At 42.4% G+C, this 60948-nt stretch overlaps 4 protein-coding genes across 11 annotated transcripts in view; 3 read left to right on the top strand and 1 right to left on the bottom strand.

The window, feature by feature from the left end:
• Positions 1 to 13785: 13785 nt before the first annotated feature.
• Positions 13786 to 19296, bottom strand: LOC146568070 (uncharacterized). 2 transcript variants are annotated; one of them, XM_085283825.1, is made up of 8 exons: positions 19169 to 19296; positions 18019 to 18167; positions 17731 to 17940; positions 17433 to 17615; positions 14666 to 14797; positions 14417 to 14521; positions 14205 to 14334; positions 13786 to 14073 (listed from the first exon to the last, which is right to left on the bottom strand). In XM_085283825.1, the coding sequence occupies exons 2-8, from the start codon at positions 18164 to 18166 to the stop codon at positions 14013 to 14015; spliced, it is 969 nt and encodes a 322-aa protein (XP_085139951.1). In that variant the 5' UTR covers position 18167; positions 19169 to 19296; the 3' UTR covers positions 13786 to 14012. The 2 variants fall into 2 exon arrangements, with proteins under 2 accessions (XP_085139951.1, XP_085139952.1); XM_085283826.1 differs by lacking the exon at positions 19169 to 19296 and having other exon boundaries at positions 14185 to 14334; positions 18019 to 18327.
• Positions 18336 to 40958, top strand: tnrc6ba (trinucleotide repeat containing adaptor 6Ba). 3 transcript variants are annotated; one of them, XM_085283819.1, is made up of 22 exons: positions 18336 to 18617; positions 20237 to 20326; positions 20935 to 20956; positions 21293 to 21730; positions 22342 to 25260; positions 28516 to 28680; positions 28896 to 29092; positions 29565 to 29639; positions 29788 to 29994; positions 30196 to 30315; positions 30516 to 30641; positions 31726 to 31896; positions 32364 to 32486; positions 32623 to 32812; positions 33009 to 33176; positions 33284 to 33430; positions 35050 to 35193; positions 35869 to 35961; positions 36403 to 36606; positions 36902 to 36969; positions 37823 to 37962; positions 38520 to 40958. In XM_085283819.1, the coding sequence occupies exons 2-22, from the start codon at positions 20270 to 20272 to the stop codon at positions 39085 to 39087; spliced, it is 6342 nt and encodes a 2113-aa protein (XP_085139945.1). In that variant the 5' UTR covers positions 18336 to 18617; positions 20237 to 20269; the 3' UTR covers positions 39088 to 40958. The 3 variants fall into 3 exon arrangements, with proteins under 3 accessions (XP_085139945.1, XP_085139947.1, XP_085139946.1); XM_085283820.1 differs by lacking the exon at positions 18336 to 18617 and adding an exon at positions 18753 to 19226; XM_085283821.1 differs by lacking the exon at positions 30196 to 30315.
• Positions 40959 to 42823: 1865 nt separating this feature from the next.
• Positions 42824 to 50405, top strand: LOC146568068 (casein kinase I-like). Of its 3 annotated transcripts, none has more exons than XM_085283824.1 (11): positions 42824 to 43105; positions 44395 to 44492; positions 44585 to 44695; positions 45095 to 45243; positions 45500 to 45728; positions 45925 to 46095; positions 46209 to 46357; positions 46438 to 46636; positions 46726 to 46871; positions 47945 to 48010; positions 49099 to 50405. In XM_085283824.1, the coding sequence occupies exons 2-10, from the start codon at positions 44417 to 44419 to the stop codon at positions 47975 to 47977; spliced, it is 1263 nt and encodes a 420-aa protein (XP_085139950.1). In that variant the 5' UTR covers positions 42824 to 43105; positions 44395 to 44416; the 3' UTR covers positions 47978 to 48010; positions 49099 to 50405. The 3 variants fall into 3 exon arrangements, with proteins under 3 accessions (XP_085139950.1, XP_085139948.1, XP_085139949.1); XM_085283822.1 differs by having other exon boundaries at positions 49096 to 50405; XM_085283823.1 differs by lacking the exon at positions 42824 to 43105 and adding an exon at positions 43260 to 43349 and having other exon boundaries at positions 49096 to 50405.
• A 2775-nt stretch (positions 50406 to 53180) lies between these two features.
• tmem184ba (transmembrane protein 184ba) overlaps positions 53181 to 60948 on the top strand; it is an 11344-nt gene continuing 3576 nt past the window's right edge. For 2 of the 3 annotated variants that reach the window (XM_085283817.1, XM_085283815.1), the window contains exons 1-7: positions 53181 to 53573; positions 53664 to 53706; positions 55327 to 55560; positions 56762 to 56927; positions 59629 to 59719; positions 60305 to 60472; positions 60721 to 60890. In XM_085283817.1, the coding sequence (XP_085139943.1) occupies positions 55327 to 55560; positions 56762 to 56927; positions 59629 to 59719; positions 60305 to 60472; positions 60721 to 60890 (829 nt within the window). In that variant the 5' untranslated portion in view covers positions 53181 to 53573; positions 53664 to 53706. The remainder of the gene's footprint in view (positions 53574 to 53663; positions 53707 to 55326; positions 55561 to 56761; positions 56928 to 59628; positions 59720 to 60304; positions 60473 to 60720; positions 60891 to 60948) is intronic. The other variant, XM_085283816.1, reaches the window with a different exon arrangement.

Here is a 60948-nt window from a genome sequence, read left to right as displayed (position 1 = left end):
AAGATTGAACACTGCCTTTTGCAATGAATCTCTGTGTTTGTTGCAACATCTGATGGCAGTGTCAGAATTTGGCAAAAACAACATGACAGCATGGATCCATCATGCCGTATATCAACAGTTCAGGCTGGCAGTGATGTGATAATGTGGAGGATATTTTCCTGGCACACTTTAAATCTTTTCCACAAAGAGGCAGTTCTGAAGGCAAAAAGGATGCCCAACCCAGTACTATAAGATGAGTGAAGCTTTACAGCATTGTTGCATTAGTTAACCAACTCTATGATTCATGCAATTAAGTGCAATTCTTTCTCGCTTAATGCTAGCTCTGCTGTATTTATTGGAATCTCACATCATGGTATCCAGTGCTTTACATAATGTTGCACCGCATCTGCATAGAACTTGTAATGTGATATAATGTAACGATAGGAAACGAAAGCAAAAGAGATCTTGGCTGACCAGGGATTTTTTTTCTGGAGTCCAAAAAAAGAGTGGATATTATGGAAAATTAGGGGAAATTAAGGTTGAGTGTCATCTTCATCCTGAAAGCCTAAGCTGTCCATCTTGCTTGTCCACGAGTTCGCTTAGCAGTCAAAAGTGTAAACCCCCCAAACTACGCTTCCAGCTCATCAATACGTATTTAATGTTAGTCATGCATTTGAATTAACAGGTGTTAGGATGCTGACTTGTTGCTCTCAAAACCTTAGCCCCAGTCAGCTCGTGATGTACTGTTAGTTTGATTAGCAAGCTAACATGAACTGATAAACTCAGCTTAGTTGCTTCAAGCACACAGGTGTGAAATGACCTGTCAATCTTTTTCTTGGTCTATCCGAACTAAATATAGATTTCGGTGATAAATCTGCCATGATTGTAAAATGCATGTTTTGTACAAGAACTGCATCTAAGTGGAGTGGGGCTACGCAGACTGTAGATTCAAAACACCCTATGGCATAATGACATTTAAAAAGCATACAGTAAAGTAAGAAAAGGGCATCAATGTGTGGAAATGATGTCAAGTTGCAAAAAAAAAAAAAAAAGCATTCAGAAGAGGGAATACGGGGGGCTTAAGGAGGAAGATGTGAGTGGAGTGAATTGAAGCAGGATGAATAATTCACAGACTAAAAAGTTGGGAAGACTTTCCAGGAAGCAACTTTCACACAGTGCAAAAGCCTGCCAGAAACGCTGAAACCATTTCCAGCAGCAAAAGCCCAAGAAACCTGACCAATTTCCAAAGTCATTTTCAAGCCAGCCATGAACTGTAACATATTTGCATTTGAGACCAGAGACATTTTCAGGTAATGAACAACAGCCCTCTGAAATTATAAGTAATGGTTTGGAAAGTAAAAAAGGTCTCCCTCCCAAAATGTGCCGCAACATTACAGAAATATGTACTGCTTTTATTATGAGTGTGCTTACAGGAATGGCTTTGTTTTGGGTCATCTTATTACTTTGCCGCTGCTTGACCCATAAAGGTAGACCTCAAAAAAGCATCTGGACACTGCTAACGTAGAAGGAAAGTAAAGCTTAACCCTGATTTTTGAGTGGCCTGTTGCCAGAAGACACTGCTCGCTATGATTCGAACTCTCACTTTCAATCAAAGCCGAACTTAATTCGCTTTAAATTCTCAGTCTAAGCAATAACTCTTTTTATTGCACTGGTGCACTTTGCAGTCGGCATTGAGCACTAGTTAGTAAATCCTTTCTCTACTCCACAGCAGCCAGACTGGTTTAAATTAGGGCTCTCCAACTTTTAGCGTCCAGTCCGCTAATTTGACTCTTAGAATAACAGCAGCTACTGTGTTTTTCAGGAGTCTGGAACCAAACGTCTGTCTGGGGAGTCTGCAGTGGACACAGGTGCTCTCTCTCTCTCCCTTTCTCTCTTTCTCTCTCTCTCCATGACTCTGTCTGAATGATGTGTTCAGGGACCTTCTTGCTATTTTAGTGGAAACAATCCCAAATGTCTTGTTTTCATCAAGACTGTTTCCTGATTGGATCTCTATACTCGCTGGCGTGTCTGTGGATTTGGCAGCACGGGTGTGTTTTTCCCTGTGCGCTCATGTGGTTGTGAGTCTATGTTTTGTATACATGTGTGTGTGGGGCCAGTCTGGCACTTAACACCTTTTCAGATTATGCAAGAAAACATCAGCTCACAAAAGACTTATAAATACCTATCAGCTGTTATGCTTTTCTGTCCTATATGTGCTGTTACAATGGTTGATGCTCACAGTGTTTTATATAATGAGGTCAGGATGTTTAAAAGTAACCCTGTGAGCCGGGGGGCATTCAGACTGCTCTAAATGGCTTTTTTCAGACTGTGAGTGAACTGAGCTGCTGCCCTGTGGAACAGAATAAGATCAATAAAGTTCAGGTTAAAGTTACTATATTTGTACCCAGAGGTAGATTTGTTCTGCGCTAAGTGGGTCGTCCATCCTGACGCTCGCATTTTCTAAACAAACACAGACAACAGATAAACACAATGCATCATAATGAAGAGATAAATAACAATCGGACTCTTTTGACTAATGACTGCTGGAACAAAGCTATTTTTAAGCCTTGTTGTTGTGCACTTTGGGACTAGAACCGAGCTGTCAAGTAAAATCAAAGCAGCCAGCCAGTGTGACTGTCTGGCGTACAGGGATGATGGGTTCAGCTGTGGCTCAACAATCAGTCTATTAGACCATTTAACAAATAGACTGAGTTAGTGAGTATCTGTTCTTTACAGACACATATCCATGATAGACAGTTTGCTGCAAAGGTCAGATTTGAATCAATAAATGTTCCATATTTATAAGGCTGAATACCATCGACTGTCTGTCCCTTAATGGTCATGATCTACTCTGTCTGTGTAGATTTCATTTTCTGTGTTAAGAATTTTTAGTATTTTTTTAAGCCAAATACAGGACATCAGAACAGAAGACAGCTCCTTTCAACAGCCCAACAAGTCATCAGCAATCTTCCTTGGCAGCAGTCAGACAAGCTTCATCACTATTAATTTTTTTTAACTTAAATTAGAATTCAGCCAAAATAAAACAAAAGCAAATAGAAGAAATTACAGTATTATATACATATATCCTCATGTACATTATATACACATTAATGCATAGATACCCACAAATATACGAGCAGATGAGATCCAAGCTCCTGCTTTGAGTATTTACGGAAAATGTATTTTATTTTGTAGCATTACATCAAAACATTCTTCTGACAATAATAGAGAAAAAACTCCAACAATCAGATAAACCCTTATGAGCAAGCACTTGGCAAAAGTGGGAAGGAAAAACTCCCATTTAACAGGAAGAAACCTCCAGCGTGATCAGGCTCAGGGAGACGCAGCCGTGTGCCATATCTGGTTGGATTTGGACGGAAGACAGGGCGAAACTGTGAAAGAGAGCCTGAGTTTAATAATAAGTAATGACTAAATGCAGAGTGGTGCATAAACACAGAGTGAAAAGATGTGAATGACACCCAAACAGTGATTCAGGCCTAGACTGCTCCAGCCAAGCCCATTGCACTGTAACTAAGATTACCTGATCCAGCCCTAGCTTTATCAAAAATAGAGTTTTTAGACTAATCTTGAAAGTAGAGAGAGTCGGTCTCCTGAATCCAAACTGCTGGTTCTACAGAAGAGATCCTCCGATTCTACTTTTAAATATCCTAGGTACCACAATTAAGCCTCCAGTCTGAGAGTGAAGTGCCCTGTTGGTGTGATATGATATTATGAGGTCTAGATATTCTCCCCATTTTCTATACTTTATCTCTAACCTTATAATATGTCTCTCTAACCGTAGATATATACCATAGAAAGTTTCTTTAGCAATCCCACTATTTCTCGGCTAATGTCGTGTGAAAATCTTTTTCTTCTTTTGTCCTCATTTGAATACATTTTCTTGTAATCAGTGATTATATATTTTGCCTTGGTTGTGTTTAAATGAAGGTAAGACCGACCGCACCGTTTAACAAAATCAGCTACGGCTGACCTCACTATCCTGGAGCTGACTAACATTAACATCAGCATTCTTGTTTAATCTATACAACCACCTAAACACAGTGGCCAAGAAATAGTAAGGTACATTTAAATTTGTAATTTTAACACTGCGGCTTTTGTGTGTATGAAATCAGATATAAAATTTAAATTGCTGAGCATGAAGTGAGCTGGCAGGCCGATATGTTGAATGCAGCCAGAGCCAAGGTAGTTAAGCTAGCAGACTGTGAGCTTCTTATTTAAGCTATTCGCTTTTTATCAGAGTGGTATTATTATCATTTTACTTGCACTTTTTGGGAAACTCAGCCTCACAGATGAATCCTAGTCCCAGACTTCAAGGAAAAGACAGTGAAGATGACCAAAGAATTTACCCATAATCCATGACTGTGAAACTGAGCCGCAACATAATGATTTTCTCAGACGTCTAATAAAAAACTGACATTTACTTTTTGAAAAAGAGAGCAGTCATGTCTTCACAATGCACCCAAACCCCCAAAAATGTGCAAAGTCTACTTTCCCACCAAAGAAAACCAGCTCGCTCTAAGTGTAATCACACTGTTTGATATACTACAAACCATAGAGGCCTCTGTTGGAAATCCCCACAATTCCTGGTTTCGTTTTTCATACCCCAACTCTTCTTTCTCTACTCCACCCTCCACCCTTCACCACCTCCTGCTCCATTCCTCATCAGTCAACATTCACACGTATCCAAGCGCGCACATATGCACACTGTAAATGTGGCTCTCTTGCATTCGTCAAAGTGGGATGCGACGCTGGTTAGCTTCCTGGCAGGAACGCTACCACCCACCCCCTGAGTCGAGGACGGGTTCCTCCTGGAGGACCCTAGAGTGGGTGGAGATCTGTAGCCGCTGCTGTTTGTTTGCACTGTGTCCTTATTTCCGTGAATTCTGCGCTGACAGGAAGCGTGGAGGGGAGACGGGACAATGGGCTATTGTGAGACCACGCTTTATGTCAGTACAGTCTAAAACAGGAAACCACACTAAGACGTACGCATGCATACACAAACTCAAAGTTGCCCTCACAAAGACTGTCATGTTCCATGTCCAGTTTTTAAGCGGGGACAGAATATTTTCTGAAGATGTAACAATCTTTGAGTCTTTAAGTAATTTCAAATTTCACCTGCATTCTGAACCAAACTAAACCTCAACCAAACAGCTACCTCTTAAGAGATGACAGAAAATGTCTTTCTATTCAGGAATTTCAAGATAACAACGAATATGAACCATACATACTGGTATACTGCTCCTTTGATATGGGAGGGTCTCTTATATTCTTTTTAGACGTGGCTATGTAACTAAAAGCTATTTTTTATGTCTCTATGGTCAAGCCTAATCTTCATTCATAGCTTGGTTGCTGACCTTTGAACACTGCATGTTGGAGCGTCACATCTTTGTAGTAATTCTGTTTAGCCAGCTGGAGAAACAATTAACTGAACGGTGCCACGAAGGCAGGGTTCAAAATGTTATCTTCCTGTTTCTGAACCAGAAAAAACAGAAGTTACATCAATCTTTAAAAAAAAGAAGACAACCAAAAATACAAAATAACAACAGATAGAACCGTAACTTATTGTAGACTTTATTGTTGCGGAGCCTCAGCTCATTTACTGTTTGAAACAGGCTGATCTTTAAGGCCACCCTCCTCTTCTGGTTGGCTGTCTCATGCAAACAAAAGATTTGAACAGCAGGTGGGTGAGACTCCCGTGATCACAGAAAGAGTGTGTCTGACATGACTACATTATGGACGAAGGTCTAAACATGATGGACTCATACATTACTCCACATGAAAGAGGAGTCTTTACTGTTCATTTTCTTTTGGCCGATCCTTTTAGAGGTTGTCACCGTGGAGCCTATAGTGGATCATCTATCTCCAGCTCACCCTACATCCCCTCCTTCACTACATCCATGAATCTTCTCTGTGGTTTTCCACTTTTCCTCCTGCCTGGCTGCTCCTCTCCTTCACGCACATGTGTTCAATCTTGCTTTTGCTGAGTTTCATCCCTCTTCCCTCCACCATACCGCCAACCCTTCAGACTCTTCCACCTGCTCCTTACTCTCACTACTAATCACAATGTCATCTGAAAACATTATAGTCCTGACCTTGTCTGACAGCTTGTCCATCACCACTGTAAACAAGAAGTGACTCAGAGCCGATCCCTGATATAGTCCCACCCTCCATCTCTGCCTCCCTGTCCTCGTACGTGTCCTACACAACCCTCAAATACTTCTCTGCCAGCCTCCACAGTTCCTCTTTTGGCAACCTATTATCTGTTTTTTCTAGATCCACAAAGACAGTGAAACTTCTCCTTACATTTTCAATACTTCTCCATCAATACTCTCAATCTCACATCTGTCATGCCTTTTCTCAGCATGGAGCCACGCTGCTGCTCACTGATCATCATTTCTTAACCTACAACTTGTTCCAGTAATTGTATTGTTCTATGTTATGGCCAGTTAGCTTTACCATACCTCCACAGGTATATTAAGTTGACCAACAACCTTTCCACTCTTCATTCACTTCATAACTGCCCTCACTTCCTCCTCACTAGTCCTCTGCACTTCCTGGTTCACTAACTTTCCTCTACATGTCCTCTTCTTGCTTTCATTGTCTCCATTCATGAGCTACCCAGAGTACTCCTTCCACTTTTTCAACAGACTCCCTTTAGTTGTTACTATGTTTCCATCCTCCAACCTGCTGCACATCCTTCCCAGCTCATTCTTTGGGTCTAGGCAATGATTCAAGTCTTTATCCCCTTCTAATGTCCTCACAGAAAACTCACTACAAAACTTTTTCTTTGCCTTTGCCACCTCTGTGTTTACCATACACCGAGCCTCCCAGTACTCTTGTCTCCTCTTCAAACCAGGGAAATAGTGCTGATAATACATTGTTTTAAACTTTCCACACATCTTCCTTTATTCTGCTCAGTCACAGACATACACACAGATGGGTTTTTCCGACTGCCATGTCCAAATGTCAGGCTGTGACCACAGCAATGTCACCTTTCAGGTTATCGGGGAGAGCCGAGCCCTGAAGCTGGATGATGTGTGGCTTCACATAGACTCTCAAAAGAGTCAAAGGAAGGGGAAGATACAGGAGAAGGGCGGCTATTTACAGACCACAAATACGTGCCAGAGTAACGCAGTTTTCTGTGCATGTGTGCATGTGTGTGTGTGTACATGCAGTTGAGTGTGGATTCTTTTGTCAAAGCCTGTGAATCTAAAGGTGTGACAACACAGACGCTTATATAAACTGTACTAAATGTTTACTCAGTTAATCCACTGGTCAGTGATGTACAAGGCCCCGATAGGAGATCAGAACAAAGGCTCATATGTCTTTGTGCTGTGAGAAATGTCAGTGTGTGACCTCTGTGGTCTTTGCATATGGATGATTGACCTAGAAGACTGAACCTGTGTGCGCTGCCTTCACTCACACACAAACACATCAGGCGTGCCTCTGATCTAAAGCATGAACAAAATCCCAGTCATGCTAACCAAAAACATGCTCCAGGAGTGTTTGGACAGATTGCTAAGTGGTTATCTAAGCTGGACTGCACCGGGTGCCGGCGTCTGTCTGCAACTCACTGTAATTATTTCTCAGTATGTTTGCCCTGGTGGCATTTAAATGACAACGTGGAAATGCAAGTGGTCAGGTTGCAAGTGTGAAAATAGCTGTTGATTGAGGTTTCTATTTCAATGTGATGAGGAAGAAAGGGGTTTTACTGCTTTCATGTGAGTAAGAGCGAGAGCTGTATTTTGTCACATTGGGGGTGATGGTTATTGCTTGGATTTAAATGTGAAAAATAACAGTATGTGATGTTTTCAAGCTAACAAGTGGAAAAGCCTGTTGCTTCAAAATTAGTACAAATAGCTGCGTTGACATGATGATGACAGTTGTCGGTCTAATTTGATACCACAGCTGATTAGTGCTAAAGTCAGGAATTCTCCCAGAGACTGTTTTTAAAGGGTTTATGTAACCACCACAGCATGACCCATTGATTTATACGCTATCTTTCTGAAGTCTGCTGTTCTGGCATTTTGACTTGTTGTTTTTCTTTGGACAAGCAGGAAGCGTAGACCTCTAAGTTAACAGCTAATGCTAACTAGCCTGATTAGCAAGGTACATCCACAGACTGTAGACCTTATATGAAAAATATTTATATTTCACTTACTGCAAAAAATAAAATCTAGAGGGCCTAGAGACTGAACAGCGACCCAGTGGCACTAAGGGAAAATGTGCATTCTCGGACCATTTGCTGGAGGTTGACAGTAGCTGCAAGGTAAAACTGGTCAGCTGACCAATTAAGCTAGCAGCCCTTACTTGTTCCTTTCAACAACCTTAAATATTAGGAAGGAGACAGAAACAAGATCTCACAAGCAAAGCAGTTTTGGTTTAAGGCAGTAAACATGTATTTTTGTACTGTAGAGTCATCATGGGAGTGTGTGAGGATTCAGAGCCTGCTTCAAGTGGAACTGCCGATTTTCTCTTATGACTTCATTTTTAAGCTCTGGTGGCTGCCACTTGAATTCTTCACATATGCCTTTAAATGTAATTTGTTGCCACTAGGGATAATGCATGATGCTATAACACTGAGCACAGCAGCTGTTGCATTAAAAGGTCAAGCTAGTACTTGCAAGCATTGAGTAAAAGGGCATTTGTGAGCCAGGAGGACTTTCTGTAGGTGAAGGTGACTGTTACCAGTGTTGCACTGCTGTACTGAACAAATGGTAAATGGCCTGTATTTGTATAGCGCTTTACTAGTCCCCTAAGGACCCCAAAGCGCTTTACACATCCAGTCATCCACCCATTCACACACTGGTGATGGCAAGCTACATTGTAGCCACAGCCACCCTGGGGCGCACTGACAGAGACGAGGCTGCCGGACACTGGCGCCACCAGGCCCTCTGACCACCACCAGTAGGCAACGGGTCAAGTGTCTTGCCCAAGGACACAACGACCGAGACTGTCCAAGCCAGGGCTCAAACCGGCAACCTTCCGATTACAAGGCGAACTCCCAACTCTTGAGCCACGATCGCCCCAAGTTAAAAAGAGGTCTGTAAAGAGGTCAAAGAGCCGCTCTCCACCGTTTTAAAGCTGGAGCCAAGCGCAGTTGTGGGATGACTCTGTGAAGAATGGTAGACAGTTGCCGCTGATATTTTAGTTAGGACTACATTTCTTAATCAGCTCACAGAAACAACAGCGGATAAGAAGAAGTACGACTGTTACAGTGACTTTCAGTCTTTTCCCAGCTCAGCTCTGGTTTGGGGCCCTTTTCTTTTTCGCATCGTTTTCTTACCCTGCTTGTGTGATTGCCTGTCTCCTCATGGCCCACTGCCCAGCCACCACTGGGTAGCATTCCTCACCCTGAGCCAACTGGAAGAAAGGGGTCGAAGGGGGGGAGAGGAGAAGGACAAATCCAAGGAATGAGGGGAAGAACCACAGTAGGTCTTCTACTACGTTATATATCTGTGACCTCGCTGGAGAGGCGAGGAGCAATTTTTTCTGCTCTTTCCAGAGTTTTCACAGCGCCCACAGGTCATAAACCTTCCTCTTCAGCTCTTCTGTTTATAGTCACATCCACTCAGTCTCAGACAGCTGCTCACTCATTACAACACTCTCACTCATGCCACAAGAAACCCACACAGTTTGACCATGCAGGGATCTACTAAAATACACATAGCATGCAAGGACCCATAGGGTTACTTTCTTTTTTTTCACAGTAGGGAATGAAATGCCATATCTTGAAGGTAACTTATGATGCCTGTGCTGCTGCTGAGGTGCAAAAATAAAGGATTTGCTGAGAAAGCAGACTGGACTCCACCCTGCCCTTCAGCTCTTATTTCTTCTGTGTGTGTGTTTGTGTGAGTTCTAAAACTTGTAGGAACTTGTGTGCACGGCAGTACAGAGGATTTTGTGTGTGTGTGTAGTGTGTGTATGTGTGTGGCAAGTTCTTTGGGAACTACTGGCAGATGGAGTAAGACTGTGGGCATAGAGAGATGGATAGAGAGCTTGGCACAGCCTGCAACCCAAGCCACACTGCAACAGAAGAGCCACGCATACAGTCCTCTCGCTTTCATTTCTCTCTCCCAGTGTTTTCACTGTACTGGTATTCCTCAGCGTGGATCGCCTTCTGTCTCGGCACACTGCAGTCAATGCATTCCTTCCTGTGATCCCACTGAAACCCCTTTTTAAAGTAATAAAAATCACACACTGAAGAAAACACAAAACAATCCAAGCCCTTGCAGCTAAAGTGTGTGAAATAAAATACTGTGACTGCAATACTCAAAAGAATCTAATAGGACTTAATATCTCGATTCCTATGATAAGTCAGGACTCTTTGTTGTAGACAGTGAGAATAGAGTACCATCACCACAGAATCTGAAGTCTGGAGGTTTGTGGCGTCCCCAGACAGACCATAGACCCTGTGTCATTTGCATCCCATAGTTATTTTCTTTATTTTAAATCCAGATGCAATTGATGCTTTGATGCAGTTGCTCATGGAAAGTAGTACCTCTTTAAAGGAAGACATTGTGCCAGTTTGCTGGTCTGTAGGATTCAGATGTGTTTCTCTCTGAGACGAACATGGCAGCATAGCTTAGGTTTCCACAATGTTCTTTATATAGATGAGACCAAAATGGATATATTTGGCCTTAATGCATGAAAACTCAACACAGCTGCAACTGTCTACCATAAACACTTCATGCCAACTGTCAAGCACGGTGGTGAAGAGGTGATAATTTGGACTTTGCAGCTACAGGACCTGAGCACCTTGCATTCACTGAACCAACCATGATCTCCTCCTAGAGTCAAATGTGAAGGTAATGTCCCAAAGAGTCAAGTTGTTGCCATGGCCGAGTGAAAGCCCAGAGCATAACCTGACTGAAATGCTGTGGAGTTACCTTATGAGAGGTGTGTTTAACCGAATCTCCACCAAACACAATGAACTTCTCAAGAAGAACAGACTAAAATTCTTCCACAACAATGTGAAACTAATAAATGTGACACAGAAAACTATCACAAGCTTCAACTTTCAACTTATTGATGCTAAAGGTTGTTCTACTGCAAGCTATGAAATCAATGTGTAAATTGCATAGTACCTTGGTATATTATGTAATCATTATTATGACATTTGTCATATTCTTGAACCTTTTTAAATCAGTAGCATAAATTTTACTGGATTGGTTTTATGACATGAAAGTTGCCCCCAAACCCATGCACCTGGGCGAAAGGAGCTATCCACTGAGGGAGCTTGGTTTTACAGAGCATATCCAATGCCTGCTGGGTAAATTTAAGGAGAATAAAATAACGGAGCAAATGCAAAAAAGGCACAAGATTTCCATTTGTGGGTTAGCAGGTACAGAACAAAAATCAAAGAAAGGAAACCTTCCTCAGATTATCTGCAGGTATACGAACCTGAAGAAGTCTTTTTTTTTTTTAAATCCACCACAAAATATAACATAGAAAATTCATGCAAAGTATTCTGCGTACATGCTGCTGCTCCACTGATTTTCCCTCCGAGTCACTGATGTCTAACACAAAAACAATGTCTTCATTGTAACTGTTTGACACTTCTTTCCAACTTTACTTTGGCAAGCTGATGAAAACTTAGTCCAGGGAGAGCTCTTCAATTGGCTTTTCAGAAGCACTTACATATGATTTGGGAAAGATACTGAGAGAAACAAAAATATCTGGTAGTCTTTAAAAAGTTGTATAATTAGATCAGTGGCTTTAGGCTGCAGTGGAAAATATTTGCAGCACAGTGTAATGACAGACAAAGAGGAGAAGGAACGGCTGGACCAGCACTCATAAAACACAGGCGCACAGTAAGCCAGAACTGAACGCAACCACACAGCTTAAGATAATTAGATAATGGAAAGGCACTTAATGGTCCTATCAGTGTTTTCCTTCTCACACCTCCTCCATAAAATGATTAATTTAGAATTCAGGAATGTGTGTTCACTGTTTAGTCTTCAGCCTCTCCGGATTGTAACCCCTGACCCAACCAGATCACTAGAACGCCTCTGAAAACCATCAAGCATCTGCTTATCTAAACTATCCCTCGCCAAGGGACGCTCTCCTCATCATTCAATCTCCTTCCATCCTTAACCAGAACTCCACTAACAGGAGACTTCTTTTTCACCCGTGCAGACTCTAACAGGCCGGACAGGCATTTCCTCTGGGTGGGACCTGAGAGCAGAGACATTCTTGAGCCAGGCACCTCCACTTCCTGTCTCTGTTAACGCTGCTCTGAAAGACAAACTGTCTGGACCTGTGCTTATTTTACACTTTATTTGAGGCGGTTAAATAGAGCACAAAAGCAGATTGGCTTTAAATTGCAATATCACTGATGTTGAACGTAAACAAGAGTGAGACGTGCAAGCTCACAGTCGTAGAGAACGTGGAGAGAGCACAACATTGCTGTGAACACAACTAAATGATGCGAGACAGAAAACTGCAAACCATAAGATAACGATGCAATGCTGGAACATGAAAGCTAAATGAAGAATTTGAACCAATACATTTTTATGATTTCATTCATGAGGTTTAAAGTCAGCTATCACATTCCCCATCCTTCTCATTACTACTGTATCCCATTCCACTTTACCTCCCGCAGGCAAACTTCCATATCATATCTTTTATCTGAAATTCAAATTTCAGCTGTGGGAAAAAGTTAAGATAGACAATGAGACACTCAACTTCATGATCAAACTTGCATCTGGTATCGTTTGCACTATTTTAAGTGTAATGAGTCACAGCACAGCCATGGAGCCAAGAGATATCATTAGATCCTATCCCCCAGTCTGTTTACTCTCTCATGCTCCCCCCCACCCAGCTTAGATAGAAAGCTGTTGTACATTTCTAAGCCTTCACTGCTTGCAAATGTTTTCCTTTGCGTGTGTGTGTGTGCATGCACACCACAGGGTGTTAAATAGAGTAGGTGTGAAAAAATTAACTAATGACCTCCTATGGCTCAACAGCTGCTCCAGAGTGTTGCTATTTGAGAGCTGGAGGCATTCAGAGAAGGAAGACGGGGGTTCTTTGTGGTTGCGAGTGTGGTGTGTTTGTGACAGCTGTCAAGTAAATGTAATTATTTATCCCTTCTTTACAAATGGCGATGGAATATAATTTGTAATGTGATATGAGCAGTTTTTAAAACTCCAGTCATTGGCCCCATCTCAAAAATGGCCGATTGTCATGTGTTAGGGTCTGTAATAGTTGCATACAGAATTTGACTGGTAAATCTGGAGCAGGTCCCATTGATGAGGCACTGAGTTAAAGCAAACAGAATTGAACGTTGTAGGAAAATAAAACCGCTTTCTAATTTTGTCATGCAGGCCTGCATCTAAAAGAAAATTGAGTAATATATGACAGATTAAAAAGTATAGAACTTACAGCAATTTAGTCATAGTAACAAAATGTAATTAGTATTTAACAAAATTGTTGTTTGAAACTTCAGTGAGGTATACGTATCATTCTATCTGTATGCCTGTGTTTGTGTTGCCATTGGAAATATGTCATCCAAAAAGGTTTATTTACCTTTTGATCAATAATTTGTTTCCTCCGTTTAATTCAGTTTGTTTCACTTATCAGCAATTTTTTAAATTCTTTTTGCGTAAAGTTAAAAACAAACCTCTTGTGTACTATAAAAACAATATAAATGTGCAAACCATTTCCTCACACTTATTCTACCCGCACCCTTTGAAACCAAAGTCTCGTTAGGTTTGGGTTACATTTGTGTGTTTCTGCTGCCCCCTAAAGGCTCACTCGGAACAAGACTCCTCCCCACACCATATAAAAACTTCCAACATCACCTTTATTTAACTCGCATTCAAAGACGAAGTTTGTAATTTGGAGAAACTGTTCATGTGGTGAACGACTAATAATATGACCGTGTTTAGAGATAACACAACAGGTCACTCCTCCACTTTGGTACTAGACAAAAAAACAACTCTTCTCTTCACAGCTAACAGTGCGTTTGCAGAGTTCAGTTTATCAGTGCCGACTCATCAGTAGTGCTTTTCTCACTTTTTCTCACACAGGGAATGGAGAAGATCAATCTGCTCAGCGTATTCAAATCCAGGCCTGTGGGGAAGAACATAGCAGCCATGTTAAAGAGGAACCTGAAAAAAGGATGAGCAGCTCCTGTTTTGGAAATGAATAAAATACATTACCATATACAACAAACAAACCCACAGTTTCTACAACCATCTCACCGTCCGGGTGTCTCCAGGATCAGAGGGACGTTGTCCAGCCTGGGCTCATTGACAATTTCTTGAAATGCAGAGATTCCAATGTGACCTTTACCGATATCTTCATGCCGATCCAGGTTACAGCCAAGTTTACCTTCAGGTTACACAGAAAGAATAAGGAAAGACAACTAGAGACTTGCATGTGTGATTTTTCTGTCTCTATGCCCTGGCTATACCTTTGGAGTCATTAAGATGAATGGCCTTGAGGTAGTGGAGCCCCACTTCTTGGTCAAACTCATCCAGCATGGCCTTCACGCCTCCCTCTGCAGCAAGGTCGTATCCTCCCAAGACGAGACATAAAACAACAATTGAGCACAGAAAGAAACTCTCAGGTCTTATGCCAGGTTGAATATTTTAAGGTATCACAGCCCTGTTGGACAGAAAACAAATTTGAGGTTAACAGGCTGCTATCAGGTTTCACTCACCTGCTGCAAATGCATGGCAGGTATCCAGACATACTCCTACTCTGGTCTGGTCTCGCACTCTGTCTATGATGCTCTTTAGCTCACAAAACTTGCCGCCCACCGTACTGCCTTGGCCACTCATGTTCTCTAACACTGACCACACAGAAAGCCCGGAGAGCGAGAGACAAAGAAAGAATAAAAAAGGTTTTTAATATGACACACTCATACATTTGTAATATTTCTCTGTCGTTATCTCTTCAAACAGAGTCTGAACGCAGCTTTTGCTGTTGTATTCTGCTGTACGGTTTACCCCAGGTGTCAACAAGTAAAAGGCCCAGGTACACTCTTGGTTGCGTCCATCACGCCACACAATGTGCTACCTATGCTCACATCTAAACCTATCAAACGCAGAACAGCTAACATGACATCATACCTTTGTACTGTGGGAGAAAGTTGGAGAGCGAGAGCACCCAGTCAATCAGCAGGGTCGAACCCCAGACTTTCTTGATGGGAGGTGACAGCTCCAACCACTGAAAGTTGCACTGGCATTTATGTCAAACTTTCGTTAACATTAAAATGTCAAGCAAAGTTCAAATGGCTTTGTATTTAACAGACGTGCCATGCAAACATCATTCCTGTTGATAGGCATCAAAATCCAGTCATCAGGCACTTCATTAGATATGCATCTAATTAGTCACATGGCAGCAACTCAATGCAGGGAGAATTAAAACAATTTAAGTGACCTGGAATGTCGCATGGTTGGGCTGGTCTAAATATTATAGAAACTGATGATTTTCTAGGATTTTCCCACTTCTATCGTTTACAGAGAACCATCCAAAAAAGAAAAAATATCAATTGGGTGTCAATTCCTTGTTGATGCCAGAAGTCAGAGGAAAATGGTAAGACTGCTCTGAGATGATAGACATGCAAAGGTAATTTAAATAACCACTTGTTACAACCATGATATGCAGAAGAGCACAAACACAAAACACATCAAATCTTGAAGTAGATGGGCTACAACAGCAGAAGACCAGAATGGGTCCCACTCCTCTGAGCTAAGAGTAGAAAACTGAGGATACGGTTAAAATCAGCTCACCAAAACTACACAACAGGAGAGTGGAGAAACATTACTTGGTCTGATGAGTTTGGATGGTAGGGTCTGAATTTTCTTTATTGTTGGTACTGTACTCAAATGGTATTAAGGCAGTTCTAAAGGCAAAAGTGGGTCCAGCCCCACAGTAGCATGGATTATCTAATAAAGGTTTTACTGAGTGTATAGAATAACTATATATAAAGAGACTTAGTCCACTAACAGAAAGCTTAACAACATGAAGTTATATTTTGTGTAGGGATTCTTTGGATTCTTGTGTTAGAAAAACTCCGACCTGACTCTACTACCTCTATGCTACAAGCGCCGCCACAAACAGTCCTCTGGGTGATCACGTTTTTGTAGGCTTTGCTGGTGTGGAATGTGCTGCCTCCACTCTAAAGGTTTGCAGATTCAGTAGATTCCTTTTAAAAAGTCTGCAAAAGGCATATCTGTTTAGTCAAGCCTTTCGGTAATATGTATTCACCAGAGACCAGATGTATAACTGGAGTGTACACAAAAACATACATACACCTTTCCCTGCCCACCCACACAGGCTTGATGGAGCACTTTTGTGTATTAAGGCATAAATCACTGAGTTTTTGACAACTGGTTCTTTGCTACATTGTTTATCTCCCTTTTGTACTTTGGCTTAAAAACTCATCTTTTAGAAACGGGGAGGATAGGACATTTAGTAAGATTGACATGCACTGCTAATTGGTTTACAGTATGCCAGAGCAGCTACTGACCTTTACGGCAATGATTTATAGTCCTCTGCTGGACAGCACAGGATTTAGAACCAAATACAATAAAGAAGTGCTTTATGACATATGGTTTATAAAAGATGGATACAATCACTATGGCGTCATTAATTAGTAAAGTCTTGTTATGAAACCTCTGGCTGAGCTTTGTTGCTATGCTATTGGGTTCTTTCTGTTTTGAAAACCAGGTGAGCAAGTTCATACGGTAGTTACTTGCCACAGGCCCACACTAAGGTCGACCCAATTTTGTGCTCCTTCATATGCATTTTCTATAATATGAACTTCATGCTGTATTTAAATAAGACTTCAAACCAGCTATAAACCCACTGGTATAGTGCCTGCTGAGGTCAGAGATCAGAGTCAGAGAGTCATACCCGCGTACTCGGATATCAGATCTCTGGAGTGCCGCCGTTCTAGAAAAAGCTGGGAAAAACAGGATTTGTTTTGGTTCTTTGTCAGGTGGAGCCAGTCAGGTTTCACTGACAATAATGGCTAATACTTTTCTTTAGCCTGATCAGTGCTCTGTACAGTGGCAGTACAGATTAAACGTTTATAGTTTTATTGCTTTTTATGTTCAGTGCCGCCATCTTGGATTGCTAACTCAGGGCATGTTGGTCTGCTTCAATTTTCCAAGTGGGAAATCAGAGCTGAAGGGGCGTTCCACAAAAAAGTTTCGACTGGGAACTTGGAATTTTCAGTTGTCTTATTCGTGAAACCACAATTTCTGCAACCAGAGTTGCTGCCCCCTGTTGGTTATTAGAAAGAATGCACTGGCTTCACTTTTCAGACTGGGAACCTATGTCCATCTTTTAGATGGAGTCTATGAGTTTTATTATTACCTCTGGCAGTGTCTCTGCATATGGGTTTCATCAAAAAGGCAATGACTACAAGGTAGATACACACTGCTGGTTGTTTCAGGTGCTCTGGCGGCCCTCTGTACCTGTAACCACTGATGGTGTTTGCTGGTGAGCATAATTGATGGCGCTCGCAATCTTGTCCACACACTGCTCAGTGGTGATGGTACCCAGGGAGGAGCCGGGGTGGAAGTTATAGAGGCTGAGACCCAGGAGGTTGCAGCGGCTGAGCTCGTCCACCAGCATGGCCTGGCTCTTTTCAAACACATCTAGTTGAAAACATGGCATGCAGGTTAGACCAAAACGGAGAATAATTCTGCAAAGTATAATAAGAGATAACTAGGCATGAAAGGAATGGTAGACAATAATCAGTGTCTGACGGACCCTCTTTAGGAGATCCACAGTTCATCAGGTAGGAACCATGAGGCAAGATATGAGCTGGGTCAAACCCCTGTTGGGAACACAGCTCCTGAAACTTTGCTGCAGCTGTATGGTCCAATGCAGGCCTCTTCCACGATCGCTGGGAGCCCAGGAACAGGGCGAAACTGCTGCCACCCATCTCTGTACAGGACTCCACGGCTTTCCATATCCCACCTGTGGACGTGACGTCACACAAGTGTAAGTAAGTGTGTTTATCTTAAAGGGTTCCAAGAAGACGACATTAGGCCCTACCTTGAATGCCAACATGAGCTCCAATGTACTTCTTAGTTGCGCGGATGTTCTTCCTGTGTCCTCTCTCCTCGGTGTCCTCGCCCTCCTTTACTCCTGCAGAGGCATCCTCGTTTTTCCTTTTCCTCGTTCCCCTTTTTCTCTGACTCATGCTATGAAGAGAAAGTTGTAAGCAGCCCTTACGAAATAAGCAATAAGTTGACTGTCAGAAGTTTATGGAGGTCAAATAGCCTGTTTTATGCATCCCTCCAGGCAGAAGCCAGCCAGTCAGAGGGCTTCCACGCAGCTGCTACAGGCTGGTCATTGGAGACGCTTCATGCTGAGCAGCAAAATGGCCGCCCGTCACCCGACTGACTCCACAGCGCTTTGAATTTAAATTCTTCTGCACATTAGGGTTTACACTATTATAACGGTAGTGCTCACGAACCAGTACGTTATTACGCGTGTATTTTCATTTTCTGACACTTTACTTGATTCTCCGCTCAGGCGTCGCTGTTCTTGTAGCCTCGACGAATGCCTCAAAAAGCTAGAAAAAAATCGCACTGAAGCACTTTAGCTAAGCTAGCTAGCACGCTAGCGTATCTTCATATGTGATTCCCGAGGTAAGTGGGTGAATTTTTTACATTTCTCGGCGTTGCACTGGGACGTTGTTTGAATGCATGCGAGTGGGCTGCATCTTAATGGAATGCCATGCCACGGCGCTTGCAAACCAAGCTAGCGCCATTAACCTGGCTACTTGTAATTGCTGCTGTCACTGGATAATGCTACCTTAGCTTATCTGGCTAATGTTCGGTAGCATTAGCGCCGTTTTAGCTGTATTTTTGGCACTGCGTTAGCTGAGCTGGGTATTTGGCCCTCTTATGTGTTTGCTGTTCAAGAACGTTGTGTACACTTAATAGAGCAGTTACTGAACTTGCGTTGGTTTGAACTCGTTAATGTCTGCTGTGCACCGTGTCCACGTATTTTAGTCTGAACCCCTCCTTAACGTTAGCCTCGACGAAATATTTTATTAGCAGCAGCTGCTGAACTTGCCGCTTGTGTAAACCTGAAGGGGCGAGGATGAATGTGTCTGACTATTTCAGCTAAAGCGGATTTATTCACCCGTGTCTTCGGTTTTTGAATATGCCTTTCCATTTAAGCTCAAAACTCAAACCTTTTTGTGCTGTGGGGCTAGCTGCCGAATGCTGGTGAGCTTGGAATAACGTTGACAGGTATGTCACGCATAAGCTGCTGGATAAGGTTTACTATACTGCAGATCTGACAGATTGAAATAACATCGTGATGATATCTGGCTTTCTGATACTTCTGGCCTGAGATCATAAATGCTTCAAGGACGATGACAAGTCGCTGTCCCCAAATGTAGGAATCCTGCTTTATGGAAGTGTTAACGACACGAAGCAAAAACGAAACCAACATAAGACCGAGGCAGCCGGAGCATACCAGATTGCTTGGGTTTTTCTTTAAACGAGCCCCTTTAAAGGAGAAAACTAACGACTTGTGTTTTAACGTGCTAACATGAACCCAGACATGCTAATGTTGCGGTTATTGCCATATTGTAATGCATACATGATTTACATTTTGCGCATTTACGGGCGCTTCCCTGGTTCCGCTCTAATAGAAATGAATGACATTTCTATCACCCTGTTAAATAAACAGTATAAACCATTCGTTTCTTTTAAAAATCGTAGTATAGCTCAGCTGTTCCATCTTCAAACTGAAAAATCTAACAATACCATGTTTAGCTTGTCCCTGACATCCATCCTGCTCTAGGGATCATAGAGGAGCTATGGGGAATCCTAATGACAATGCACTCTTTGCTGTAGCTGAAATCTGCTTTTTTTATTATTCTTATTTTATTTATTTAAAGCCAGTAAAGAGTATGATTCTGGGTTTGTAACTGCCAGCACACTGTCTCAAAAACAAATCTAGATTTCAAACTTTCAGTTTCTGTTATGGGTTCCTGGATATGTAGGTCCAGTCAATCAAGCTTAACTGATTGGACCTACAGGACCTAAAGGTCCATTTATCCAATTGTCCAGTGGAAGTGTAGTGACAGAGATTGTATCTGATATGGAGTTAGAATTAAATGTTTTCTTTTTTTTTCCCTTGAATAAATTTGGTTTACAGGAAAAATCTAGAAAATATGAAAACAAACTGTTGCTTGTTCTAATATAGTTGATACAAAATTACAATTTTGAATAGCCTGCTATTTTTTCTACAGAAGAAAGGAGCATCAGGACAGGAGCAGTAGTTCATGGAAGACAAGAAAAGGAAAAAAGACGAAAAAAGGAAAAGGGAAGCCTCTCAGAAGGTGAGTGTGTTTGTATTACCAGATTTCATGTCCTCTAGGACAGATATTCTCAAATTCAAATGAACGTTTGTATCTTGACACAGTATGCAGGCAGTAAAATATGTGCACATTCACCCATATCATTTAAAATGGCAGTTCTGCATGGATATATGTATGGTTCTATTAAAGTGACTTCAGTGTGCTCTCTTATCTCAGGTGGACACATTTGAACTGTCACATTAAGTCAGTGGGTTCAACAACAGCATTTAGTTTGGATTTTGAATTTTTGATCTTACATTATGCCATTTCAGATTTTTGGTATACACGTATATACAATTTAACTATGTTTGACAAGATACCTGATTCATGATCTTGGCTAATTTGGGCTTCCTGAAGCTATGGAGTTGCAGTCAACACTGCAGCTGTTGAACTTGTTGCAATGAAATCTCTTGTCCTTAAATGTCCTTAGATGTTACATTAATTTTGTGAGGACTAAATGTTGACAGATTATGTGAATAGTGAAAGACTAATAATATAAAAAAAAAACAGTTTCCTTTCTTTGTCTGGCTCAAAAAGAAACAAAAAACAAACTAAATTTTAACACGACTTTCTGCTTCTCTTCATTTTAGGTTGCAGAGCAAAAAAACAAAGGTAAGCAGCACAGTGATGTATTTTTATGGAGTTTGATATAAATATTAGTTTGCTCCTAAATATTTTTATGTCTAAAAAGATTGTGATGGCATCACAGTCACAGTAACATTATTTCTCTAGCTTAATAATGTGTTGGACAACACTTGATGCATTTTTTAATTTTTAAACGAGAGCACATTCATCTGCATCAGCGATTTCTTTGTTTTATAGTCCAGTTTGTTATCCATTTCTGGCAAATGCTTGATTAGAGGTTACATTTGAAGTAAATAAAACTTGCATTCTTAAAATGCACCTGCTTAAACAAATACCTCTCTCACCTCCTTGCTCTTCTTGTAGTGCCAGACTTGACTAAGCCGGCTTCTGCCCAGTCTTCTGCTACCCAGAGCAGCTCTGCCTCCCCCAGCCCTGGACCCACCCCCTCTGCCTCCCCATCTCCAGCCACCTCAGGCCCTGGCAGTGCTGCCACCCCATCACAGGGCGGCAACAATGCCAAGCGCCTGGCAGTGGCCAACGGACAGCCCACCTCCACCACCAGTTCTTCCTCCACCGCTGGCGGCTCCAGTGTTGCTGGAAACAGCAGTGCAAGTAGCGGAGGCGGAGCTCAGGCGCCTCAGCAGCCACCGCGCTACATGCCGAGAGAAGTGCCGCCACGATTCCGCTGCCAGCAGGACCATAAAGTGCTACTGAAGAGGGGTCAGCCGCCACTGTCCTCCATGCTGCTGGGAGGGGGGGTGGGAGGAGATGGCCCCAATGCAAACATGGCTGCTGTTTCAGGTAAGTGTTAACAATGCTGTTGGTCACAAGTATTAAAGCGGGTTTGTCAACTAATCACAGGGTGGTGTTTTTGGTGTAGAGTCTCCTGTCTGCTTGCTAAAGAGTCATTTGAAAAAGGCAAGCATTGAAGGCCTGCAACCTGTGATGTGTTTGTGAAATAGAGGCTATTGTCACACATTAATTCTGGGAAATGTCAGGAAAATCAAGTTAATGCATAATCTAGATGGTTTTCTCACATAGCAGAAAACAGGAGATGGGTGATTAAACCAGTATTGTTTGTATTATTAGTCAAGGGTGCTACCTTGGCCATGTGTGAACAGAGCAGAGAAGATGTCTGCTTCCTCACTGTGAATTCTCAGAATTGTTTCCTGTCTGATGTGACTGACTCAAACATTTGGAGCAAATGTAAACATTTGAAGCTCCACCTGGTGTGTCTCTGCATGTTTGGAAACCGCTGTTGTAAAGCACTGTCTGATCCGCAAGCGTTACATAGCTCTGTCAAAGCACAGGTCATTTACTGCATTATTTAATGTTTTTTGTTCTTTTTTTGTTTTGTTTTTTTAACTGATGAAGAGTCTAAAGTTGCTCTTTTGTGGGATTTACTTTTACAGATTCCGGCACAGCAGCCTCCTCATTGGCTCTCACCTCATCATCAGTTGCTGCTTCTACTACTACTTCTAATTATGCAAATTCCATGTGGGTGGCAAGCTCAGGCAGCCAGGCCTCCTCTCAGGGCAGGGAGAAGGTGATTGTTGATGGCAATGACCTAGAGGAGTGGCCTAGTATTGCTGGCAGTGATGGAGGGAGCAGCGGCAACAACGGAATGCCTGTGAATAGCATTAGTGCCTCTGGCAACCAATCCTCACCCACTTCCTCGTTCTCTTTGCCCAATGAATGTATGCAGTCGTCCAGCAGTTCAGCGTGGGTGACGGCTGCCTCCCAGGGTCATCTTGGAGGAGGTATTGCAGTAACTGCAGCTGGGCCTCTGCTACAACAGTCCTCCTCACTTTCCAAAGCCCCCGCTGTGCCAGGGAGCCATGATGCCAGTGGCTCCGTTGATGGCAGCAGTGGGATTCCAGGTGCCAACTTCAATCCAAATGCCAACCCTTCAGCCTGGCCTGCACTGGTGCAGCAGGATGGCCCCGCTGCTGTAGGTGAAGGAGGTCAGTCTTCCTTTCACCATCAGGGCCCTGGCGGGTCTGCCAACAACTCTGCTTCCCTAGGGGCAGCCGGTGTCCTGGGGGGTCACCCATCTTTATCTGTGAATCAATCAAACACCCATCAGCACCAACTTCACCAAATGCCATCCAGAGACAGAGAAATGGGTGGAGGGAATTGGGATAGTAAATCAGCGGGACCAAAAATTGCGGGGGGAGAAGGGATAGGGGGAGGAATGGACCATGGTGCGGGAGGAAGTGGGATGAGTGAAGAGCACAGCCTTGTCTCCTCATGGAGAGGCCAGCCTTCTTACCCTGCAGCTAACTCCAAAAAGGGTGCCTCAAGGACTGATGGTTGGGAGAGTGGAGGAACTTGCACGGGGGTATTTGGAGCTGCAGAAGGGGATAATGGGACTTCAGGTTGGGGTTATCCAAGTTCCACAAGTGGGGTTAATGTTTGGGGTAGTGCTGGAAATGGGGGCAACATGACTCAAACCTCTGGGGTATCTCAGGGAGGGTGGGGGTTATCGGGAGATGGTGGTGAAAGAGGGATTTCTGGTAGTGAGTGGGGTGGAAACTCTGGTGGGGTTGGTGGACCGAATCCAGGAGGTGAGGGAATGAGTGGAGCCTGCAGCAGTAACAGCAGCAGTAGTGGAGGCAGCACAGCAGGGAACCCGCCCACTGCTTCCTCCTCTTCCTCAACAGCCACCACTACTACCAGAGCCTGGGACAATCAGAAAGGAGAGAGTGAAACGGGAGAATGGGGTGAGGGTGTAGGAGGACAAGGAGGATCGTCGTCCAGTGGTGGAAATTCTAGAAGTGGGGGCGCGCCTAATAGCAGCCGACCACGTCGGCAGGCAGTTGATGCAGAAGCTGCCTTACAGAGCCTGCTAAATCGCTCTGATCTGGATCCTCGGGTCCTGTCTAACACAGGCTGGGGCCAGACACAGATCCGCCAAAACACAGAATGGAACATTGATAAACATGCAGGACAGAGTAAAGGTGGATCCTCATCAGCTACATCAAAACATCCACCTTCTCTCGGTGGTCCTTCTCAATATTCTAGTGGACCTAGGACCTTAAGCACTGATTCTGTGACTCCAGGGGTCAGCCCTTCCCTGGTTCCATCCACTGGGTCCTCTGGTGAGGGCTGGGAGAGCAGCAGCAACAGTAGCAGTAGTGGGGCTTCTTTGTCTGGGAGAGCCCCACCACCTATCGGCCCCAACATGAGAAATATTGGCGTATCACAATCTGGGCCAGTGACTCCAACTGGACCTGTTATAGGGTCAGGGGTAGTGCCAGGCCCTAGCCAACAGGGGAAAGCTACAGGCTGGGGTGGAGGAGGGATGGGGGCTGGGGATTGCCAGGAAGCCACAGGTTGGGGTAGTGATGAATACAGAGGCAATAGTAGAGGAGAAAAAGGAGGATGGGGTGATCTTGGGAAACAAAGTGACTCTGTGACTGGATGCTGGGGAAGAAGTCAGGATGAAAAAGGGACAGGAGGGTGGAAAGACATGGGTGGGAATGGAGGGGGTGGGTGGGGATCAGAACAGAAGGCTGGGGTAGGTAAGAATTGGGGAGAGCAAGACTCCAAATTAAACAGTGGTGGAGGAGGGTGGGGAGATGAGAGGAAGAATGGAGGAGGGCACTCAGGTGGGGATTTAGGTGTGGGTGGGTGGGGAGACTGGGGTGAAAGTGCTCCCCGGAGGACCTGGGGGGCAGGGGGTACAGGTGGTGGAGGAAGTGGAGGAGGGGGTATTGGTGTTGTTGGAGGCATGGGGTCCAAACCCCAACAAAGTTGGAGTGGAGGAAACAAAATGCACCAGATGCCAAACAGCCAGTCGGGCTCCATCACAGGCCCACAGGCACAACTGCAACAGCAACAATCACAGCATCCACAGCTGCACCAAGCAATGGACCAAGGGGCTATGCAAGGGGGTGGGGGGAGGAAACTCATCTCTCAAGCCCAGAATCAGAACCAAAGCTCAGGCTGGACTTCAGGGCCCATCCCTGGTGTCCCTGGAGGAGATGGAAGTGGATCTGAACCAAGCGGCTGGGAGGAACCCTCGCCGCAGTCCATAAGCCGGAAGAATGAAGTAGATGATGGAACATCAGCATGGGGAGACCCAGATCATTACAAACCGGTCAACCTGTGGGATAAGAACAGTGGTCATGCAGTCCAGGGCCAGGCCCAGGGCCCGGCCCAGGCCCAGGCCCAGCAGCAGCAACAGCAGCAGCAACAGCAGCAGCAGCAACAGCAGCAGCAACAGCAACAGCAGGGACCTCCAGTGCAGCAGCAGCCCAGCAGGCAGACTGCAGCACTTGGAGGTAACAGAGACTTCAACACTGGACCTGGGAAGTCTTCCGCTATGGGTAAGTTATTAGGAATTTAATTTAACTAACCAGGGTGTAATCATAAGTTCCATAACTCAACCCATACAAATCCACAACAATACCTGATAATTTTTTTTTTTATCAATTTCTTGTTCCAGTTCGTCTCCCTGTTCACCTCTGTTAATTTCTTTTATCTGACTGTTTGCATTTCCGCCATCATGTCAAAGTGTACTCAAAGAGCAGTGATAAACTTATGGAGGAAACTGATCTGTCCTAGATATTGAGAATCATTGCTGGTAATCATAGCTGGCCTCAGATTCCAAACAGGACTTTTTAGTGGTATAGTTATAGTTTTCAAACCTGAATGCAACCTGCCGCATGCTTATCATTTCTGTCACTGTTTATTATTTGTGCATTTTGAATTAGTCTCCCTCAGGGTCAGACTCAAGTCTGCGTAAAGACATTACTCACTGAACGTGCTGCGCAAAAAAACAATGCGAAATTCAGAATTCTACGGATCAGAACCAGCCAAATAACCTGTATACACACCAAGCGCGTTGCATTTTTGTAGAATTCTTTTTTTAAAGACTGAAATAAAAAATGAGGTTGACATGAAGTGATGAAGAGCTGGTCCTGATGTTTATAAACAAGAAAATGAAGAAACAAATTCTTGGTTCATCCAGTTCTCACAGGAAGGCAGGAGTAGGGAGAATTTCATGGTTTGATCCAGGAGTTGAAGATGTATCACGGCTTTCTTACGTATGAAAGGATGTCATAGGCGAGTTTGAACACTTCTTGGCAGAGTTGGGAACACAATTTCAGAGAGCCGAGTGTGTTTAGCTGTGTGTCTGAGGTAAAATGGTATCATTTTATTATTTCCATATAGGGCTGCTCAATTAATCACGATTACGATCTGGGCTTTCAACGATCATTAAAAATGACTGAGCCGATTATTAGCCCCTCCCTCATTTATCCGCGACACCTTAAAGGCCGGTCCGTGGAAAATATTGTCGGGCATAAACCGGTCCGTGGCGCAAAAAAGGTTGGAGACCGCTGATTAAGAGGACCCGAGGGAAGCTCGGAAAGCTAAGCAGAAGTTATTTGGAGAGTGACTGCTGTTGGTTGAAAAGAGAGGTAAAAAAAAAAAAAACTTCAGTGGTGTTGCACACTATGTTATATTATTTTTTTAAAGTCATTGTTAACCCTTTAAAGCCGGTCAGAGCAGCACGCTCCGTTTTGCGTAAGTATTTTTAAATCCCTGTAGAACCTGAACCGTGTAAGCTAGCGCAATAATTTGTTTTGCATATGAAACCGGAGGAGTTGTACTTACATCTGATGCCATCAGCTTGTCCTCGGTCACGGTTTCGTTCCACATATAGCTTTGCAAAAATTGCATAAAAAGCGCTTGCAGGAACAAAAACATAATATTCCAGAAACACGCTTTGCCGTTCCGATCAGCTGTTCGTAACACTTCCCACAGTGAAATGATGCACATGCTGGTTTCTTTGCAAATTTGCATCATAGGATTGTTTTTTGTTTTTCCTGCAGTATATAAAAATTGCTGTATCTCCAAAATAAAACTATGAAGACACTCAAAATAAATTTCCTGTTGTTGTAAACAATTTTTTGCAACTTTATTGTTTTTAAAGTTTTGAGGGATAAGCCTCTTAAATTTCTCCAAGTAGAAATATATGTAAACAAAACAAAAGCGATTTTCAATTTTTTTTTGTAGTTTATTGCACTTTTTTGCAATTTATGTAATTACTATGGACTTAATGCATACATATTATTAAAATATGGGCTATAACAGTTGTATTGATGTATAGCAACTTGAAATGCTCCCACAAATGGCACTACAGCATGTAAAAATATAATATATATATATATAAGCTCTGGTGGACTTGGTTCTATAGTAGGTCTTAAAGGGTTAAATAAATATCGTCAAATAATCGTGATCTCAATTTCAGTGAAAATAATCGTGATTATCATTTTTGCCATAATCGAGCAGCCCTATTTCCATATCAGTGAAAATACATAATTGTTGTGATTGGCTGCATTAAGAATGGGCGAGCCTGAAAAATATTTTTAATGCAGAAAAATATTCATATAGATTTTACGCACCCGGTGTGAAAAAGCCTTTAATCTGAGGAAATGCATTTGGCACAAACCACTTTAACTTTAGTTTGTGTCTTTGTACACTGGCACACGTGCATACCAGTCATCATTGTTGATCACCACCCACTCGACTCACCAGATTTTTGTTCCCTTTGACTTTTATCTTTCCCCAAATTTAAATTGAATGGTGACCATTTTGTATACACTGGAGGATTTTAAACTCTCAAGTGGTTCACAAGCAGGGTTTCTGTGCAGGAAGTGTTGCCTTGTTGCAGTGAAGTCTTGAAGTGGAGGTCAGACCACTTTAGATCAGATAAAGCCGATACAGTTAATCTGAATGCATTGTTTTCACTTTAGATGAGTGATGAAACATTTCTTCCTTTGAAAGCATTGTGTCTAGGTGAACTAGATCAGGTATTGTTGGTTGTTTTTTTGTTTTGTTTTTTGTTTTTGTTTTGTTTTTGTTGTCTTTTTTATAGCCAGAGTTGCTGAACTCGTTCACACCTTATACATTGTTACACATTGTAATGTGAAAATGAGAAAGGTCTGATTTGTGCTATGATTTATTTTTATCTTTTTTGGAATAAAAGTGATCCCATTGGTTAGTAAGATTTTCTTGTGGTTAAACACAAGGATATTATGTTAAATGTACTGAAATCAAAACAAAACAGTTTTCTGTATAATTGCTTTGTATAAATTGATATTTGTTCATTGCTTAAACAGCAATTTGAAGAAGCTGAAGTTTGCCACCAAAAATCACTGTTTGAATGAAGTGAACAAATCAGAAATCCACTGTTGAATGTGCAGTTTTAATGGGACAGCTAGAGCAACTGTTATATAGGTCATCACTGAAGTTTAGTGTTATAAGATAGCAGCTCAGCCATGGGAAAGTAGTCAACCAAGCAGCAGCTTGACGTTTTTGCAGTCGTGACTGTGGAACCACAGTAGCAGTGAAGCGTCATTGCTGACTGATAGCGGAAGCCAGTATGGTTGCAGACAAAACACTTTGATTTTTGGATCAGTGAGCCAGACCACATGAAGCCATGAACTGTTCAAAGAAGTGTCCTTTGTGTAGACTCTTATTTTTTTACTTCCCCTGTAAAAACAAACAAATAAACATTGATTAAAAGAAGCCTCTTTCTTGTTTCTCACCTTAACCATGCCCATGTGTATCTGCAGGTCCATCAGGCTGGGGGAGCACTTCCCCAACTAGTCCTACAGTAGACAATGGCACAGCAGCTTGGGGGAAGCCTAGTGATGCTCCGACTGGTTGGGGAGACCCTGATGATGCTGGAGGAAAGACAACATGCTGGGGAAACCCTTCTTCAAATCCCATCAAATCTGGTCAGAAAATCAGTTTTAAACGAAACCACGTCTTTGAAATGAATCGCAAGTGTTAGTCATACAGTCTGATTTTGAGGTTTGCATTGGTTGTACCGGGTTTTGTTATGATGCATGATGCAGTAGACACACAACTAAAGTGTTTGTATTTATATAAATGTCATTTTCTAATGGCTTTAATCATAATCTGATAATGGCTTGTAACTTTTATTCTGCAGGTTCAAAGACTATGCAAGATGGCTGGGGGAACAAAGAGAGCCCTGTGGCAGCATCACGTAACCCAAGCTGGGAGGATGAGGAGGAAGGTGGCGGCATGTGGAATAGTACTGGCTCCCAGGGAAGTGGGTCATCTTGGGGACAGGGAAGCAATGGTGGCTGGGGTCAGAGCCACAGTGGGAAGAAGCCCAGCAGTAAGGTGGGTTACTGTTGGGGAAAATTGATCTCTGTAAAGGAAAAATCAATTATTAAGTGGAAGGACAGATGTCCTTAACAGGTTCTGTTTTATTAAAAAAAAAACAATTAAATTATTTGAAGTAATTTCATGATTTTTTTTTTTTTTTTAATATATTTATTTAGCCATCATTTAGTCTTGTCAACATTCCTTAGGAGAGATAAAATAAATGGTAAATGGCCTGTATTTGTATAGCCCTTTACTTAGTCCTTATGGACCACAAAGCACTTTACACTACATTCAGTCATCCACCCATTCACACACTGGTGATGGCAAGCTACATTGTAGCCACAGCTGCCCTGGGGCGCACTGACAGAGGCGAGTAAACATACTTACGTGAATTAGTCCCACAATTGGAATGCTTTTATTGTGAATTCTTATAACAAAAAAAATCTTTAAAGTCATTTCCTTTGCTCTCCTTGTATTTGTCTCTTAGGGCCAATTGAAAGCTGGTGGAGGAGAGTCATGGATGGGCCCCATTAACAGACAGTTCTCTAACATGGGGTTGATGGTAAGATAGAAACGTTCTTACTTCTTGTTGTGGTAGGAATTCATACTAAAAATTAACATAAATTACATTTGACACGTTATAGTGTTCTGTGCAGTGAGTGTTAAAAGCAGTGCTCATGATGGTGAAATTGGGTTTCTTTGTTGGACAGAATGATGATCCCAGTGGCCCAAACATTGACCCAACTTCAGGTTCTATCCAGGAGAAGAAAATAGAGATGGATAAAAGAGGCATGGGAATGACTGATTACAATGGAGACATGAGGAAGGGAGGAAGAGGAGGAGGTGTGGGGGTGTCTTATCGTCCTCCTGGTTCCAAAGAGGCAGCACCTGGGGATGCTGGGGCTTATTATGACAAGGTGATGCCTCATTACCATGTCTTTGTATCTCGTGTCTTTCATGTCTAGATAACATGTTGTCTTTTATCATAATTTTTTCCTCTTGTGATTCTACCTTTTCTTCCTGCCTGTTCCATTTGCCTCATTTCTCCTTTCCTCAAACTTCCCCTACACCATAATATACCACCAAAACTGGTCTTCCACTGGCTGTCACTGTGACAGACATTGCCTTTGATCAATCAGGATGGGTGCCTTGGGGAGGAGGGTCCTTGCTCTCTGTACTCTCCACCCTCTGTCTACAAGCCCCATTCCCTCTTCAACCACTCTATCCCCTTTAGACAAGTAAGATAATCACTCCTTTTGTTTCTGCCCTAATGTCTTTAAAGTCCTTGTATAAATCTTCTGTTTTCATTAGATGTTCATAAATATGAAAAGTTTTACATCCACCTTCTGTCACATTCGGCTTAATTTTTTAAGATTTTCACATACTCCATCCTCCACTGTAGGTCATCTGACATTTAATTTTCTGTGTTTGATCGCAGGCTGGTCACAATATCTTTGGCAGTAGTGGAGGAATGGCTCAGTCCAGACATCAGCCAAGTATCCCGCAGATAAACCAGTCACCAGGGATACGAGCGCAAGTGCCTCATCAGTTCCTGTCACCTCAGGTATTAAAATTTTTTTTTATTTAATAGATTTAAATTTAAATGACAGAAAAGTTCCTGTTTTTCCACTATCTACGATAAAAGTTTATTATTATTGTTTTAAATATTGGATAGTCTTGGCAATGAGCTACCAGAACTTATTCTGTAAGTTTTCACATTTATTATTTAGAAAAACTGAGACCTGTTTTTGAAATTGTACTTCATCTTCTTATATTAAGACATTTCAGGCACTAAATGTTTACTTAAATGTCTTTACTCTATTAGAAAGGGGAGAGTAACTGATCTAGCCCACTTGAAGATCAAAGTGGGCTATGTGGTGTAAATTTAGTTTGACATCTGCGTCATACATTAAACCATTCTCATTTTGTGCCATGTTGTTTTTATTGTTTATATCGGATGTAGCTGATACAAATGCAGAATGATTTCAACTTGGAAACTGTAAAGGCTGTACTTTTCTTTGTAAGCCAGATTTGCCTTGTAGCTGGTGTTATGTAACAAAATACTCATATTCTAGAGCCCTGCATTTTCTGGCATTGCTCAGTTTAGTACGGTTAGAATACATACATACATGGATACATACATTACTTATGTAATTACTTAATGAGTCTTAAGTAAAAAGTAATATGCTAATGTAGCATACATCATTCCTCTTGTTCATAGATCTGCTGATCTGTCTGTAGACTTGGTTGGTGTCCAGTCATCTCTCATTTTTTACAATAAGCAACTCTTGCTTAACATTCTCATTTAAGTGAAAGCGATCAAAAGCCTTGTAACACCCTGCACTTAGCGAGACTATAAGAGTTAGTAAATGGTTAATATTTTAATATGGCCATACATTACAATTTCTTTTAAAAGTTAGAAATATTATGTATGTAGTCAGTTTTAGTTTTTACCAAAAAAAAAAAAAATCAGTGTTTCAGACTGGAAAAGATTTCATGAAGCTTTCAGTCAGTGCATCTCTGTCACCAACTGATGAGATAAAGGGATTGAATGTTGATCAGGAAGAAGCTAATGTACTTGCTTATAGTTACAGGAAAGCAAAATGTTTCTTTGGTAACAGGTGTGCCCGTCTGCTGTCTGTCTCTAGGTGCCAGGCTCTGTGCTGAAGCAGATGCCCCCTCCCAGTGGAAACATGGGGGGAGTTGGTGGTGTGGGAGGGGTGGCAGGAGTTGGGGGAGGTGTGTTCCCTCCGCAGCTGTCCCCCCAGCATATTGCAATGCTCAGCAGCATCTACCCACCCCACATCCAGTTTCAGCTGGTGAGAAGCAGCATTATATGTCTCTGAAGGCTACTGCAGGGCTCCAGCACACATCTGCTAAGGGCATAGGCAAGGCTGTACGCAGCCACTGGAGAATCTGATCTGTACTTTTCGTACACCACCGTTACCAAGGCGTCATTCCCTCTGATTGTTACTTTCTCATATGTGTGACTAATTTTCATGCATAATTTGTGTGACACAGTCAGCATATATATGAAATTATGTAGCCAAATAGCTAGAAGGAAATTAATTTTTTTTGTTATAACACTGAAACCGTAAAATCCATTCAAATACTTTTGCAGTGTGAAGGATGCAAAACAAAATGTGACCTAAAACTGGTCTTGAAGCAAACTTTTTCTCTTTTTTTTCTGGCTTGTACAGTGAACTTCCAAAAATATTGCTCTTAATTCTTTTTTCTTTATGTTGCGATCTCACGTCCTTTTGCATCTTTTTTAATGTCCATTCAGGCTTGTCAGCTCCTCCTCCAACAGCAGCAGCAGCCGCAACAACAACAGCAGCAGCAGCAGCAGCTACTGCAAAACCAGAGGAAGTTCACACCAAACACACGTCAGCAGACTGACCCTCAGCAGGTATACACACACACACACACACACACACACACACACACACACACACACACACTTCTCTCTTCTTGTTTTGTTTTGTTTTTGTTTTTTACTTCCACCTCTTCAATGATTGTTCTTGTTTTTTGTTATATCATCTCAGCTGGCCAGGATTATGGCGGTGCTCCAGCAGCAGAGGCAGGTCGGGGGGTTAAGCAGCAGCTCCAAACTATCCCCCTCCCACCATGGTGGAGGAGGGGGTCCTAAACTGCCTGTGGCTGATCCCATGTCCCACCCAGGCCTGGCACCATCTGTGGCTGACCTGCACCAAAAAAATCTAGGACCATACTCTGGTAAACAATTACTTTTTAAATAAAAAAATGTCCTAAAACTGTTGTTTCAACAATGAAACTGAAACATTTTTTAATTTTGAAATTAACTGAATGTAGTGTAGGTTGGTTTTTTTTGTTTTTTGTTTTATGGCAGCTGTGGATTCACTTTACTACATATGTGTTAAAACAAAATAACCTTTGTAATATTTCTCTTCAGGGTTTGGATCTGGGGTGAACCTTACAGGTCTGGACCTGGGTGGCTCTGTGGTGGGGGGGCCTGGAGCCATGAAGGACCTAGGGGGTCAGCAGTCCCGTTTCAAGTGGATGATGGAGGGAAACTGTTCTCCAGACACTTCCTCATCTGAGAATGCGTTTCATAAAAATGGTGAGATTATAACTTTTTTTGAAAGTAATTTCATAGTGCAGGCAGAAAGGGTTAAGATTAGCTGTGAAGTCGCATCTTACTGTGATCGCTCTCTTCCTACCTACCAGGTCCTGTCACCCCCATAAAGATGCCAGGGGGCTCACCATATGCGCAGTATGACATGATGGTTGGAGAAGGGCTGAGTGACAGTTGGCATCGCACCCCTGGCAACAAGATGTGTGCCAAGCCTGCCTCCACACCAAGCTGGCCCCCTGGTTAGTGACTACCTTAAATCAAGATGATGATTATCAAATTTGTGCACTATATGTAACGAGGACGTGAAACACAACATGTATTACCTCTAATTTTAATCATAGACACCTGCTTTAAAAAAAAAGCTGTCATACATTATCAGTCTATGAAACTAGATTTAAAAATTCAGTGTTTTAAGTTAGTTGTTAGAGCAAATCTTGACATCAGTGACATCACTGTGTTGGTTGGTTGCTGTTAATAGCCCACCATTGGTTTATGTCAGCTAAACAGTGACAGAACCATTAACCCAGTGGAAAACAAGGAAACCAAAACTAAAAAGTACTTTAAGGGGGTCACTTCAGTACAGCAATGAGTTTTTCTCTTTTCTCTTAAGTGGTTCTTTGTTGATGCCAGCTGAGCTGAAATGGGAGAATCTACCCATTAGCCATCATGCTAGAGTTTATAGAGCACTTTATAAATGAGGACTGTGTGCAGAAAAGGGTGGCTCAGACTAACAAGCTGAAGTCTAAGGCTGGCCCCTCTGTTTAATTTTGCCTTGTTAGGTGTACAGATTGTCCCACCTGGCCAGCTAACACAAGAATTAGCTGTGCGCTGTAAGGAGATGGCCGGGTAGTGCTATAAACAGTAATTAATTAGTATTAATAAAAGCCAAAAAAATTAAGTTTGATCATTGTACTCAGCATGATTCTAATAGACTACACTCAGTAAATGATTGTGAAAAGAATAACCACAATGCTTAATTTTGTTACATTTTATTTTCATCACTGTCACTGCCAGCTGTCCACATGAAAAGTAGATGACATTCACAACACCAAACAACATTTCAGGAGGACAGTAAAGCTTCTGTTTCAACAAAATCGAAGTCTTAAAATAGTCTTATATGTGAATTTAGCCGTTTAACTAATAGCGGTTACCCAATGGTCACTTTAGAGTCTGTGCTCCTGACTTAATTGCCAATTACTGCAAGTTTGCAAAGTAGCTTACTAACTAGCAGGTATACTAGTTTTGAACACTTGAAACAACATCTGTGGATGTGATTTTCAGCTTAAAATGAGCAACTTTTAAAAAAATGTCAGTTTAGTTCGACATCTTCAACTAAAGCCAAGCTATTGTTAGCATAAGTGTACCTGCTGTTGGCTGTCTCCACACAGACTTCACAAAGCGAGCATGTTGCTTCTCCCAAAATATCCCTCTCACAGCAGAGTATCTGGTAAGGGTGGGTAGAGCTAGGGTGGCATCCCTGTGCAGTTACCATACCTGTATAAGGTGGTGTTTCTCAACCTCTCTACACCTCCGTATAGCACCAATTGTTATTTGAGCAATTTTTTGTCATAAATGTCTTTCATGCTTACTGGCTTGAAAACATAAACCATAAGGTGTCAAAGGTAACTTGTCAAATCATCTGTCAGCGCCATCTTCTGCCAACTACCTGTTAATTTGTCTTTCTTCCCCTCTGTAATAAGCTAACCACTTGTAATTTACTATGAACAGAAAAAAAGAACAACTCTTAATTTCGTGTAAAACCAACTAAATTGTGCTGTTTCATGTCCTCTTTAAGCCTGTAGGGTTAAAGTTTAGGCTTTTCAGGCTTTAACGGACCACATGTTTGTTTTTTCTTTAGAGTTCCAGCCTGGTGTGCCATGGAAAGGAATTGACCGTGTTGACCCTGAGTCTGACCCCTACATGACCCCAGGGAGCATGATGGGAAACACAGTGCCACCCACTCTCAATGATACAGAGCACCAATTGTTACAAGACAATACAGGTTAGCATTTGCGTGTCGACACCCGATACTCTTATGGATACCACTCCTCATATTTTGCTACCAAGTAAAGATATAAACAGGGAGTTGTGGCTCCTTTTTGCACAGTGGCGCAGTCCAAAATTATATTTTTCATCTCATCTGCATTACTGAGCAGGTATGAGACGTTCAATTTAGTTTTTTCACATAGATCAGTGTTTTTACTGCCAGTGCAAGTGGGTTTGTTTTCACAGTAAACTTGGTCGCAGCCTGCTGACACAGATTTTTCCCTCTTGTGTTTTCCCTTATCTGACTAATTGGAAACAAGTGCTTAAAACTGAAACTAATGGCTTTCCTAAAGGTTTAAAAGGAAGGTTTTGTTTTCCTCCACTGTGATTGATTTCATAGTCGGAGAGAGTCACTGGGTTTTTTCCAGGATGTTGTTGTAACTTTGGTATAAAAAGTGTCATGAGTGTCACTTTTGTGGTGATTCAGCGCTTTATGACATGAAATAGAAAATTAATCTTCATTGGATTCATATGTTGTTTTCCAAATTTTGCTGATGTTCACTTGGCATGTATAAAAAGCAGTTTGACATTGGAAAGGTGCAACTTTAGCTCTACATATGTTACTCATGGAGGCTGTTTTTGCATCGTTTATGATCATTCATTTTATGGTTCTCACTATCTTTGTATGCAGATTCCACCCCTCCTCTCAACACCTTGCTGCCTTCACCTGGTGCCTGGCCCTACAGTGCCTCAGACAGTCCTCTCAACAACGCACACAACTCAGGTAACCATACACATGAATATATACCATCTTCCTTCTAGGCTTTTGGTTAATTTATCTACGTTTGTATTTTTGCTTCATAATTTCTGGTAATAGTGAATTGTCGGGTTTTTAATAAACTCTACAAGAAGAGAAAGTAAATGAAGCGGTGAAAGAATTTCCAATATACATTTGAATTGGATTTGATTGCTTTGAAGGTCACAATTTTAACAGATTCAGGTTTAAATGTTATTCTGCAGATACTTGGATAATTTGCAGTGAAATCTGGACGGCACTTAAATATGTTAGAAAATTCTAGTCCTGGAAAACCATGGACATCAGGGAGTAGCTTTGTAATGAACCAGTTAAAAGAATATGGAATATATGTGTTGCTCCTTACATTAATCCACTGTCTGCAGATATTTTAAAGTCTCCGTCTTGCCTGTGTCCTTTTGTCTCCTACAGCAAAGTACACAGAATACAAGACCAGCTGGCCCCCAGAGCCCATTGGACCTAAGTCTTGGAAAGCCAGTCGTGGCAGCAGCCAGACCCAGTTATCCCGCCCACCTCCAGGCCTAGCCAGTCAAAAGCAGCCATCGCCTTCCCCTTGGTCAGGAGGAGCCCCTCGATTGGCTGCCCGCAGCTGGAGTAGTGGCTCAAACAGCACTGGTAACGCTGTGACTAATTTTTCATGTTGTTTTGGTTTTTGTCTTTGAACGCAGTAATTTTTAAAAATGTTTAGTCAGGAGATTTAAAAAAAAAATGTCTTTGATTACTGAAAGTGTTATTTTGAGCTAAAGAATCCATTTATATTTCATTTGGAAGATTAAGTGAGGCTCAGTTCATGCAGTGGGAAAGTTGTTCATCATTTATTTTGAGAAACTGGGAGGAAAAATAAAGTGACACTCCATGGATGACTCCTGTTACTAAGACCACTTTTCTCCTCGGTTTCTTTTCTGTGCAGGCTCGACCTGGAGTGACGGCAGCTCTCGAGAAACCTGCTGGTTGGTGCTCAGCAACCTCACGCCACAGGTACACAAACACACACATTCAGGCAGATCTGCAGAAAAAGAATTTCTCAAAATGCAGAGAAGAAAACAAATAAAACTATTTATTAATTAATTCAAACTGATTAGTCCATTTCACATTTGTATTAGCGGCAGTGGGAGCTGAGGCTAAAGCAGCCTCCTCCACCTCCTCTTGGGGTATCTCTAGCACTCCCACTCCCAGGCCAGATCAGAGAGGTCTCTCGTCCAATCCTGATCATGTGCCTGAACAAGTAGAACTGAGTCCTCTAAGTAATCTGTATTGTTGTAGAGTCTTTAACTTAAAGTGCTTTGAGGCAACAGTTGTGATTTGGTGCTGCATAAATAAAATTGAACTAAATTTCTCTGCTGAACATGGAGTCCAGTATTGACCACCTAAAGCATCTTTAAACAAATGTTTTATTTATTTATTTATTTAGTTATATATATTTTTTTAAAGGCCTCATGATCACCATCTCTGTTGCCTTCCTTAATTCTTGGTGTGGTGCTGTTGTGGAAGCACACCTTGTAAGGTCTAGTGATCCCCAAAGCTATCTTAGCTGGAGCTAAATGCTTGTGACACACCAAACAGACCTGTGATTATTATCCAGACTTACATGATTCTCTATGAACCGCAGAAATCACCACCTATCTCTATAGCCAGCCCAACAGAATCTACTTAGACAGCCTGAAACTGCAGTGAAGGTCCATCATGGTTGCCCCTGATTTTGGCAGTGCTGTGTTTCAGTGTTTGAAACATAGCACATTTAAAAATCCCAGTCTGTTTGACATCTTAACCTATTACTGTCCTTTTAAGATCTTTCGTCTGCTTGTTTTTTTTTTTTTTTTTTTTACTACAGATTGATGGATCCACTCTGAGAACCATCTGCATGCAGCACGGGCCGTTGTTGACCTTTCACCTTGGCCTGACCCAGGGCACTGCTCTGATTCGCTACAGCTCCAGACAAGAGGCAGCCAAGGCTCAGAGTGCACTTCACATGTAAGGAATTATTTTGATAACATCTTTTTAAAGTAAATCTTAAAGTAAAAGAAACTAACGTAGCATCTTGGCTTAGCTTAATATGTTGACTAGAAGTGGTAGCAAATGGCTAGCTTGCCTTTATTCACCGTCAACAAAAAACCATCTACCAGTAAATCTAAAGGTCAGCATTATATTGTCCTAGTTTGTTTCATAATTGAGCATTTTCTCTGTAAAATATCATAACGCTTGACTTTCAAGAGTTGCAAAGATCCCTGTTACTGATCCCTGGAAAAGTGTTAAACCATTAAGTGTTGTTTTTACAATAAAGTTCTGAAGTTTAGAGGTGATCTGGATCCTGCAGAAAGAACAAGCCTAGTCATTTTCACTTGCTCGCAAACGTGATGTGTAGCAAACCATATTCTGGTATAGTTTCACTTTGTGTGTTTCACAGTTGTGTAGACTATACATCACAAACTGAGTGTTAAACTTTCGTTTGCAGTTCATTTTGAGGCTGAAAAGCCTTTTGAGGCCCTTCATTCATTACAAGTGTATGACGGACTTTCTGTTTACCCCAGGTGTGTTTTGGGTAACACAACCATCTTAGCGGAGTTTATGAGTGAGGAAGATGTGGCTCGCTACATTGCACATTCCCAGGCTGGAGGAGCAGGAAGCGGAGGAGCTGCAGCCGGCTCCCAAGGCTCCGGGCCTACAGCAGCCTCCATAGTTGGGGCTAACAGTAACGGAGGAAGCTGTGAAAGAGGTGGAGCAGGAGGAAACGGTGGGGTAGGAGGAGTAGATGGAGCTTCCACAGTCGGAGGGGCAGGAAATGGAGGAGCTGGGTCTTCCAGTTCTGCATGGCAAAGTCTAGAAAGCACAGGCAGCTCGTCGGACCAGTCTGCCACCCAGGGGCCCGGATTGGGCATTTTCACCCAATGGAGCACCAACGGCACCGGGATAGGTGGGGCCGGAGGTGTGGAGGCCGGAAGGCAGGGTCTGTGGGGAAGTGTGGGTGGGATGGGGGGGACAGGGTACCCCAGCAGTAGCCTCTGGGCTTCTCCGGCGCTTGAGGATCGTCACCAGATGGGCAGCCCCGCCTCGCTGCTTCCAGGGGACCTCCTGGGCGGGGGGGGCGACTCTATCTGAGGGGCCAGCTGACACACACGTTTTACACCTAAGGTGAAACACGTCATGCTCTGCATTGACGTGGAGAAAAAAAAGCTACACTGGTCATCCAACATAGACACTCAACAGTCATACTACACACAAGCTACATGCACACATTACTTTCACACAGACATTAAACCGCCTAACTTTAAATGAAGACAACAGTAAAACTTGAACCGGGGGAAAAAGGTGAAATCCATTAAACTCTTTAGGACGTAACTGGATAGCTCTTTGTCTTTGTACTTCAGACCACACACCTGCATTCAGAGACCCAATCACTCAGGCATGCACTGTAGACAGGCTCAGCCAGAGTCCTACACGTCAACAAGTTTAGCTATTGCTGTTTTTAGTGTGCCACTTTTTTTAATTTTATATTGCTATTTAATGGTCAAATCTCAAAAGTCAGACATGCAGACTGAGCCCTCTTAGACCTGGCTGGCGTACTTCGGAGTTCCCACTTTTGGAAGCTTAAGAGTGGGAAGGATCGGGACTTTATAAAAAATCTGGGACAGCGCCACACTACTGAGTCAAATGGACGATCAGCAACGTTTGAGATGCGCAAAAGGAAAGAGTCTTTTTAGTAGGTACCGACACGTCTACATTGGTGGGAATATGCCATCACTATGGGACCCAGGGTGGAAAAAACACAAAACAAAAAAAACAACATTAGCCAAACTTGCACTATATGCCTCTGGGTTTGTTGTTGACGCATCCTTCCACAAATCCCTCCATGTTTGAAACAGAGCTACAACACAACTACATAGACCTTAAAGAACAATTAAATGTTACAGCAGCAGTGGCCTTGGCTAACACCCAGCGGCCACCCACCCTCCATGTCAACAGCGTCGTCACACCTTTTCATCAGTTACACACTGCTCTTATATTTGACAAGCAAAATTGTATCTCCTTGTCGATGTGCGTTGGTTGTTTATCAGTTTGTTTTCTGTTTTAGAAGAAATGAGAAATGTGTGGAAAAAAACAGTGGAAATCCAGAGATGTCCTCTTATTTGCCCTTCAAACACTGACCTCGCTATTGTATTTTTTCTTACTCAAGAAATCAAGTTGGTTATTATATATTGTCATGATGTAATGGTGACTATGATCACATATTTACTCGCTGTACAAGGTGCCCTCCTGCCTGCCTGTGTGTGCATGAACTGAGTGTTGACAGTTACGACCGAATGGAGAAGGATGTGATTATGATGACAATTATATCGGGAGTGTCTGTGTTATTGCTGCAACATTGAATGTTTATTTTCCTTTTTTTCTTTTTTCTTGTCCATGAGAGATTCATGTGTGTGCGTGCGTGCTTGCCTTTGAACACTGATCTTCTCCAGTCAGGGAAGTGAATAGATGTAAATCTGACAGCTTACATTTGAGAGAAAGACTGTGTGTGTGTGTGTGTGTGTGTGTGTGTGTGTGTGTGTACACACACATTTTTGCGTGCTTGACTGGATGTTGTGATAGCTAAAAAGTTCAAAAACATTGGCACTATTGCATTTGTCTCCTAAGTTGTGTTTTTAGTCGCTTTTTGTTTCCGTTTATATATATTTTTCTTTTAAATGCAATAAGAGAATATTTTGTTTTTAAGACGAAGCAACCAACCGAAGGCATTTTTATTAAGATGCCACATCTTACCATACCAAGCTGAGCTGGAAACAGTGTTTTACAGACACGTTAAAGACATTTTATGTTTTACTGTGTTTCTTTTTATTATGTATCAGTTTAAATTAAGTCAGTCTTTATTATCACTCCTGTTCAGGATGTTTTCCTTTGTTTCAGATGTTACATAAAAGGAGAGGAAATTAATTTAAAGCAGAAAAGAACAAGATAATAAAGGTTGAATTGAAGCACTGTCTTTTTTTCACTTTGTGCCTCTGAGTAGTTTTCTTGAGAAGTCGAGGGTGGCATAGACTGTTATTTGTGCTTTCAGGATTTTGTTTTCTAAGTATTTTTGTCTACGATTTGATGAACTAAATTGATTTTCTCTGACATAGGAAGGAACATTTAAAGAAAAAAAAGGTCATGGTCACTGAACTCACAAAACATCTTTTGACTTAAATCATACGCCAGTTATGATCTCACTATCAAATGTCTTAATAGGATAAAATGAAGTGTTGACATTTCCAAGGGTGAAATGTCAGATGGCATCAAAATGTTGGGTCATTAGTCAACCCTGTAATCAAAACAATTCGATTTTAGCTATTTTTTCTTTAGCTAGATACTCAATTGATAAAATGAATCTTCAGTAAACAGGAATGTCAGCCTGATACTTTTTTTTTTTTTTTTAATGTAGTAAATAAAATCTAAATGATAAAAACTGTGAAAACACTGGAATAGACACTTTATTTGTTAGATCTCCCTACTACTGGGTTGGATCCACTTTTACCTTCATAACTGCCGTAATTCTTCATGGCACAAATTCAACAAGGTGCTGGAAGCATTCCACAGATTTTGGTCCATATTATCATGATAGCACAGCTACTGAAGATTTGTCAGCTGCATATCCACGATTTCCCGTCACCTTCCAAAGATGCTCCGTTGGATTGAAATCTGGTGAGTGGAGTACAGTCAACCAAATTGGTTAGAGGTGATCTGATGTGGTGCCTTATCCTGCTGGAAGTAGCCATCAGAAGATGGGTACACTGTAGATGGACACCACACCAGTGTGATCCACTGATACAAGCCAAAATGGGTTGATTCTTTCATGTTGTTTACACTAAACTGACTCTCATGTCTGAATGTTGAAGCAGAAATTGAGACTCACAACACCAGCTGTTTTCCAGTCTTTAGTTGTCCAGCTCTGATCGATCCCCTAGTCTTCCTGTTCCTAACTGACAGGAGTGGTACCTGGCGTGGTCTTTTGTGTGTATGTGTATTGCGCATTCAGAGATGCATGCATAGCATATGGTTATTTGAAATCTTTCTGCCTACCTTTGAGCTCAAAGTCTAGCCATTCTACCCTGACATCAACACAACATTGTCATCTAGAGAACTGCTGCTCGCTGGATATTTTCTTTTTTTCAGACCATGCTCTGTAAACCCTAGAGATCAGCAGTTTCTGAAACGCTCTGACCATCTTGCACCAAAGTCACTTTAACCTCCATCCTAATCCTCAGTTTAAAATTCAGCATGTCTTCATGACTAAATGCATTGACCTGCTGTCATTATTAGTTATTTGTGCTAACTGACAGGTGTACCTAATAAAGTACACATCTGACTTTCAATCATTAATTATTTACCTTTTATTTGGGCGGGTAAAATTGTGGGATCACAGAGCGAATGAGCAACTTAATATGCAAAAACATTTAATGGGAACACAAATAAATAAATAAATAAATAGGATAATTAATAGAAAACTGAATAATAGAAGTAACGGAAACGATATTTTATTATTAAGTTTTAATATTTTAATTTTTTTATTTATTTATTTATTTATTTTTTAATCCTGGCAGCTTCGGTCCTCCATACACAGGCACATAGCTTACTCCAGCAGACGCAGGGCGGTGATCATCTTATACTTCTCTATTGTGCTTTAATTTTAGAGTCTGCTGAGAGCGAGGGGAGATCAGAGTGCAGCTGGTGGCATCAGGGCGCTTCATTCATGCCTGCAAGCAGCAGCTCTCAGCAGCCCTGCTGCTTTAAGACAATCCGGGCATCTCTGCAAGCCTGTGCATGACATCATTGATATTGTCAATGGTGTAGAGTGAGGGAGGGCTGGGTGTGAGGGGGAGACGGAGAGGAGCAGCCAAAGGAGAGAGGAAGAGGAGGACCTCGGTGTCTAGTTTCAGATTTTTTTTTCCATTAAATAAACGTGACTCCACGGAGATTCCTCTAGTCGCATCTCCACCTCCGGGTCGTCTCGGATTAGCTGGTAATTTTTTGGTCGACACTTCGGGTTTGGGTCACGCATCTCCGAGGCTATGAGCCGTCCGAAGCCGCATCGGTACGTCGCTGTCCAGGGTCCTGAGTGAGACGACGGACGACCACGAAGCCGGTGAGAAGGTGCAGGGATGGTGGTGAGGGTTTTCGGGGGGTGGGTGTATGTTGGCTGGCGAAGATGTCTGTGTGTGTGAGAGAGAGCGAGAGAGACGTGGAGGGGGGAGGGCTTGGGTTAGCCAAACAGAGTCCAGATAGTCGTGTTGGGGTGGGCGAGGGGGTGCGCTCGATCAGAGGTCCTGTGTGGAGGGTGCGGTTATGGGGAATTATTACCATATCTGATGGCCATCCAGACATGAACGGTATGTTGTTGTTTATTTATTTGTTTGTTTGGATTTGTGGGGTTTTTGGGGTTTTTGTGCATGCACGGCCTTCCTCATTTGCTTTGTGATATCTGGGGCAACAGCACGCTGGGTGAAAATACCACGTCTCGCCTGTTTTTGCAGTCTCTTGCTGCAATAGTGGGTCCCAGTTTTGTAACGCTGGCAGCACAGCAGCAGCAGCTCCTGGAAGGCTGAGAGAGAAAACGAGCTTGAGAAACCTGCTGGAAAGGGTTTGGCGGTGTGCAGCAGTGCACGGTGTGTATGTGGAGGTTCGTCTACAATGCAGTCAAGACTGAAAGGGGAAGGGGGGGCGACTTAGTCAGCGATTAATGCGATGTCAGGCTGGCTTGTAAAAGCGTAACCTTTGTCGAAAAGCCCCCTCCATCATCTCACACTTTCATGTCCTCATTTCAGGGCTGTGCACACAGTTAGGGCCAGGATGAGGAAAACATGACTCATTCAAATTTTGTGAGGGGACCCCGGTGAGAAATAGCAAGTTTATGCAAATCACTTGTACACAGGATCAAGACTCCTTTAAAGTGCTTTGGGAAGAGTGTGTGTGTGTGTGAGATTTCCCCCCCACCCCCTGCAGTTCTTAATAAATCATGTTACACAACTACAGGCTCTGTTCTTCTTCACTCTCACCTTGTTTTTTTTGCTCCATGCAGTTTATAAATACTTTATTGGCCTACATTGTTGCCTGGAATTTACTGTCAACCATCCTCGGCACACGTCAGGAGCAGGGGTGTTTCATTAGGTCGTGTCTCTTTGACGCTTTGGCCACATGTGTGCCACAGTTTCCCTCCTGGCTCCAGAGATTCAACTCGGGCTGCACTACGTCATTGTACTTTGCTCAGGCTTACAGTTCTGTTTCCCTTCACTGATACAGCAGCCTAAGGCCTAACCGCTTGTACTCTAAAGTCTGCAGTCTTTTCACCAGTGTCCTTTCACTCTATTGATCACCGGTGACTGATGACAGCTTTGTGCGTGTGTGTGTCTGTGTGATTCTGTCGAACCGTTCCAGCAAGTTGAAGAGCTCAGGAGCCATGGAGTTGAGGGTGGGGAACAAGTACCGCCTTGGGAGGAAGATAGGGAGTGGATCCTTTGGAGATATTTATCTCGGTGAGTATCTAAGCAAGTAGTGCCAATTGCCATCAGTTTTGGGGCTTTGTAGACTTAAGTTCTTCTGATCTAACCTCTGTTTCTCTCATCAGGGTCAAACATTGCTACAGGAGAGGAAGTAGCCATTAAACTGGAATGTGTGAAGACCAAACATCCACAGCTCCACATCGAGAGCAAATTCTACAAAATGATGCAGGGTGGAGGTACAGAGAAATATTTCAGGGTCTCTTTGAAAGCTTTACTACCGGTCTGCTGAGATGTAGTAAATAGTTTTAGGGTCATTAAGGAGTATTTAGGGCTGCTGAGAGCTATCAACCATGATTGCAAAGAGATTATGGTGAATTTGAAAGACATTTCAGGGCACACAAAGGCATTGAAACTCAAGTTATCTTTGACTGAAATGCAATTAATGAGCATTTGAGTGTCTTTATGGTCACTAGGAGTAATGATCATCCTGCTGCACTAAGCTGGTGATAACACAGTGACGGACATAAGATAAATAACTTGAAGCTTTATTTATGTGCAGAGGTTGATATATGAGTGAGAATCTTTACTCCAAATGATTCGGTTTCCTAACATTTCTGCTCCTTCTCACACCACAGTGGGAATCCCGGCTATCAAGTGGTGTGGAGCGGAAGGCGACTACAACGTCATGGTGATGGAGCTGCTGGGTCCCAGTCTGGAGGACCTGTTCAACTTCTGCTCCCGCAAGTTCAGCCTGAAGACAGTCCTGCTGCTGGCAGACCAGATGGTGAGACCGACTGGCCACAAAAAGCCTAACAGCTCATCAGGGCTTCTTTTTTTCCACCTTGCACCCTATCATCTGTAGTAACTAATCACGTTAAGAGCTCAAATGAGAGCTTCTGTGTACTTTGTCAGAATTTCATACCATTTTTAAAACACTTCCTCAAGACTGAGACTCGTCCGTTTACCTTCATGAAAGGAAATTTTTGTTAACTGTGCCTCAGCATACAAGATAACTAGTGACCCCCTTTGTCTGTCTTCAGATCAGCAGAATCGAGTACATCCACTCCAAGAACTTCATCCACAGAGACGTGAAGCCCGATAACTTCCTGATGGGGCTCGGGAAGAAGGGAAACCTGGTCTACATCATCGATTTTGGCCTGGCCAAGAAATACCGTGACGCCCGGACACACCAGCACATCCCTTACCGTGAGAATAAAAACCTAACCGGCACCGCTCGCTACGCCTCCATTAACACCCATCTGGGCATCGGTAAGGCAGCGGAGACGGCCTGCGTATCTGTCTTGTTGTGTGTGTTCTGCGGACCCCAATATGATTTTTCTGATTCCTTTTTATTAATTGTGACATGATTCTCAGAGCTGTAGCTTTTTCCTTTCTTTCCCTACATTTCCTGCTGTTTCATTCTCTTCTCTCTTTTCGTCCCTTTGCTCCGTCTTTTTCTCCACAGAGCAGTCGAGACGTGATGACCTGGAGTCTCTGGGCTATGTTCTCATGTACTTCAACCTGGGCTCTCTGCCATGGCAAGGACTCAAGGCTGCCACCAAGCGGCAGAAGTATGAACGTATCAGTGAGAAGAAAATGTCCACCCCTATCGAGGTGCTGTGCAAAGGTTACCCATGTGAGTAGCTGTTAGAGTGGTGTTCTTGAGTGCAGTAAAGAGGTTTTTGCAGTTTTTCTGTCAGACTGTTCATCTGACTTTGCTCTAAATCTTCTGTCTCCTATGTTTCCCAGCTGAGTTCTCCACGTATCTGAACCTGTGTCGCTCCCTACGGTTTGATGACAAGCCAGACTACTCTTATCTAAGGCAGCTCTTCAGGAACCTTTTCCACCGACAAGGCTTCTCCTACGACTATGTCTTTGACTGGAACATGCTGAAGTTTGTGCGTGTCGCACTTGGACTTGGAAGATTTATCCCTTTTCTAGCAGACTTTCTCATCTATGCTATTCCTTTGTGTCTCAGGGGGCCGGCAGGACAACAGACGATGGCGAAAGGGAGAGGAGAGAGGGGAAAGATGGAGAGGAAAGACCAGGAGGAGGCCAAAGAGGAGCGGGAGGTCGAGCTTTGCCGCCGGGTCCAAACCCTTCTGCAGCCAACAGAGTGAGGAACGAGGCAGACGCTGCTCCTCCTAACCCAGCTACGCGTGGGGTCCAGCAGTCAGGTTAGGGTGTTGCTTTCTTCTGGGTGTTGGAGGGCAGCAGCAGAGTTCAGGTTTTCATTTTAAGTGTGTGTTTCTGTGTGCTCACACAGGTAATCGCTCTCCTCAGGCTGGGAGAGCAGAGCGAGCTGAGCGAGAGAGGAAGGTGGCCATGAGGCTTCATCGCGGGGCCCCGGCTAATGTCTCCTCCTCCGATCTCACTGCACGCCTCGACCAATCACGCATCACCACATCACAGGTAGGAAGATTAGCACTGTGTCTTTCTATACACTCAGGACTGGTGATGGATATTCAGACATCACCTCACATGCAGCAGATGGCTGCCCCTCCTCGAGCCTGGTTCTGCTGGAGGTTTCTTCCTGTTAAAAGGGAGTTTTTCATTCCCACTGTCACCAAGTGCTTTCTCATAAGGGGCGGTCTGATTGTTGGGGTTTTCTCTGTATTATTGTAGGGTTTATACCTCGTCATCTAAAGTGCTTTGAGCTGGCTGTTGTTGTGATTTGGTGCTATATAAATATAACTTAATACAGTAAACTAAGACAGAGAACCTTACATGTTATGCAGGCATGTTTAGCACACAGGAACTACAAGGAACTTTATGAAACTTGACCACAAATAATCTGCAGCAGGTGTCACTCTTTGCTCTTTTGAAACAATTTTTTTTCCTTATTTCTTCTTTTTGGTGGAGAAAGTGGATGAGAAGAGTTTGCACTAACTTAGATTACTGCATTTTCTCATTATACTTGGCACTCTGCTCTAACTAGTGATGCATATCTGAAATACTGGAAGCAGGAAAATAGTCATCATTAATCTACTTATAATTACCACCAAAACATGCATACGAAGAGTTTTTGTTACTGTGGAGCTTAAAGTCAAATATGATATGAAGGCAGACTAATTCTCCAAGGCCTTCCTTCAGTGCCTACATCCTGTAGCAGTGACAGCAGACAACCTGAATGACCACTCTGAGCTCTTTAAAGATTCTTACATGAACCAAACCTGAAATTCAAATGGATAAAATATGACTTTGTTCACTGACTGAATATTTTATAATGTACTTGCATATAAAACAAGGAACTTAATTGTCCAGACTATCCTATGATCTTGACAGGTAATAAGTAGGCACTTCAGGTTTTTTTCAGTGTCTGTCCTTTGTTTGCTGCAGTGAATAAAATGATCCAAACTCTATGAAGGCCGTCTGCTTAAATTAAACTCGAAGACGGCTCGCGTAGTTTAGGCGTAGAAAGTCTCTTTTCTTTATTTTTTAGCTTTTGCCTTGTTTTAATCATCTCGTTTTCCCTCCTTACTCAGGTCAGTGTGCCATTTGAACATCTGGCAAAGTGAGTTCCTTCTCCCTGGCCTGCAAGTCAGTGGCAGGTGAGGACATGTCTGACACATACTCACACAGACAGCGTTTCTTTTATTTAAAAAAAAAAAAATCCTTGCTTTTGAGCTGTACAAGCTCCCATCCCCATCAAAGGGATAGTGTAGTTTGAAAATAGATTGTCACGAGTCACCCTACACGCTCACACGGTACCAACTTGTCAAAAGAGTGCAGCCACACTGTAAAACGTACCCTGGTTTTCTGGTCTTCATTAAGATACAGGCAGGTGCTGCAGTATTCTCCCGAGCAATAGCTGTCACCACTAAGACACTATCAACAAAACATCAGCGCTGATATAGGAAGAGAAGAAGTCAAACCTGGAGTCAAAGACATTGCACAGTCTGTTGTTTTCTACCCCTGTGGAATCTGTCAATGAGCTTCTGCACTGATTTGGCATCAAAATAGCAGTAAAAACAGACACAGCTGTGCACTCCAAGTTAAAAATTGAAAGATGCATGACCAACCAGAATCAGCACAGACAATGTGACATCAGTTTCGTCACAGATTCGTCACACAGCACCATGCTATGGGGTGAACGGCAAGCATAAATGGGTGGATGGATGGAGTCGGCCACCTTCTGGTCAATTAAAAAGATTGCAGCTGTTGTTTTTTTTTTAAACTAACTTCAGTTTTCAGTCCTGTAAACCAGATCCATCTTTTATATACAGTGTATGGGTGCAGCAGGGTGCGAGGGAAGTAGTAAAACTGCTCAGAGGGAAAAATGCACAAAGATGACACAAATAAATTTGATGACTTGTTTTATGGCACTGCTCTATGACATCCCAGTTGACTTTATAAATGCAGGAAAGGGTAACATAAGACATTTGTCATTAAATTTCTTTTAAAATTGAAATGCTGCAAAAGCAGACTTAATATATTTACTCTAAACAGAATTTAAGTAGTATTAATGGTAGCAGTAGCGCAGTACAACAGCACTTAGCAGGCATATAAACGGGTGGACTACAATTTGACTAAGGCTACAAAACAGAAGCAGCACAGAGTGATCAGCTGAAAATCTTCATCTTTTAAAGACTAACATTTTCCTGTTTTGTTCTTCTTTTTTTCTCTTGCGGTTCAGCAGCTGCAGGGTATCAAATACCCCTTACTTTTCAAATGGATGAATGAAAACATGAGTGTCTGCAGGAGGAGAAAGCATTACAGGCCCTTAAAGGGGGATCGATCGTCCGTGTGTCTGTCAGTATGCGGTGTGAGCATGCCCAGTGTTAAAGCTTGCTGAGATGATGGAAAACCAGTGGGACAGACGAACTCTAGCCTGGAACCGTTTGATACTGCTTTTCAGAGAGTGTTGCCGGACGGGGGTCGACTCGGTCAATTCAGAGGCTCAACTCAACTCGCATAAAATAAACCATCAAAGTGCACAAAATGGACTAAGTCAATTATTTTGTGGTTTACACCTGTGATAAAATCAACAACTATCAATCTGCTAATGTTTGAGAGCTACATCTGCTGCTTGTGGTATTCTTTATTATTAATAGATATCTTTAAAAAATAAAAAAAAGGAAACATGGAGACAAATGCAAAACAAAAGTGTATCCAGGCCTACGAGAGGCGAGCCAGGCGATTGCTTTAACGTGGACCACCGAGAGGAACAGAGGAAGGGGATAAATGGGAGCGAGGCTGCTTTTCGTCAGTAAACGTGTCTGTCTGTGTTATTGTCCTAATCGTTCGTTTTGCCTTCAGCTTTGCTTTAGAGAGCCAGAAGAAAGGAAAGCTAGTTGTGAGGAAGAGGGAGGCTGTAAAACCTGTTAGGAGTTCCTATTTTTCAGCACATTTGTTACAGTCTTACCTAAGGAAGACTGAAAACATTACTGAATGTGAAAAGTGCAAAAAGACTGCCACGAGCAGAGATCGGGATATAACGTGGATTGTATGATATGATGAAGCCTTAGTCCAGCTTGCAACTCCAGGCATGAAGAGACTCGAGAAAGTTGTAAGATCTTGGTGGTGAGCAAGTCTGGTGTTACATTTGTATTTTTCTTTACTTTGGCTTTTGTCCCATTTTATATGACATGTAAAATGTGTACATACTTTTGCCAGAATGTGACAGATTGTTTAAAGACGGAGCTGGAGAGAAGAGTACCTCCTGACACACCTGGGACAGAAAGTGAAACTTTACCGGAAACCTTTAGAGTCTGCCTCGCGTTTGTTTTGGTTTGCACTGAGGCAGGCAATGACAGAAAGGTTCTTGTTATAATATAAAATGTACTCATCGGTATTTTAACCCAGGCCTGTCAGGATGGATGGAGGTCTCTGATTAGAGGATGATGACTGATGTCCTGTACATTTCTTTACCATGCTTCAACTTTATTAATATGATATTTGTGTATATTTTCTGATTCAATAAAAAATATACACACCTTATACAAACTTCTAATGATATCTTTCTCTTGATGGAAACATACTTAAATATTCATATTCATAACTGATCGCAGAATACAAATGCTGTACAAAAGTCTAAAGATTTCTTTAAAATTTACTTCCAGTAGTTCCTTTATCTGACCAGAGAAGTGTTATCTGTTTTTAAGCTACTTAATGCTGATACGTGAATCATTTAAGTATAAATTAGGCACAAGACTTGAACCAATTTGAAACTGGAATTTGAACTTGAAGAATACTCAAAGCATGCCAAAGATAACACAGTTTGATAGGCATAAAATAGTATTTCTGCACGAATAAAGTGATTCCAGAAAACCTGTGTGTGGTGTACAATATTTAAATGCCATCTTTTTAAGAAATAGGAAAGAATATAGCAAAGACTTGACACAGAACCTGAGAGATCCATCTGGCCCTTCAGTTGATCCATCTGCTGTTCACTGAAGCCTCATCAGAAATGGTCTCAGTGGAAGGGTGGGTGTCGAGAAGTTGCTCTTAAGCAAGAGAAACAGGGAGAAAAAGACTGTTATTCCGAATTGCACAAAAATTGGAATGAAAATCAGTGGCAACAGGTCTGCCAAACAGTGTGGAACCAGAACAAAAGACAGCCAACATCATCCAAAGAACAGCTTTGAATGTGATGATTTGTAGCTACTCGGGTTGGTTGCTACAATGCCTGAGAGGAAAATCCCAGTTTTGGAGAGGCTGGTAAGTTTAAAGTTGTCCTGCCATCTGGGTGGGGACCTGTTGTTATTTGCTTCACCAGGTCCTCATGGAGTGCAGTTAGCATCATTAGCTAGTAAGCCTGGATCATGTCAGGTCTGGGTGCTGTCCAGCTCTGTGACTCGTCTTTGAATGTCTGCTTTTGTGATGTTGACTGGCTCTTTTTTGTCGTGGTCTGCTCTCAGGGCCAATTATTTATTTATTTGATGCGTCTTTCTTTGAGATGCCCTTTCAATATTACTCTAGGGCAGGGGTGTCCAACTCCAGGCCTCAAGGGCCGGTGTCCTACATTTTTTAGATCTCACCCTGGGTCTACACACCTGAATCAAATGATTAGTTCATAACAGGAGAACTTCAAGACATGTTGAGGAGGTAATTTAGCCATTTAAATCAGCTGCGTTGGATCAAGGACACATCTAAAACCTGCAGGACACCGGCCCTTGAGGCCTGGAGTTGGACACTACTACTCTAGGGGGTTCTGTCCTTCCAGCTGGGACTACACCCTGGATGTGTCTTTGGAGAACAGGACATTTATTCTTTTGGGCTCTGCTTCTCTGATTTCTTTTTCATAGAGCCAGAGCTATAGGCCATTTCTAGTGGCTCAGTTTTGGACATCTTGTTGTACTTCTTATCCATCTAAGCCCTGTCTCTTGTAAGACCTTTCGGCACCGCTTGTGCCCAGCTAACATCCTCCCGGGCTTCCAGGCTTACAAAAGACCAAAATAATCCACAGAGTGCTGACTTTCGTGGACTCTCCTCCATAGCCACCTGGTCATTTTTTTGGAGGTGAAGGCTGTAAAAGTTAAGCACCCATGACATCACCAGAGGCTCTTTGGAACACTGTCGAATCATGTTGGGATAACACAGGTTGTCAGCTTCTACATAAAGTTATTATTAAAACAAAAGGAAAGTGTACCAGACAATAAATATCACGTTTTTTTGTAGCTAATATTATCACTCGTTTCTATTCAACATGACAGATGTGGTCTTAGACGTTTGAACAACACTGTTTATATTGTCTCTTATAAAATGATTCAGAGCTGGAGCCTATTCCAGCTGTCACTTGGAGAGAGGCATGGTACAGAGTTCTGGGCCTCTCTAGTTCTGGGTCTTTGATTGTTTTGGACCTGTGCATCTTGCTTGTTTACTGTTTTGAGGGTTTTTAGCTTTTCCTTTTTTGTGTCTTGTCCTTAGTGTCTCCTGTGGAAGTCTTCCTCATCTCAGTTATGTCTCCCTTACTTGTTTCCATGCTCTTCTCTCTGTGTTTCATCCTTAATTGTCTCCCCAGTCTGTCATGTATATCCATGTTTGTGTAGCTCCGTCTAAATGTCAAGCTTGCGTGAAAATTAAGCATGCTAGCCCCACATCAACACTTACTGGCCCCTTCTTTTTGCTCTACTTCCAGGTCTAATTCTTAGCTTTTGTACTCATTTCGTAATAAAGAAGACAGGAATTACTGTAGATGAAAAGTAATGTTGGCAGTCAAAATAAACTTGAGGACTTCAGCCAGACCTTCTGTGTTACCAAATGAATGTTGTTAAAATTCCCAAATTCCCAGGCCTTGATAATGAAGGTCTATGACGGGGTGTCAAATGTGGAAATAATAACCTGTAGGGTGCCATTTTGAAAATATTTGTTTATTTATTGAACTTTTTTTTTTTTTGATTATATTAATGGTACTGCGATGAAAGTGTTTTTTAATAACTGCTAACTGGTGCACTTAAATGGTAACTCACTAGCCATTACTAATGCAGTTAGTTAGACGTGTGCTTTTTCTGCTATGAAAAGCCAACAAAGGTCTGAAAAAGTAAAATAAAGGCGTTACACAGTATCCGTTTCCCACACATCGACTACACAGTTTGGACAGGAAGTTGTAAACGAATAATGAATCATTCACTGAATTTGCGGGAGCACCTTTGTTTGTGCAGCACCCACACTCTCACTGCTGCTGGTCTCTGGACCGCGCAAGCTCAGTGTTAAGTAGGCAGACCGCGCCCCTTTCCGGGTAATTAAAAGGTAGGTGATTGGCTGCGTTGGCTCGTCCTCGCGGAGTAGGCGGGGCTGTGTGATCTGCAGTTAATCCGACAGGGATTGGACTGGAGCTGGAGCGCAGACAGGGGATCGGAGGAGAGTGACAGGTTTTGCTGCACTAACTTCTGAAACACCGACAAAACTAGGTGGACGCTAGGTGTTATAAATAGATAGGAGCAACAGAAAGATAGAGTAGAAGTTGTGTAACATGACAGACAAATTTTAGAGGTGAGTTTTTGGGGTGAGACGCTGAGGGGTTAACGGCGCGGTCCACCGACGACTCAACATGGATGTCCGGGGAGCAACGGTGCTGCTTTGAGAAGGAATTAAGGCCGTTTGTGGGTTATTTCTAGCCGAAGATTTTTTTGTGTGTGTGTGACGGAGCTGAGGACGGATTTAAATAAGCGGGTGAGTCTAGACTTTAAAACAAACTAGAAAACTTCAATTGTTACTTCATTGCTAGCATAATAAAAGTCTGTGTCTGTTTCACGCTTACAGTTCAAGTTCAGCTGTGGATTGTTGTAGCTAACATTTAGCAAAGGTGAGTCTTTTTAAATAAAAGCTTGTTGAAATGAATATTTTTCTTATTTCAACTTTATAATTCATTCACTTTGAATAAATCACAGCAACATAATAAATGATTACTGGAGTAACTGAAAGGCATACACACACAGAGTTTTAGCGTCTTTTTGTTTTTGAACTGTTTGTGTTGTTGTTGCTTGTACGCCTGCTGATCCAGTCTGGCTACCATTAATGATAAGCCCACCCCGTCTGCCCCCCATTGCCCCTTTCCATCTGTTACTTTGTTTTCCTGACTGCCTGCCTCTCCCTATATTATTCCCTTGTGCGTGTGAGACTGCATAGACTGACCTTTTATTTATTTCCCCCCTTTCAAATGAGACACAAAGATGGCCCTCTGCTTCAGCAGAGCATCTTTTCACTGTGCCTGTTATTATATGTGTGGCTGCTGATGCCTTCACTTCTTCTTGTTGACATATGCTGATCCCCTGCAAACCAATACAAATGGCCTGCTGTCACACACATACACACAGATCTTAGCCACCAAAGAAACGCCTATAAGTAGCCTAATTTTATCAACCCACTAAATTCAGTTGTTACACTTTAATGTCATTTATTTTAAGAAAGTAAATGGAAGGACTGCTGATGTGTGTGTGTGTGTGTGTGGGAGGAGGGGGTGTCATTATGTCAGCTTGTGTGCTGTTTGTTTCATGTGCTGCTCTGACAGACAGCATGATTAGTGAGACTGAAGGTTACCATCTCTCGCTCACAATCAGTTTCCACTTATAGCACTCACGCCTGCTCTTTTTATTTATTGTCCCTGGTTCTGTCAACCGTGAGGTGACAACTGTCTGTCAGTGAGCAAGAACACGGACACCCCGAGAACATTCCCATTGTTTGTCACAGTCAGCGAGCAGCTGTCCCCATCATCAGGAGCTGTTGATAGGGCCGCTTGACTTAAAATCTTTTGTCTCTATCTAAATTTCCTCTGGCTGAAAGTGGTTCTTGTTCAGCTCACTGATCATACATGAAGAAAATGCACCCTAAGGTGTGACATTATAAACTTTAACAAATTATTTTAGGCCCATTCGGTGTTGTTATAAAGTCCAGGGTCCACATCATCAGGATTTTATTCTGAGTGTGCGGTTACATTGCAGAGAAATGCAGAAACTAAAAACAATTGTCTTTAAACGTCATGTTTTGCTGCTAGTCTTTCTGTTCAAAAAGCATTTTCTTATGTTTTGAGCCGTAAAAGGCCTGAATGGATGATACCTGACGGCTTTGCTGTCTGTTAGCTTAAAAACCAGAGTTAAAATGTTGCTGTTAGACATTGTTTTACATTGAGTTGAATGTGGGTGCCCATGAGCAAACAGTCCACACACATTCTTTACTCAGAGTGAAGATATTTTGACCTAGAGTTTGTCTGCATTTATTCTGAAATCTCCTCTTATCACAGATTACACATTACACTGATAACACGACATCGACATTTCAGGTTGATGATTACTGGTGACTCTTCATACTTCATGGATTAGATCACAGTGTGATCACTGTTGGAGAAGTGTTTTGACATCTCTGATGTGCCTTTTATTCTTTCCAGTTTGTGATGTGAATGTTTTACCAGTGTCTACGTCACTTCCAGATGTTAAAACTGTGGAGGCGAGACGTGCCACTCTCAGAGAGGCTGGGGGAGGACTCTCCGCTTGTTCCGGCACCTGGCCCCCCACCCACGGCAGCTCCGATGGGCCCCAATATTTCATGGCTTCCTGATGCCCCTCTTCTCAGCTCGGATCCACCTATCTTTCTGATGACTCCAGCGACGCAGGCGGTGTCTGGCTTCTTTGTCTGGACTGCACTAATCCTCACCTGTCACCAGGTAACAGCCTCCTGGTGTAGACTTTATATAAAAGATGACCTTCTCAGGTTTTAAATTTTACCTGTCATATTTGATTTCTGGAACTTGCAGGGGCCATATTTTGATTTCACGTGAGGGTGGAGTGCTTATTTATCACCTAAGCTAGCAATAGCAGGCTTAGATCAGTAAGCTGCACCCAGACACTGTAGAGATACTTTGCAGATACTCAGTTAGCTAATAATTAGTGCTAAGTAACAGACTAATAATGTTAAAGTTTCATTTACAAAAAAAGGAGAACAGACATCTTGGATATCAAGTATTCAATATTATTTATACAAAAACAGTTATGACTTTGAGAGCTAGCAAGATATAAGACACCAGCTGCATGTGTCAGCTTCCAAATTGACCACAATAGTTGAAGCCTTAATAAAGTTTAAAAAGGTGAGTTATATAACAAAAAATATCTCAGTACTTTTTATAAGAATGTTAATTGTCTATAGAGATGAAGACCGTTATTGCACCAGGTTGTGAGCAGGTCCTTAATGGTGCAAAGTTGGGATCCAATCACAGGTGGCCATTATGGGGACTGCAGCTTTTGGCACTTGCACATTGGCTCAGCACTTATCTCTATGGGCTCCTGCTTGTTTCCCAGTAGCATCAAGAGAGATATGTGTGCTGTTCAGTTCTACTTTTACTATAATATATTGTGCTCTGCTGGAAGTGCATGTGTTGGTGTTTGACCGAGCAGACGGTCTGTTGTGATGGATGTGCTCACGAAAAAGACAGACAGGTGTGTTTGTTTAATGCGCAGGTGATGTGATCCAGCAAACATGCTCAGGCCGAGAGAAGTTGCCGGGCAACATCCCGCGGCAGGTGTTTGTGACACAGAGCATGAATACACACACACAGATACTTTAAAACGTTGAAAGGGGTTTATAAAATCACATTCCTGTGAGTTGAGCTCAGGGGATGTATTGATTAGTGAGGTCAGTCACATGGACCAACTCACAAGATAGAAAAAAGGCATAAATGACTTATAATAAAAAAATCTGAATGGAGGATCTACACAACGGCAGATGATGCTCATAAAACCTCTGCTCCATCCTGAGTTGTAAGGACTCTGTGCTCACTTCCTGTGAAATCCTCCATGCCCATTAAAGTAGACTTGTGAGTCATTGTAAAAACCTGCCAGTGTTCAGAAAGTCTCTTCCTTCTCTCCTAGATCTACATGCACCTGCGTTTCTACAGCTCGCCCAGGGAGCAGCGCCATATCGTACGGATCCTCTTCATCGTTCCCATCTATGCCTTTGACTCCTGGCTCAGCCTCCTGTTCTTCACCAATGACCAGTACTATGTTTACTTTGACACCGTCAGAGACTGCTATGAAGGTGAGGACGTGCTGTTGATTTTATCTCATCAATGTCAAGCTAAAACTCTGAGCTCCCATGACCCACTAGGTCATTTGTATCCCATTAACAGAACTCTCTGATTTAAATCCTTTTCACGTCTTTGCAGGCAGCTTTTCCAGTTGAGTTGCTGAAACACATTGTGGTCTGATTAGAGTGGAAATGAATAGTCTGCTCTGTCATCCTTAACAGATTATCTACCACTACAAGTCAATACTTATTTTGTAAAGGACCCTCTCACACTTATTAGATTCTTGCCTTTTCTGCATTATATTTTGGCTCTGTCTCAGCCATTTTGATTTGGGCATAATTCTCTGGTTGGAATTATAAAACTGGCTCTGAGAGGAAACACGACTCCAATCTCAGTAGAGACAGGATGAGTTTAATCACTAAAAATGGATTTAATAAAAAATCTGGGCTCTTTTTGTCTTTTTGGTTAACGGAGATGGTGGGTTGGCGGCTTCTCGGCCAATGGTGACTCAAACAAAACACATTCCAACCGACATGTTGTATCCTGCGCTATTAAAGTCAGGAATTGGCAGAAGATGGTGAAAGGAAGTCGACTGCCTCCACCCCTCAGTCTCTGAGTTTAGTTGTCACGATAAAGCTAAAAATGATCTTCTTATTGTGACGCTGGGCTCACGTGTCGTGTCCTGTGTTGGCGAACCGATGACGTCACATGCTTTTGAATGTGAGCTGAAGGGAATCGCTATGTTTGGTTCTGCTTTTGGCAGGAAGCGTTATGTTCGTCATATTACTTTGTCATACATATGGCTCACCTCCTCCGTCTCCGCGCTCTTGCCCAAGTCTTCACTCCCTTTTTCATTTCTCTTCATCCTCTCATCAGCCGTCATCTTCCTATAATGCCGCTGAGTCCTTTTCCTCGGCGAGGACCGACTTGTTGCATGGCAACCACGCTCACAAATCTCCCTCATCAACCAGATTGGCTGCATCAGATAATGAGTTTACCTCAACCAAACTTGCTGCAAACTTGCTCCTACTGTTCTCACTGTATGTAGGCCTACTGTATCACCGTGGCAACTGGCGCTTGCAGGCGGGAGTCCTTGGGGAAAAGTGAAAGAACATAATGGTAAACAGCCAAGACACAAGGAGAGCTGCTGGAAGCAGATGAACCAGTTCTCATCACTCAGCTCTGTGGACGAGCTTTTTGTGTTTGGCATGTGTGGCATCTTATTACCTGAGTACTGTCTGACAGACATCTGACGTCAGATAGAAGGCAGTGGGAAAGTTGTAGAGAGGGTTTGGGTGGAGTTTAAAAACAGAGCAAGAAAATATGCAGAAATAACACAGCTGCAAAGAGCTGATGAACTATAGTCACTGTCAGCAGTACAGAGACTTCTGTGCTATGGCACGATGCTTGCATGTGCATAGTGCTTTTGTGAACCTCCCATGCACAAACATGACACACACCCAGGATATGTTACATTTTCACACTTTACAATGAACTGATGCACAGTCACTACCCTCCTTTATTTGGATTCTGTTTAATTCATTTTCATCTTATGCATTTAGTTCACAAAAGTTATCCAAGAGCGGATTTACCTTGCATGCATTCAAACACACCCCTGCGAGAGTGCGCGTATGCACGCAGGACTGGAAGGTCCTCGGGGGTTAACGGGATTAGCACTGTTGTGTTTTTTATGAGCCTCCTGATCTGGAACACCTTCTCACTGAAGCAGCACAGAGGAGAGAAAATAGGTGGCTGAAGATTTATTAGCTAATGAAAGAAATACAACTTTAGTTAATTCTTTGGATATTAAAATTGAAGGTCAAGTCTTGTCAGATTACGTGAATTATGTCCATGTGTTTTTGCATTGAGTAGAGCAGCACTAGATTTGATTTGGACATAAGTAGCTGTTGCTTTCTAATACTAAATATAAGCATGCTTGTGATTGTGTGTGAAGGTCATACTTTAGTACAGATGTATAAACAGCTGGTTTCCCTTTTGTTACAGTGAAATATTATTATGCCTTATGTCCCTATGACAGTATAAAAATTATTTCATATAATTACCTCATGTGTGGTCAGCTGTTGTTTTTGAGCTGCGCCTCAGTTTGAATTGTGCTGTATATTTCCGTCCGCATGATAAAACAAATGTGACAGGAAGTGATGTGTTTGTTATTGTGTGACTGCTGGGAGGTCTGTGAGTAATCGAGTGAGTTACTGCTGTATTTTTTTCAGTCTGCTATAAAAATATGGGCTATTTTCTGACAATTTGAACCCAGTGTTGTGAAATGTTTAGTTGTTTATATACATGTAAAACAAATGGAGACAATTCTGTAACCAAACATGTTTAGAAAGTCTTAATATGTTTGTTGTGACATTAACAGTTTCAGTGAACAGGCTCCAGTCACAGAGGACAACACAGACTTAGAAAATCAATTGTAAAATTGATTGAATGATTGCTCATTTCCATTTAGCTGCGGTCCTTAGAATTCCTGGTATTGTGCATGTTGGTTCACTGTCACGCTGTCATGGCTTCTGGGAGACTTGAATGTGTCAATGAAGCCATCATTTATTTCAAGTTTCCTACAGTGGTCTGAAAAAAGCTTTTCCAGAAACACCATTTACAGTAAGCAACGATCAAATAACAAACCAAAACTATCACATATGTAGCGATTATAATCAAATCAGCTCTTTTTCTCCCCCTGTGTCTCTTCAGCATTTGTTATTTACAACTTCCTGAGTCTGTGTTACGAATACTTGGGAGGAGAAAGCGCCATCATGGCTGAGATCAGAGGAAAACCGATAGAGTAAGTTCAGCCTAAAAGGCCTTTAAATTGAACTCGTTATGCTTTCCTTTTGTTCTGCTGGTGTGAACTTGTATTAAACATGGGCAGAGTTTAAAATAATCAGGTCTGTTTTTACAAATAATCCCTTTAAGTCCCTAAAAGCTCAGGCTTCAGACTCTAAATGCTGTATTTCAGATGTTGATGTTTTTTACTGCTGTGTATGAGGAGCAGCCAATCAGCAGAAAGTTGTCCTGCAACAGCTTGTTCAGCCAGACAGTTAACAGACTGGCGCCACCGAGGCTGCTCTAGTCAAGTCCAAGAATGAAATTATGCAGCTGAAAAACACCTTTCAAAAAAAAAATTAATGGATTAACTTTAATTTAACCAGGAAGTGAAACTGGTGAGAACATGCAGTCTGCACACAGAAAGGCTTTAGCCGGACCTCGTCTTCCTGTGAGGCGACAGTGCTAACCACTGAGCCACCCATGGTGTAGCCATAATAAGTCCGCTTTAAACAGTATTTGTTTTCATGGCATGGACTCTTTTTAAAAAATACAAACTATTGCTCAACATGTTTTCCTTTTTCCTGATGTTTGGTTCCATCAGGTCCAGCTGTATGTATGGTACCTGCTGTCTGAGGGGAAAGGCCTACTCCATTGGCTTCTTGCGATTTTGCAAGCAGGCCACTTTGCAATTCTGTGTGGTCAAACCGCTCATGGCTGTCATCACCGTCATCCTGCAGGCCTACGGCAAATACAAGGATGGAGACTTTAAGTAAGTGCTGCAGACAGGAAGGTTGCTGGTGGTGAACTTGGTGGTGTATATCTGTGAGAATCCAGGCGTTTTCACACGTTTCACAGCTTCCACAAAATGAGGATTACCACTTTAATTTCTAGATTAATTGAACGCTTCAGACTTTCATCTCTAATGGGAGCTTCCAATAATCACAAAAGGTAGTCAGAACTAACCCCAAACACAAACCAGCACCATTAATGCAGTTTTATCTGACCTTCACTCTGCAGTGTTGCCAGCGGTTACCTGTACGTGACCATCATCTACAATATCTCCGTCAGCTTGTCGCTGTACGCCCTCTTCCTGTTCTACTTCGCCACCAGGGAGCTGCTGAGCCCTTACAGCCCCATGCTCAAGTTTTTCATGGTCAAGTCGGTCATCTTCCTCTCCTTCTGGCAGGGTAGGTCAGCGCGGCAAAAGACGCCACACGACGTTTGTTATGAAAACAGGTGGAGTGA

Source organism: Mchenga conophoros, linkage group LG8 (assembly GCF_057382185.1).
Source record: "Mchenga conophoros isolate Kocher_MC1m ecotype Shallow Benthic linkage group LG8, M_conophoros_male_GT1.1, whole genome shotgun sequence".
NCBI lineage: Eukaryota > Metazoa > Chordata > Actinopteri > Cichliformes > Cichlidae > Mchenga > Mchenga conophoros.
The sequence above is the reverse complement of the archived record's forward strand: the minus strand, read 5'-3'. Positions and strand labels throughout refer to the sequence as shown.

Coding starts and splice junctions, on each gene's coding strand:
- tnrc6ba (XM_085283819.1), top strand. CDS start 20,270: ATGGAAGACAAGAAAAGGAAAAAAGACGAAAAAAGGAAAAGGGAAGCC. Junction 20,957..21,292: donor TGCAGAGCAAAAAAACAAAG/GTAAGCAGCACA, acceptor CTCTTCTTGTAG/TGCCAGACTTGACTAAGCCG. Junction 29,640..29,787: donor TCTCTAACATGGGGTTGATG/GTAAGATAGAAA, acceptor TTTGTTGGACAG/AATGATGATCCCAGTGGCCC.
- LOC146568068 (XM_085283824.1), top strand. CDS start 44,417: ATGGAGTTGAGGGTGGGGAACAAGTACCGCCTTGGGAGGAAGATAGGG. Junction 45,729..45,924: donor TAACACCCATCTGGGCATCG/GTAAGGCAGCGG, acceptor TTTTCTCCACAG/AGCAGTCGAGACGTGATGAC. Junction 46,637..46,725: donor GCGTGGGGTCCAGCAGTCAG/GTTAGGGTGTTG, acceptor GTGCTCACACAG/GTAATCGCTCTCCTCAGGCT.
- LOC146568070 (XM_085283825.1), bottom strand. CDS start 18,166: ATGAGTCAGAGAAAAAGGGGAACGAGGAAAAGGAAAAACGAGGATGCC. Junction 17,616..17,730: donor CTGTGGATCTCCTAAAGAGG/GTCCGTCAGACA, acceptor GTTTTCAACTAG/ATGTGTTTGAAAAGAGCCAG. Junction 14,522..14,665: donor CTGCCATGCATTTGCAGCAG/GTGAGTGAAACC, acceptor TCGTCTTGGGAG/GATACGACCTTGCTGCAGAG.